The sequence below is a fragment of the Perca flavescens genome, chromosome 11, assembly GCF_004354835.1.
Source record: "Perca flavescens isolate YP-PL-M2 chromosome 11, PFLA_1.0, whole genome shotgun sequence".
NCBI lineage: Eukaryota > Metazoa > Chordata > Actinopteri > Perciformes > Percidae > Perca > Perca flavescens.
Window position 1 is genome coordinate 35,224,486 of NC_041341.1, and position 72,089 is coordinate 35,296,574.

Here is a 72,089-nt window from a genome sequence, read left to right on the forward strand (position 1 = left end):
GGAACGCCTGGAGGAGGCCCTTGTCCGACAGACTTTCAACTCACACCTCCGGGCGGAGCTTTTCGTGCATCCCTGTGGAGGCTGGGGCATTGAACCCGAGTGGACAATGTTCAAAGTTTCCATTGCTGAAGCTGCGGCGAGGAGCTGTGGTCTTAGGGTCTTAGGTGCCTCAAGGGGCGGTAACCCACGAACACCGTGGTGGACACCGGTGGTCAGGGAAGCCGTCCGACTGAAGAAGGAGTCTTTCCGGGATATGTTATCCCGGAGGACTCCGGAGGCAGTTGCAGGGTACCAAAGGGCCCGAAGGGCTGCAGCCTCTGCCGTGAAAGAGGCAAAGCAGCGGGTGTGGGAGAAGTTTGGAGAAGACATGGAGAAGGACTTTCGGTCGGCACCAAAGTGCTTCTGAAAAACTGTTCGCCACCTCAGGAGGGGGAAGCGGGGAACCATCCAAGCTGTGTACAGTAAGGATGGGACACTGTTGACCTCAACTGAGGAGGAAATAGGGCGGTGGAAGGAGCACTTTGAGGAACTCCTGAATCCGACTAATACGCCCTCTATGTGAAAAAAGGGGATTGTGCCGATTTCCCAGGCGGAAGTCACTGATGTAGTGAAACAACTCCACAGTGGCAAAGCCCCGGGGATTGATGAGATCCGTCCAGAAATGCTCAAGGCTCTGGCTGTCCTGGTTGACACGCCTCTTCAACATTGCGTGGAAGTCTGGGACGGTGCCAAAGGAGTGGCAGACTGGGGTGGTGGTTCCCCTTTTTAAAAAGGGGGACCAGAGGGTGTGTGCCAATTACAGGGGTATCACACTTCTCAGCCTCCCTGGTAAAGTCTACTCCAAGGTGCTGGAAAGGAGGGTTCGGCTGATAGTCGAACCTCGGGTTGAGAAGGAATAACGCGGATTCCGTCCTGGTCGTGGAACAACGGACCAGCTCTTCACTCTCGCAAGGATCCTGGAGAGTATGCCCAACCGGTCTACATGTGTTTTGTGGATTTGGAGAAGGCGTATGACCGGGTCCCCCGGGAGATACTGTGGGAGGTGCTGCGGGAGTATGGGGTGAGTGGGTCTCTACTCAGGGCCATCCAATCTCTGTACGACCAAAGTGAGAGCTGTGTCCGGGTTCTCGGCAGTAAGTTGGACTCGTTTCAGGTGAGGGTTGGCCTCCGCCAGGGCTGCGCTTTGTCACCAATCCTGTTTGTAATATTTATGGACAGGATATCGAGGCGTAGCCGGGGTGGGGAGGGGTTGCAGTTCGGTGGGCTGGGGATCTCATCGCTGCTCTTTGCAGATGATGTGGTCCTGATGGCATCATCGGCCTGTGACCTTCAGCACTCACTGGATCGGGTTCGCAACCGAGTGTGAAGCTGCGGTTGGGATGAGGATCAGCACCTCTAAATCGGAGGCCATGGTTCTCAGCAGGAAACCGATGGAATGCCTTCTCCAGGTAGGGAATGAGTCCTTACCCCAAGTGAAGGAGTTCAAGTACCTTGGGGTTTTGTTCGCGAGTGAGGGGACAATGGAGCGGGAGATTGGTCGGAGAATCGGCAGCGGGTGCGGTATTACATTCAATCTATCGCACCGCCAGACGAAAAAGAGAGCAGAGCCAGAAGGCAAAGCTCTCGATCTACCGGGTCAGTTTTCGCTCCTACCCTCACCTATGGTCATGAAGGCTGGGTCATGACCGAAAGAACGAGATCCAGGGTACAAGCGGCGAAATGGGTTTCCTCAGGAGGGTGGCTGGCGCCTCCCTTAGAGATAGGGGTGAGAAGCTCAGTCATCCGTGAGGAGCTCGGAGAGAGCCGCTGCTCCTTGCGTCCGAAAGGAGCCAGTTGAGGTGGTTCGGGCATCTGGTAAGGATGCCCCTGGGCGCCCCCCTAGGGAGGTGTTCCAGGCACGCCCAGCTGGGAGGAGGCCTCGGGAAGACCCAGGACTAGGTGGAGGGATTATATCTCCAACCTGGCCTGGGAACGCCGATCCCCAGTCGGAGCTGGTTAATGTTGCTCGGGAAAGGGAAGTTTGGGGTCCCCTGCTGGAGCTGCTCCCCCCGCGACCCGACACCGGATAAGCGGATAGATGGATGAATTGTTTTCCTAGGGTCAAATTTGACCTTTTTCTTTTTTTTTAAGTTTCTGTATCAGAAATTTGGTTCTCTTTCAACATAAACGCCTAAAAATAACATGAATAGTTACATACAGCGCTCTTTGCAAATAAAATGAAGTACCAGATCTCTACTTTTCTTGATTTTGGGGTTTTATTAAAATTTATAGAATTTGAAAAAAAAAAAAAAATGTTTTTTAAAACAGTATCCTGACTAAAGGTGTGACATCCACGCAAAACATCCTATGGTCTTAATTATGAGTCAAAATAGTTCATAATTTCTGCTCTTTTTTTCAGGACTTAGGTATAATTTCATATAAATGAGGATTTTTGACCATCAATTCCAAAAAGAAGTATAAAACTAGAGTTAACACGTTGGAATGAAGTTAGCTAACAACATGTAACACAATCGGGAGATATTTATACTTAATACTTTATAAAGAGGCAAAACAGATGGAGGACAACACAAGGGTTAAAGAAATACATAAACTTATAAAAAACCCAAGTAGGCAGTGGATTCACAGCACTGTTCATTTTCCTGTCGGGCCAAATATGCTGTGGAAGCGGAAAGTGTGCTTTGGGCTGACAGATTAGTCAGGCTGACACCAGACCTCTCTCAGTTGTAACTGAGAGTGGGTCTGGGGAAGCTTCATTCACAGCCCATTTCCAAAGGGGCGTCACCAACGGACGCCGCTCAAAGGCCTCTGGGCACAATTGGATAATCTCAACGGGTTGTCATCGTGTAAAACCCGTCTCAACGGTTGTGATTGGTGCCTCGATTTGGAAAAATTGGAAATGGGCTCGAATGGGCTCTTGGCCAGACGGACTTGCAGAGCAAATCTCAAATTTGCCAGAAGTTCGTCAGGGTTTACCCAGGCTACTGATAGATCACAACTCAGCTGAAAGTTTATCCGTGATTTCAGTTTCGAACTAAAGAACGTAACCTGAATGTTTCCCACAGCAAATGTATAGCTGCCGTTGAGGGTCAGTTTGGGGCCACCGGTGGTGGAATGTAACTAAGTACATTTACTCAAGTACTGTCCAAATGTTGAAGTACTTGTACTTTACTTGAGTCTTTTCTTTTCATGCCACTTTCTACTTCTACTCTGCTACATTTCAGAGAAAAATATTGGACTTTTTACTCCACTACATTCATCTGACAGCTTTAGTTAGTTACTTTACACATTTATAAAAGCTGATGTTTTATTATAAATTAAACTACCCTACAATATAACGGCCTACTAGTCCAGCTAAAATGATTAGATCATTAAAACTTAGCTGATTGACAGAACAGTTTTGATCGTTTCCAGTTCATAAAATGGGAGGATTTTACTGCATTGAGCACTTTAACTTTTAATAGTTTAAACAGATTTTTGATGATACTTTCAGACTTTTACTTAAGTAACATTTTCAATGCAGGATTTTTACTTGCAGCAGAGTATTTTACAGTGTGGTATTACTTAAGTAAAGGATCTGAATACTTCTTCCACCACTGGGGGCCCCCCAATTATGGACTGAACGTTAAAGCACAACCAAACTTCATTTACAGCATGTGTACTGCGTGTGAGCCATCAGCAGTACATGTGTGTCCTGTGGATGCGGCAGACAGATGGCCGATGAAACAAGCCTACCGTGATGACATCACATACATGTGAGTGTGAGTGGAGCGTACTTACGTGGACAGCTCGCCGCTGGTTAAGATGGCATGCTGCTCCAGGCTGATCTGTCCGGCGTCGTCGGGCGGTGAGAGCAGCAGCTGCTTCCACATCTGTCTGCAAGTTGACTGGAAAACCTCATCGTTCTGTCTGACAGAGAGACTGTCAGGATGGAGAGAGGGAGAGAGAGAGAGAGACTGTCAGGATGGAGGGAGAAAGAGAGAGAGAGAGAGAGAGAGAGAGAGGAGGAAGGAGGGAGAGAAAGAGAGAGAGAGAGGTCTTACTTTCTGGACACTGGAAAGATACGTTTAGCTTCAGATGTGACAGCATGACAGACTCAAACACTCCATTTTCTCTGCTCTCTTCTCATCTTTCTTCCCATTCCCTCCTACTCCTACTGCTCGGCTCCACTCTCCTATTTTGGGCCCCGCCTCTCATTTTCCAAGGCACGAATTCTTCCTCATAGAATGTGAGTGTATGCTGCCAGCTTGTGGCGTGACATATTACTACTAATGATTTCTGTTTTCATCATAGCAACATAAACCATAGTTCAGTATTTTCTTTGTTGGGAGCTATGTGTGTGTGTGTGTGTGTGTGTGTGTGTGTGTGTGTGTGTGTGTGTTTAAAGCACAGCCATGCCATTGACAGTGAGTTTGGCCTGATAATGTTATTTATTTTTTCTTTATTTTTCATCTTTTATCTAACCACAAAGTTTGTAAAAAGAGATACAGTAAAGTGTTACCGTGGTTTGATAAGCGTCAGTTCTGACTGAGACTGAGTTTTATGACCACCTCACACCAAATGATGGAGACGACGGGAGCACAACCCAACTCTAGCGAGACTCTCAGGATTTCATTGCGATATACTGTAGGTAAGTAGTCTGCGACAGTGAAATGGCTTGAAAGGACGTTTGGTGTAAGGTTAGCATTAGTCAAATGAATCTGTGGTCTGCTGTTACACAGAAATGAAACCAGCTTCTGTTTTAGGCACGGGTAGATTAGGGAAATGCAATTAGCTGCCATCAGCTGCTCTTCCCACTGTTCCACCAGGAACAATGGACTCATTGACTGAAGAGACGTGCTGACTCATTTCCGTGGCTTCTGTGTTGCTCACTTCTAGAATGCTATTTGCTGCTCTAGTTGAACTCAGTCAATTTTGTTATATTAGCCTTTACAGCGGTTAATTACCTGCTGAAACACACATAGCACTCATAGCCAGTGTTGGGCAAGTTACTTCCAAAATGTAATACATTATAGATTACTAGTTACTGTCATTTGAGAGTATACAATATTAATGTCTCTGAATTGTTACACTACTTTTGCATTACTTTTTAGTTACTTTCACCAAAATAACAGCAGAAGTTTGACTTGGCAGCTAGCTTGTGAATTTCACCGGAATTTCACCTTTATCCACTTTAATACATCACAGATTATTCATAATATTTTGTATAATTAATATGAATATGCAAAGTAACTAAAGCTATAAAAAATAGATAAGTAAAACGTACAATAGGCAAGTAGGAGAAAATGAAAATACTCAATTAAAAGTATCTTACAGTTGTATTGTAGTACACCATTGTTGTAAAATGTTTGTTTAAAGCACTTGAATAAGAAATTAATGTTGTTTAGTTTAAAACAGTCTAAAGAAAATTGTCAATTATAGTGTGATTAAAACTCACTATTTACATTATTTACAGTACTTGATTTACAGCTGATATGTGAAAAGGTACACAACCTTATTTGTTTAACAGTAATTTAGTTTTACTGCGAACCGTCACAGGAAGTGCTTTTATTTTGAAGTAGACTACACAGAAGTTGTCGGTTGTGTACCTTGTGTACTCTTGCTAGCTTACTGAGATGTAACTGTTATACATGTTGTTGATGCAACAAATCCTGTCTATGGATGCAACATGTCCGTCAAGCTAAGTTGCTCACTTTCTTGTTTGTAAAACTGCAACTGTAATAATTATTACCGTTCATGACAGCAACATATTGAACAGTAAATGGTCACAGTAAAAGACAAGCGTTTTTGGTCGCCAAGCCATTCCACTACAGAGTTACTCTCCACGGCTGATAAACTGCAATGATTTACGTGTCGCAAGCCTAAACATTAATTCCTGACATGTTAAAATCTGTCAGCGGCTCGGACACACAGCTGTCCACGCCACGTACCGTTACCTGTTGGGACACAGATGTTATGAAATAATACTCACGGCTTTTTTTTTCCTGTGAACAAATGCTTTGCAGTGTTGGGAAATTCTTAAAAATGTTGCGTTAAAATGCGTTGTAACTCGCGTTACTGAGATTGTAACGGGTAATAATATTACCGAAATTGCGTTATATTACTGCGTTACAGCAAAAAGGAATACATTACTGTAATTGCGTTACTTTTGTAACGCGTTACTCCCAACACTGCTCATAGCTCTCTTTTCGTAAAGGCAGGGTTGGTAACATTTTCCAATATACACTTTTTTTACATATTGTTTGAAATGAAACGCCACACACCGGCCACAACAACGGGACACCACTCGTCTCCAGGGTGAAAGTCCTGTGTTGTTTGACCCATCCACCACCCCGACCAACCTCCCTACACGGACTTTCGCCTTATCAATACTACTCGCTACCATCATCGTTCTGTGATCATGAAATATGCTTCCCATTGAAATACATTGAAAAAAACGACATTAGCGTGTCCTGTCCACGATTCAATAGATTCAATAACGTGGCCATATCACGCCCTGCCACTGTTAGTGCAGGTCTATTGGTATGGTATGATATTCTTAGTTTTTTGTTTTTTTTCTCAACTTTTTGGCATCCAAATGGAACGGTCCAGAAGGAGCTCAGTCCTCCAAGTCAGGAGATGATCTGAGGGAGTCAACGAGTTCTAGGAAAGGGTTCCATGTCTCTAGGAATGTCGAGATAGAGTTTCTCAAGCTTCAGATTGTTGAGCACCTCTTTAATCCAATGGTCGTGTGTGTGGGGGGGAAGGGGTAGTCTCCAGTTGAACAAGATCAGTCTCCGAGCTAGCAGAGATGTAAACGCCAGGGCCCGCCTCAGTGCAACAGGGAGGTTGGCGTCAGAGGAAATACCGAAAATGGCTGACAAGGGGTTAGGGGGGATCGTAGGCTCTGCTCAAAGTGTCAAAAATACTCGTCCAAAAAGTAGTTAATTTAGGGCAAGACCAGAACATGAGAGTATGGTTGACAGGAGACTGGTTACACCTTTTACAGGTGACAGTGGAGTATATTTTGGACAGTTTTGCTTTTGTATAGTGGACTTTATGAAGGACCTTGCATTGGATCAAGCCACAAGCACATGTCTTCTTGACAAAGTCCCCAATCTGGAAAAAGCAAAAGATGTGTGACTTTGGTAAATCATAAAGGGAAGCGAGCTCTGTGAAGAATGCAAATATGCCATCTTTGTATAGGTCTTTGACGCTGATGACACCTTTATTGTGCCAGGCCCTGAATGCAAGGTCTAAAAGTTTTTAACCCTTGTGTTGTCTTCCTGTCGACCATGCACTTGTTTTCCTCCAACATTGACTCCTGGGTCTGTTTTGACTTTTTATAAAGCATAAAGTATAGTCTCATCCAAATCTATTGTACACCTTCTAGCCAATTTCATTCCAACTTATTACCAATAGTTTTACACTTTTTAAAAAAAAATATTTATGGTCAATCAACTACATTTACTGTACATGAAATTATACCTTATTTTGGAGTAAAATAGGCAGAAATGATTCAGTTATTTCCACTAAAGTGAAGATCAGATGAATATATGTTGTTGGATTATCACAGACTGGTATATGTTAATGTTTAGTCAGGAAACCATTTTGAATGGCAGAACATATTTCTGATAAAGAAACTTTGAAAACTCATGACCACTCATCATCTAAAAGCAGCAGTAGCACCTGTGTGAAACAAACTAAAAAGATGCTTTTCTATTTCTTGAACTCCATCAAACACATTTTCTTTCTTTCTGGCCTGAGTGTTACGAGTGTGGTTTGTATTTTCAAAAGAAAAACACTTTGGAATCTATCATCCTGAAAAAAAACTATAAGCATAGCATGAAAGCAATATGCAGTGATTCAGTGCAGTGTGATTTATGGTTTGAAAGATAAGACACATTTTGACCATTGTGAGGTGTTCACATAGATCGTTTGGGAAACTCAAAGAGACTCTTCTTTTTTAATGTCTTTGATTTGTTGTCTCCTTTTCCCCTCGCATATTCCACCGGCACTTTGATTCAATTCATCTGCATTTTCTGGGAGTACTTTTTTTTTTTTTTTATCATGAAAACATGAAAAGTATATGCTGGATTCTGCTTCCTCTTGATTCAAGATTCACCCTTGACATGTCTGTATACAGAATAAATGTTATTTTATTATAAGCATAAGTTCAAATTCTGTTTCGTCTGGGAAAGCGGAATATTTTATTATTACAGTTTTCCATTTTGCCACGTCACTTGCAATCAAGTCTCAATGTCACAATGGTTCGACTTACCTTCAACAAGATAAGGCTATGCTCCGCACTCCATTCAAAATCCTTAAGGACCTTATACAGTAGCCGAAGCCCAGCCGGCGCGGGCAAACGTGATGTCATGGAATCGCCGTAACTATTTATACCCGCGCTGGTGGTCGTGCCACTAGTTGCAGTCTTCTCCTGAACAGAGGTGGCGCTAATGAGCAAAGGCTACCAACGTTGCTCTTTCTACGGACTAGAAGAAGAAAAAGGTAAACAACGGCAAAACTGGCAGCAACATTGACGTCAATGCTTCGATTTGATTGGATGACCTACTTGGCTGGATCAAGCCTTTCATTCACCATAAAAGAACTCATCTTAACCCAGTAAGTTTACAAGACAGACTTGCAGTCACTCTCAGAGTCCTGGCATCATGTTACCCAGGAGCTCGTTCATGCTTCCTGTTTGCAGCCCTATAAATCCGGGCGCGCTGGCAAGATCAACGTCATTTTGACGTCACTATGGCGCACGCCAGCTTGGCTGCGGCTACTGTAAAACAGCCATTACACTCCCTTGTGCTTAGCTTACATGCTCTGGTCTGATCATAGACCAGAGCTAGCTAGGCTGTAGAGAGAAATATTGTACTTTTTACTCCACTACATTCATCTGACAGCTTTAGTTACTAGTTACTTTACACATTAAGATTTTTGCACACTAAACGCATGTAGTTTATAAAATCTGATGTTTTATTATGAATGAAACTAGCCAACAATATAACGGCCTACAAGTCATACGGAGCCCTGGAAGGGTCACGGCGAGATTTTTTTCAGGGGACAACTTTTGCATTACCCCACGCAACCAGTTTTGCATTACCTTGCTAAACTTTTCTTCTGAGCCATGTGTCTATTTCCACTCAGCTGCCCAGTGGGCACATTCATATCTCATATAGGGTATAATCAATAGCCTATTTCTTAAATGGATAAAAAAGAGAATGTGCAATGTGAGAGGTCCGCATGATGTGTCAATGAACAAACACTGAGTTAACAGAGAATCTGCAGCTCCCTAGTAGTGTTACAATGAGGGAACGTTAGTTCAGGGACAAAAACATGAAAATACAGCCTGCTCTGCACTCCATTCACAATCCTTACACTCCCTTGTGCTTAGCTTACATGCTCTCGTCTGATCATAGACTGTTTAGGGTCTGATGCACCATCGGTCCTGTTATTTTCATAAGCCTGCCGTGGTTTTTTTCAAAAGAAAATCCTCCTTTGCCAGACAGCTTTAAATCCCACTGGACGTGCAATTCCACTGATGCAACCTTTCTTACCTATCAGGACCTATACAGGATCCAGAGCTTCATCTTCACTGTTGGATTTTTTTTTATAAATTTTTTAAAATATCATAAGCAATAGTCATGTCAAGTAAATTAAGGGTTTTCCATTTCCGTCACAAACAGAATACACTGGCACTGAAAGTTGCCACTTGCAAATACACACACTGTGGTTTCAGACATACAAAGTTATTTGGAAGTTCTGGTATTTACTAGTCTTTCTTTGATTCTTGGAAACGGCAGCATACTGAAGGTCTTCTACTTCTCAGAATTTCGTTTGTCAACCACAACCTCCTCCGTGAACCCTAAAATGTATCGCTGTGCGCGCTCTGGTTGAATCAGGAAGTCCTCTTCAGAAAACTGACAGCATGGCACGACATCATTTTGTTGTTTGCTTCCAATAAAGTTTGATAACCTGTCTGGTTGTCTAATCACTTTCTATTCTTACTTCCCTTTTAACACAATTGTTGCCATGTCCAAAAAAAACACTAAAACAATGTGACCTTGGTTATAAAAAAGTAGATTTAGGATAGATATGTGTTATTATTGTTTGAATATAAAACCTATACAATTATGTTAATATTTTACTCATATATATATACCCTAGTACAACTTACATAACTGGCTACAGGCAGAGAATAGATTGTCCAGAAACAACCAAAATATACACAGAAAAAAGAGAGTGAGGCTGAATCTGTAACCTGTACATCGGTGTATTTACGCAGTGCTTACTGACAACTTGTCTACTGTAAATCCTGCGTTTGATTATTTTGTTGAAACAGCATCTCAGTGTCCTGTGAGAGTAGAACAGCAGCTAATATTTAAATGCTATATGCACAGAGAAAGAACTGATGGGTGCTGATTTTGAGGATCTCAGTATCTAAAGCATGACACATCAATAAGAATAACAAGACACACGGGCATTCATTCTGGACACCTGTCCAGCCTATCAGAGGTCAGCATAAAATCCTACATACCTGTGACAATGGAACTTTCTTGGGATTGTGGGCTATCTTCTCCTTCCTTTTTCCTCCTGCTTTCTCTTTTACCGTACAAGTCCCACCTCTCTAAAATCTTCATCTATCTTCATGTTTTCCCGTGAGGAGCGTGCAAATGTCCGCGGAGTTGGGCTGAGATTCCACACGGTCAGTTAATCAGGCAAGTTGGCCATTTCTATTCTTCTGTAGCCTCTCCTACCTTTTCTCTTTCTTGTATCCCTTCTGTTTTCTTTCCCCCATGGTTACACATACCATGGTAACTCCGCCAGTTTGTTGGTTTCGTTATTAAGCCAACATGAAAAGCACTGCATTCTCTCAAACTTTGCTATGTGTGTGTGTGTGTGTGTGTGTGTGTGTGTGTGTGTGTGTGTGTGTGTGTGTGTGTGTGTGTGTGTGTGTGTGTGTGTGTGTGTGTGTGTGTGTGTGTGTGTGTGTGTATGTGTAGGGTGTGCCTGGTGTGGTTATTTGCCAGACTATGTCTTGGTCTGGACAGGTGCCAGGCAACCATATATATATAGCCATGTATTGGACAAGTACATAATTTTTTTTGCCACATTATTCACCTATATTCTCAGCGGCGCTGTTGTAGAAATGATTATGGGTGAGATAGTGGAAGTAGCAGTAAGCTTGTAGGCTAGACATACTCAATGCCATTAGATTTTTAATCATGTTATGAAACAAACCATTCGTTGTAATTTTGGCGACATATTGACTCAAGGTGTGTCAAACATGTACTGTAATACAAAAGAACCTAATCCATGAAATTGGTCAAACTTAAAAAATTACATAAATGCAGACAATATAAGGTCTTCCCTGCTTATTAAACTCAAAGTAGGGGTAGAGATAAATCAGAATAAGGTATTGGAGGAAAGCATGCATAATGCGTTAGTACAAATATATATAAAAAAAACAAGTCAATAAAACGAAGCTCTGCGTGAGCGGTCTGCTTACACAGTGTGCAAAACAAACATTACCAACTCAAAATATCTGAAAACGAAAGGAAAGTAGAGTACTTTTATAGATGTAGATTGATATATATCTTTCATAACATATTAATACATTAAAAGTTAAAAGGCACTTTACTATATAGATGCATTTTTGAGACACCAATGTATTAAAATGATTAAAACCTAACTTTGTTCCGCAATAAATGTACTTCTAAAGTGTAATGTTCTGGTTACTTGCCATCATGACTTTTTGCTGCACCGTTACTGCACTCTGCTACAAAATAGCACAGCTTGGTAAGTTTTGAGGAAAGGGAAAATAAAGTAATTTGTAATCTTTTCTAACAATCCAAGTGGTCAAAATGTCCATCTGATATACAGTATTGGCAGTGGTGGAATGTGACTAAGTCCATTTCGTTAGGGACTGTACTTGAGTCTTTTCTCTTCATGCCACTTTCTACTTCTACTCCGCTACATTTCAGAGAGAAATATTGTACTTTTTACTCCACTACATAAGAAGAAGAAGAAGAAGATGTATTTATTTATATTAGGACAATGCACATTAATCAACATTTCTGTAAATGTGCCAGTGTTAGCCGGCTAATTTTCAACTGTAGTCCTAGTTGCATTCATCTGTTCCAGCTTTAGTTACTAGTTACTTTAGTTACTCCACTACATTCATCTGTTCCAGCTTTAGTTACTAGTTACTTTAGTTACTCCGCTACATTCATCTGTTCCAGCTTTAGTTACTAGTTACTTTAGTTACTCCACTACATTCATCTGTTCCAGCTTTAGTTACTAGTTACTTTAGTTACTCCGCTACATTCATCTGTTCCAGCTTTAGTTACTAGTTACTTTAGTTACTCCGCTACATTCATCTGTTCCAGCTTTAGTTACTAGTTACTTTAGTTACTCCGCTACATTCATCTGTTCCAGCTTTAGTTACTAGTTACTTTAGTTACTCCGCTACATTCATCTGTTCCAGCTTTAGTTACTAGTTACTTTAGTTACTCCGCTACATTCATCTGTTACAGCTTTAGTTACTAGTTACTTTACACATTCAGATTTTGGCAGACAATACACATGCAGTTTATAAAATCTGATGTTTTATTATGAATGAAACTAGCCAACAATATAACGGCCTACAAGTCCTACGCAGCCCTGGAAGGGTCACAATGAGATTTTTTTCAGGGGACTACTTTTGCGTTAGCCTGGTCCTACCAGACTCTGGTACACTAGCCTGGTCCTACCAGACTCTGGTCCACTAGCCTGGTCCTACCAGACTCTGGTACACTAGCCTGGTCCTACCAGACTCTGGTCCACTAGCCTGGTCCTACCAGACTCTGGTACACTAGCCTGGTCCTACCAGACTCTGGTCCACTAGCCTGGTCCTACCAGACTCTGGTCCATTTCATTAGTACAGAGACTCTGGCCACTCTCCATTGACGAGTGTTAACTTCCTTGAAGGCGGGTACTCTGTTGAAGTTTAAAACTATTGGATCTGCCAGAGCCACTCTGGATCTGCCATAACCAATCCCTAACGTTTGGTGATGACGTCGGCTTAGCATCGCTAGCGTTAGCCTTAGCATCGCTAGCATTAGCTTTAGCCAACTCCTTCACCAACGGAGCAAGTTGGAAAATCACACTTTTCCCGAACCCCGTGGGGAGGAGGGCCATGACATCATGGCCACCAACACAACTCAGCAAAGATTGTTCTTGCTCGGACTTCTGGATATTCGGCAGCGTTGGCACAACGGACCGAATGGCTTCGCTTGCATCTTTTTCCACCGCCATTACGGAACTACAACTCAAACTAGCACACGACTTCAACGTCATCTCATCGTCATTCTCAGCCACTCCCTCTGTTCGCTGATTGGACCGGTTAAGATTTGGCCGGAGAAAACCCACGTACTGAAGGAAAATGAAAATTGAGCGGAAGTACGTAGGAGGGCGGAGCCAGGCTGGATTTGCGTTACCTCGCAATATGTTTTGCATTACCTCGCAAAACTTTTCTTCTTCCATTCCTTCTGAGCCATGTGTCTATTTCCACTCAGCTGCCCAGCACAGTGAATCAGCTCGGTGCATTTTACTTTGAGATGGGAATTATGTTGATATACTGTTCAATGGGCACATTCATATTTCATATAGGGTACAGTATAATCAATAGCATATTTCTTAAATGTATAAAAAAGAGAATGTGCAATGTGAGAGGTCCGCATGATGACGTTCTCAAAGAGAGAACGTTAGTTCAGGGACAAAAATGGGAAAATACAGCCTGCTCTGTGGTTACAATCAACTATGGCTACAAGCCTTCCAGTCGCCTATATGTTAATTTTCTGCCTCAGCCTCGTTCCCTTTTTTCATCCACTGTGTGAGTCAGGGAGGTTGGGGATTCAGAAGACTGCTGTAACAGTCACACTTTGTCAGTTTACTTTCATTTCCTTATCCCATCTCCCTCTCCCTCTCTCTCTCTGTGTTTGTCTTTTTGCTGCTGTTGCCCCAGGCTGCCTGCCTGCCCTTAGTGTTTACGGAGAGGCGTTGCCATCTTGTGAAAGAGGAGTCCACGTTGGCTCTTGATGATTTAATGGGAAAATTTTTGTCTCAATAAGGTAAGTTGCATAATGTTATATAGAAGTTGAACTAACTTGTGTGGAGTCTGCCTGCATGTTGAGCAGGGAAGGTTTCTGGTCTTCTTCTTTCTGGTAGGCTGTTCTTGTTAAAATGTTTTTTTTAACAAGAACTGTGTGTTTAACTAATATAGTAAATATATCTTTTTGCTGCTTTAGTACTTTGTTTTATTGACAATAAAAACACTTGGACTTTGATAAAGGGTACTTAAAATGTAGTGTACCCTTCTGTATTGTGAGTGTTGCTACATTTGGAATTGACATTGCATTGTCCAAATTTAACTCCTGAGCAATGCTCGCAATCCAGATAATTTACAATTTAAACGTTCCAGTCTTGATGTCCTGTAATATGACCCGTGAGGACAGGATATCCACTGCAGACAGTAAAGGCGTGGCTACTGGCATGCTTGCAGTAATTCTACATTCATGTATGTGTGGGAATCCAGCTGATTTGTGCACTTTGTCGCATCACAACTGGAGCAAACTGACAGTAATGCCTATCAGCTGTTCCAGCCGTGGAGCAATTAATGTGTTAGCAATTAATGTTTCAGCTAAATGTTATCCTTCCGTGTGCTACTTTTATAGGATGTTCTTCAACCTGTACTTTCTTTAAAGTAAAGTGTCTTTGTATGTTTCTGTTTACCACTGACGTGACTACCAATGAGCTCTTGTGGCTGTAGAGCTCAGGTGCTGCACCAAAAGCCGTGACCCATCAGAAACTGTGCAGCAGAAATCGTATTGCCCTGTGCGTGGTAGACAATGGGGGCGAAGAAGAGCGTCTACGCAAACGGCGTAAACATTAATACATTACCACTGTAACTGCTTAATGAAGGAGTGAAACTTCAAAATATTGTTTGGGGTAGTTATGCCATCCCTTCACACTAATCTGGACACGTTTTCTTATTTGGAGTCATCACAGAGCCAGTACCTCAGAGGTCAGTAGCAGCTGTCAGAATATGTGACTGCACTGTAACTGTTTAATAAATGAGTCAAAATATTGTTTTCTGGAGCTTTAAATATAAAAAAAACCCAGAAAACATGTGTCCAGATTAGTGTGAAAGGATGGCATAACTAAGTTTCACTCCTTTATTAAGCAGTTACAGTGGGGTCACATATTCTGACAACTTACCCAATGTGCTAGTCAATTACATATTTAGTTACTTTCTTTTCTTTACAGTAGAATATGATTATTTGAAGTTTTAAATGTAGGTCTAGTGTAAGGTTTTAGGTAGGTTATTATAAATGTAACTTGTGCATGCAGTCACAAAGAAATACATGTTTAGAAGCATTTCAGAGAAAATGTACCTTAATATATTTGATTTCCTTTCAGATAAACATATGTTTCTATGCCTGAGGTGGTTAATATGGTCACCAGCGGTTTACTCTTTCTCCTTAGGAAGCAATAACAAACCGAGAACAATCATACAGCTTGCACCTGTGGATGTAATGTATTAATGTTTACGCCGTTTGCGTAGACGCTCTTCTTCACGCATGGGCAGACGATATGCAGCAGCGCCCTCTGTGGTCACAGTTTTTGATGGGTCACAGCTTTCGGTGCAACACCGGAAAATACTGGTAAACGATATACATGCAACTGTGTATTTTATTGAGTTTTAGCTTTTTGATATTTACAATGTGTTCTTTTATCTGTAGCATTAGAAACTCCCTCCTCCCTCATTAACTGTGCTACAGGAGTTTGTGTGTTCTTGCAAAGTATATTTGACTCTTTTTATTAATGTTTTAATAATTATTTGCAAGACACGGTAACTTTGTGACTGGCCACTAATGTGGTTTGTTTGTTTTGTCAAAGGGGACCAGTCCAGTCACGTTTTTTTACGGTTATTTTACCATTTAGTTTCTTTTGTTTATTTGCCTCGGTCGATGCATTACTGTTCTTGCACTTACAAGTGGTCTGCTGAGAGATACCGTTGATGGTAGTTTTAACACAGGTTGCTCTCCTCTCTCTGTATATCCACAGCCTGAACCTGTACAAGGCTGTGTCTGTGTCGACACACTGCCCCCTTGGGGTGAGACTGCACCGGGTGACACTCTGTTGCGATTTGTACGTAGCCTCAACACTGTATATTTTGCAGTGAATCTTGCATGATATATTTGAGTGAATCGTGCATGATATGCCGTAGCAAGTCGTGTAGAAATAAGTGTGTGGTGCATGTCCTTGTTCGGTGCTGGACCTTCTGTCTCCTCTTTATGTCTCCTCCCGGGGTGGTGTGTGCGCGCTGACCCGACCTTCCTACTTTGAGGAGAGTAAGACCAAATGTATCTGCCATCTAATGTATTATTTTACTAATCTACCCCTGCGGTTTTAATTGGGATTTTCTAAACTTCTTTGCCTCCTGTTAACTGTTCCTGTTCGGGGAGAATCAGAGTTGGTCACACAACACTCTTCTTAACACATGAAGGGCCCTATTTTAACGATCTGAAATGCAAGTATGAAACGCAAGTAGCTTTGTGGGCTGACCTCGGGCGCTGTTGCTATGATACCGGCGGGATAAATGAGTCTTGCGCCCGACGCAAATCTAAAATGGGTTGGTCTGAAGTAGCTAGGTGTGGTTTGGGCGTAACGTGAAAATAACCAATCAGAGCTTCATCTCACATTCCCTTTAAGAGCAGGCGTGCTTGTTCCATGGCAGATTGCTATTATGACGGTAGATTTGCCTGACGCACGCCAGCGGGAGCTGTCCGAGATGCAGCAAAGTAATAAATGAAATATTATTTATCGATGTTGCTGCTCCTCTCGGGCGCATCTCCTCAAGTCTGGAGAGGATTGCTGCAGCCATGGAGCGTGGGCCTCCAAACGCACCACCTGCTCCTGTTGTGCCCCTTCCTCCTCCCCCCACTCCATCTCCGTCCACCCGCTCCACCAGGAGCACATCACGCATTACTCCCGGACCAGATCCCGCCGGAGTGTCCAATCCCACCGTAGTTCAACATCACGTCTCCTTAAGTCCTCTAATATTTCCTCATTTATGTCATCAACACATCCATCATTCATGGAAATGTTGTGTAAAACACAACAAGCCACAAAGAATGCTGGGACTTTTTGAGGACTGTACTGTAAAGTGCCTCCTGATCTATCCAAACACCTGAAGCGCATTTTCAGTAATATTTTTCTTTGTAATTATGTATGGTTTGAAAAAATGGGAACTGCTGCGTCTGTGTAGATGAGAGAAGCAAAGTGTTTGCACGTTATGTACACGCTACATTATGGCCAAGCATGCGCCCCTAAAATAGCATCTGAATAACGCACTACTGACTTTAGACTAGGACCACTGACTTTAGACTAGGACCACTGACTTCAGACTAGGACCACTGACTTTAGACTAGCACCACTGACTTTAGACTAGGACCACTGACTTTAGACTAGGACCACTGACTTTAGACTAGGACCACTGACTTTAGACTAGGACCACTGACTTTAGACTAGGACCACTGACTTTAGACTAGCACCACTGACTTTAGACTAGGACCACTGACTTTAGACTAGGACCACTGACTTTAGACTAGGACCACTGACTTTAGACTAGCACCACTGACTTTAGACTAGGACCACTGACTTTAGACTAGCACCACTGACTTTAGACTAGGGCCACTGACTTTAGACTAGCACCACTGACTTTAGACTAGGACCACTGACTTTAGACTAGGACCACTGACTTTAGACTAGGACCACTGACTTTAGACTAGGACCACTGACTTTAGACTAGTGCCACTGACTTTAGACTAGCACCACTGACTTTAGACTAGCGCCACTGACTTTAGACTAGCACCACTGACTTTAGACTAGGACCACTGACTTTAGACTAGGACCACTGACTTTAGACTAGCACCACTGACTTTAGACTAGCACCACTAACTTTAGACTAGCACCACTGACTTTAGACTAGGACCACTGACTTTAGACTAGCACCACTGACTTTAGACTAGGACCACTGACTTTAGACTAGCACCACTGACTTTAGACTAGGACCACTGACTTTAGACTAGGACCACTGACTTTAGACTAGCACCACTGACTTTAGACTAGCGTCACTGACTTTAGACTAGCACCACTGACTTTAGACTAGGACCACTGACTTTAGACTAGGACCACTGACTTTAGACTAGCACCACTGACTTTAGACTAGCACCACTGACTTTAGACTAGGACCACTGACTTTAGACTAGGACCACTGACTTTAGACTAGGACCACTGACTTTAGACTAGCGTCACTGACTTTAGACTAGGACCACTGACTTTAGACTAGGGCGACTGACTTTAGACTAGCACCACTGACTTTAGACTAGCACCACTGACTTTAGACTAGCACCACTGACTTTAGACTAGCGCCACTGACTTTAGACTAGCACCACTGACTTTAGACTAGGACCACTGACTTTAGACTAGGACCACTGACTTTAGACCAGGTTTTTCCTGGTTTGTGGCGGAATTGTTTTCTGAAACTGCAAAATAGCACCAGGGAACGTTTGTACCTGAACACGCCTCCTCTTTTCGCTGAACCGGGAGCGCAAATACATTCCCTAATTTACTGACGTGTGTCTGTGGAGGGAAAAGTCTGCTGTGTGTCGGGTGCAAAATAGGAATGATACATGCGTCGGTGTACAAAGGCAATTGCGCTGAGTGCAAGATAGGGCCCTATGGGTTTAAAGGATTCTCCTAACCCTCAACAGGAGGTGGAGTTGTCAGCTCTGAAGGTTTTCTGTGTTCCGTCACTAGATATGTATCTGTTTTCATTCTTTGGTTTACAGCAGAAAGTGGATGACGGCTGTGCTTAGTTGCGACATGATTTGGTCTGGGGAGTATCATCTTTTTCACACACAGTTGCAGTAACCAAGGCTGATTTACTGGCATTAAAGTAAGTAACAGCACTAAAAACAATTAGTCATGATTTGCTTTGAAATATGATCCAGGCTCTTAAAATAGCACCTAAGACTTACTCACCCTATTCTAAATTCTTTTTGAATTTTCACTCAGTTTGTGTTTTATGTTATCTCCTGGAATGTCAAGTCTGTTCAATTTCTGTAAGAAACTTAAACTGAAATGATTATTTTATGTTATTAGTTTTTTTTAACATGACAATTTAGTTTCTGTGAAGTTTTAGTGTTTCTTGAATTTTTTGTAGTTTATATTTAGTATTTTAATCAAAATAATTGTCACTGCTTATTTCCCTTAATTTACTATAATAACCCTGCATACTACGTGTTTAAAAACATGAAGTTATACTGGTAATCAGACACAGTAAAACAGCTGGAGACCAGCTCAGGAGAGAGATGATTCCAGAGAAAACTCCATTCATGGTTTGATAAATATCACTAAAGCGTCTCTCTGTGTTTTACAGTACCGTCATGTCTCCTACCAGCCTTGTGATTTTACTTCTGTGTGGTAAGATATTTACTTTGGCATTTACTCACATGATCTTTGTCTGCACCATACAGGGAAGTGGTAAAACCCAGTTGCAGTCATAGTGACAAACCAGTGTCAGAAATGATTGGTGATTGTTTTTTGTTTTTTTCTCTCCAGCAGACAAAAAGAGCAGCAGGGAGGGACTGGGTGTCATCAGCTGGTCCTTTAGTCAATTTATTGTTTTAAAGTTTTTTTTTCCACACCAAGCCAACTTGTTATCAGTAAACAGCTGCTCCCAGACAGCTGATAGGGGTGAGGTTTGATGATTAACACAGCAGACAAAGTAGGCCTGTATTGTTAAACAAACAAGTTGGAAAAAGCTTTAGACGTGTGCTGGAATTTGTGAAAAAACATTGCCTTAGCTATAGTAAAAAACAGTTTTGGCAACTTGAGATGATTGTGTAAAATGGCAGCAATGTAATCGACACTTTCATCTGCTCCTTTTGTTTTAAACAACTAATTTGCAATCTAAAAAATGTGTCTGTTTTGTGACCAAGAGGTGGCGGTGGGAGGGGTAGCTGCTCTTTTAACTGAATATGCAAATGTACTGTTTACAGCTGATCCCAGGTGAATGGGACTAAATAAAGTTTACAGCAGGGCTATACAACTATACTATTATGGTTTGCGAAACGGACAGGCTGCGTCGGCCCTTTGTCCCTATAGGGCCATTACACTCTTCAATACTGCACAGAAGGAGAGGTTGGGGATTGACTTAAGTGTTTAAGTCTGCTCTGCACACTGCCCTTTGTACCATGCCTTCATCTGGGTGCCTTTATACATACACATAAACTACCCTGGACTGGACTTCCTTACTGGCTATATTAGCCATCTGCCCATTTGGTCAATACACCACGCTGTCAATACACCACGCTGTCTTTTTGTCTGTATGGACAGTTTTCAACTTTAACTTAAGCTTTTCTTCAAGTCTTTTACTAGTGTTTATGTATAGTTAAGTAATGATAATTATATTTTTGATATATTGTTAAGTGTGTTGTACTTGAATAGATAGAGAATTTGCTCTGGCAATGTACTTGCACTGACACTGTGACTCTTGCATTATGTTACCATTGCACCTTTCTGCATTTTTTCTACACCGCTCCTTTCCTTATTCCTGTATTTTTGTAGTATGTATGTGTGCATGGATGTCATATGTCTGTGTGCCTATGTGTATGTATGATGTGTATAAGCTATTGTACACCTTCATTTCCTTCAGGATAAATAAAGTATCTCTATCTCCATTTATCTATCTAAGGTGGACCCATTTAAAAAAAAAACTAAGTGTCCAGGGGCTAGACATTTCCCTGAGCTCTAGTCAATAAAATAAGTCACATTCCTGACATCAAAATACTGAGTTAAGTTTAGAACGAATGAAGAACACAGACATCATCCTTAAGGTCTGATTACGTAATTGCATAATAATTAGCCATGTGGAGTTACCGTTGGTAGAGATAATTAAATAATCCATACATGAATGGTAATACGCAGTTCATCCATTTTTCTGCAAGAGACTGCACATCGGTGAGGAAAATGCTGTGTACTAAAAGCAATAACAGATCTGGAAACAGAAAACACACAGACACAGCTGGGGCCGTCACAGTATCTTATAGCAGGTTTTCTGCTGTGAGATTGTCAGTGTTTTTATGAGTCAGAATTGGGACCTACCATTTCTCCTTCTGCTGACTAATATGTTCTCTCTTCTAGCACCCATCATGGGCCAGATACCACTGCATGCCCCTGTTGGAGGCTCCGTCCTGTTTCCATGTTCCCTACCAGTTCATTCATCTGAGAGTCTCATATGGTTTTACTGGCAGGAGGACCATTCTCACAACGTTTTATTCCACTGGGACGCTAGTGGGAAAACATATGCAATACCTGATAAATACAGGGACAGGTGTGAAGCCTTCAACACTGAGTTTAGCTCTGGAAACATTTCCATTAGACTTAACAATGTTGTAGTTGGAGATGACAAGATAACATTCTACGCCAATGTTGGTCAGATTGAAGGTACCAAACTATGTGCACCATGCTGTAAATCCACATTACAGGTTTCAGGTTAGTAAAGTAGCTATTTTCTTCCAAACCAAAATATTGTATGAAAGTGTTATAAAGTCTGTAAAAGTGATTTCTGTCACACTCACAGCTCCATACCAAGATCTAAACCTGACAGTTAACGAGACAGCAAAGCGTGCAACCTGCAGGGCACGTGGAGGTTACCCTGAACCTCGAGTGTCATGGACGGGTCAAAACAAATCTGGTTCTGCACAGCTGCAGGGTGCTCTGACGGAAGTGCTGCAGGATCCAACAGAGAAAACCTTCTCTGTCAATAGCTCTGTCAGTGTGAAGGACTTACAGTCTGTAACCTGCCTTATCTACAACACTCACTCCAACCAGACCATCGGGAAAACGGCAGAGATCGATGTGCCTGGTGAGTTCAGCAGCTCCAAGCATCTTTGAGGGAGCTGTAGCATCCAAGTGAACTAGAGTTCGGTTCACTTTAGGTGAGAACGTGATCTGATGTGATTCCTCACAGGAAGTGAACCAAAAACAGAGCATTTAGTAGCCTGTAATTTCAATCTTGCACACAATTTACAGACTTATATATGATTTAAGAGATGATAACTTTCAGATCCATAAGCTGTTCTGACCACACATCGCTGGTCGTCTGTGTGACATCCCATCATCATCTCCCTCTCGCAGTCCCTCAGTCGCTGTCTGTCTGCTGCTCATTGTTCGCCTTCTTCTAGAATTAGAAACGCTAAAGCAGAACCAGAAAACCCGAGATGTTATGAATGTGGTGTTGCTCCATTATTTCTGAGACCAGTGTAAGTTTCACTCAGACATTCTGTCCCATAAACAAGCGACCGTCTCGATCGTGTGACGTGTGTGTACAGTGTTTGGTACGTTTGACAAAGTGCAGTGTGAAAGGAAACCCAAATGAAAAATGCAACAATGTTGCAACTTAACCACCGAGTCCACCGAACTCACTTCAAATGAATTATAGCCAGTGTTAGTTGTTTCAGAGAGCTAAAATAATTGTAGTATTGTAGTAAAATGTCGATCTATTAACGAGCTTGCCTGACTTGCCTGTAAAAATAAAGGTGAAAAAAAATAAAACAAATTGGGGGGTTAAAGAAGCCAACAGGCTGTCACACAAATGGTCCATTTAAGTGACACCCACTGCCGCACAACCCTGTTGGTCCTAAAGTGCTGCTGAGTGGCAGCCCTACACGAAAAGCAAGTGGTATATTAATGTTTAAAAGCATAATTAGTGTTCGTGCATCATGTAAAATAATGTGTTACTCTGTTATTTCTCCTAATTCACAGGTGAGAGCCAGCCGAGGCAACATCTTATTGCAGTATTGTTTATTGCATTTGTAGCTGTAGCTGTAGCCGTTGCACTCATTGGCCTGTTGTGTGCCCGGTCCACAAACTGTGAGTGATTTATTGCTATAATTGTTATTTAAATATATCATCAATCAGAAAATAATGAATTAAAACACTGTGTGTGTGTGTGTGTGTGTGTATTTTCAACTGTAGTCCGAGGTAGCTGGCATGCATGTCCTCATGGTGGGAGGAAAACTTGCTGTGAGGCAGAAGTGCTAGCAACTGGTGACAACCAGACACTGTCGTGTTGTTTTTTGTATCATCATGACTGAAAAATGTCCCTTTAATTCCAGATCAAAATTCTAACCAGAATCGACAGCAGGCTGCTGCTGATGCTGATGCTGATGCTGATGCTGATGCTGATGCTGATGCTGATGCTGATGCTGATGCTGATGCTGATGCTGATGCTGATGCTGATGCTGATGCTGATGCTGATGCTGATGCTGATGCTGATGATGATGCTGATGCTGATGCTGATGCTGATGCTGATGCTGATGCTGATGCTGATGCTGATACTGATGCTGATGCTGATACTGATGCTGCTGAAGATGTTGCTGCTGCTGCTGATGATGAGGATGCTGATGCTGATGCTGCTGATGATGTTGCTGCTGCTGATGATGAGGATGAGGATGCTGATGCTGATGCTGATGCTGATGCTGATGCTGATGCTGATGCTGATGCTGATGCTGATGATGATGATGATGATGCTGCAGAACAGGAAACCCAAACTGTCAGAAGAAAGAGATGAAAAATCAGATAAAACTCCTCAGAATGTGACAAAGACAAATAAGAGTCAGCAGTATGAGTCATAACTGCAATCAGAACTGGCACAGCAGCGGCAACTATTTTAACAAACGGTTAATCATATCAGTCAGGTCTGTAAGCACAAACGCCAAATAGCTTCTGAGTGGGGGTTTCTAGTAAGGCCTGGATACCCGAACTGAGCCCGATGGGTCCCGCGGTACCCGACGGTACCCGATGGGCCGGGCCGGGTTTGGACAGATATTTAGAAATGATGGTTGGGTTGTGTTCGGGCTCGGTCACATCAGCGCGATAAGGCATTTGTTGTAAAATGGTGCTGCGGCTCCTTTAAGAGAGCTCAGTGCGTGTGGGGGTGTATGTGTGGAAAGTGGGCAGAAGAGAGCTAGAGAAAGAGGAAGCAGACGTGTTGTATGTAACCACAGCAGAGTTGGTGGAATAAGTTTAAGTTTTGTACACAGTGTGTGCGGTGTCAGACTGAAAGCCAAGTTCAGTCATTGTCTCACCAGAAACAGGATTTTAACCCTGACGATATTCATGTTATAACGTGGTCCCTGGAGGTAACGAGTCTCCCCCGGTTGTCTGATCACGGTCAGAAACGAAGCAAGCAGTAAAGGTTAACACACTGAACATTTTAACAGCTTATTAACGTGAGCTTGTTGCCCCGTGTGAGCTGATGTGCTCATCTGTTGACATTTCCGAATGCCTTCCTACAGTTGCTTAATAAAAGCTGGCTTTCCACACAAGAACGTAGCCTGCATGTGTCATTAGTATGAGAATGTCGGGCTCGGGTCAGGCTTGGACACAAATATCTTAATGCCTGTCGGGCTCGGGCCAGGTTCGGTCACGGCTCTGTTGGACGCGGGGCCAGGTTTGGACAGAAAAATTTGGCCCGATCGGACTCTAGTTTCTAGCACAACTTTACCTACTTCCGCAGGGTTTTATTTTAGATCCACATATTTTCTTCTATTCATATGCTTCCAGTCGGCAAAGTATCCAGCGGCTGAATGTTTTTTTTTCCTTGCTATGCTGACGACACACAGATATTCCTCCCACTGAGAGCCAACGACAGGTGAAGCCTGGCTGCTGTCTCAGACTGCCTCGAAGATATAAACCGCTGGATGGCCAAAAACCTTCTACCATCTGTTAACGTTGAGCCCACCGCCTGAAACTTAGCTGTCATTTTTTACTTCACATTCATCCCACGTATCAATAAAAATGTTTATTAATGTTTTCTCCATATCAGAACCATCTTCAAAATCAAAAACGCAGCAGCCTGATTTTGAAAAGAAAATGTATTTATAATCACTTTCCCACCTCCAGCTGGTCCAGAACTCAGCAGCCAGGCTTTCTCCTGGTTTTAACAGATAATGTCACATCACTCTAACATCACTGGCTGCCTTTCCGTTTTAGAATTGTTTAGATTTTACTGATGACTTTTAAAGCTCGTAAGGGTCTAAACCCTGACTGTAGAATGCATATGAGCCAGTTCGCAACCTTAGTTCCTCGGGCGGGGCCCTTCTAACCGCTCCAAACCAGAGGTGATCGTGCCTTCTCCTTCAGGGCGCCTCGGCTTTGGAACAAGCTGCCCGAGGAGATGAGGCTTGCTGAATCAGTGACTTATTTTAAAGCATTTTTTTAAAAGCACATTTATGTAGACTTGCTTTTATGTGATGTTGCTCTTTTATCTTATTTTTACAGTATGACCTATTAATTTAATTTTATGTACATTCATTTGTTGTTTTTCTGTCCTTTAAAAGTGCCCCATTTTATTTTTTCACTGTTACGATGGGTGTGTATATACAGCATGTGTATTGATTTTGATGTGATTTTGTTTCTTCTGTCAAAACCCTTTAAAACATTTGTTGTTAAAGGTGCTATGCAAAATGAGGGGCTTTGATGTTCTTTGTCATATATGATAATAAATTGAATATCTTTAGACTGTTAGTTGCACAAAACATGACATTTAAAGATGTCACATTAGGCTGTGGGAATTATTTAATTTCTTTTTGTCTATAAGTTAAACAAATAGATTCAACAAATAAGATATGTGTTAACTGGTGAGCTTTAGAGATGCTAATCGTCATATTCTTTAACACTCCATCATTAAGATAAGATAATCCTTTATTATTTTTTTTTTATAGCTGGAACATTTGCACTATTGCAGCAAAAGGGATAGTTCAATAAAACGAATCAGTACAAAAATGTAAGATATAATAATAATTACGTAACCAGTAAAAAACAAAAGCAGCAAAAAATCCTATAAAAATCAATTTTGTCCAAAGTTAAACATCCACAAGCGTGTGATGAACTGATACCAAAGCTCCAAAGTGTGTTTCACTCATGTCAAGAGCTTGACATTGTGTCAGAGCTTGTGTCAAATGAAGAATACCACCAGACTGATGATGGACAAATCTTCAGATCTCTCTCTGCTTCAGGAAGCAGCTACATCGGTTCAACAGTTTACAGTTTTGCAGCTAATCTTTGTGATAGGCAGACTCTTAAAACTGCTGTGTTAAAAATGACCCGATTTGGGTTATTTTGATGGGAAATTTTGCTGGGAAAGAGCGGACCCCACCCTGGGTTATGGCATGTTGGGTTATATTTTCTACCCAAAAATGGGTAAAAAGTACTTAATTGTTGAGTTAAAGATACCAAAAAGTGGTTTAAAAAATACAACCCAAATTATGGGTTATCACTATCACTTTGTTTACAATTTCTTATTTTTTGCATTGATGAAATTAAATTGTTATAAAAGTATTAAAAACTAAATAATGTTGGAACATTATTTAGTCTTTCTGTTATTGTTAAAACACAAAATTTCAGCCCCATATTTTTAATGATTATTATTTGAACAATTCAATCCATCTAATAAAGCATGGCACCTCTTTATGTGTGTGTGTGTTTGTGTGTGTGTGTGTGTGTGTGTGTGTGTGTGTGTTTGTGTATGTATGTTCAAGTTCAAGTTACACTTTATTTATCCTTAGAAAAGGAAATTTGATGAGCAGCAGGATATCTAAAAAAAACACATACACGTGTCAACAACATTGTAAACACCATACATGACACACATCAACACCTTCAATAGAGACACTCCTTTCCCCAAAACCAATGACAGAATCCAATTGGACAGTACACAGGTCAATATAGCATAATGAACAATGATGGAAATAAATTAATAAATAAAAACATTTACTGTATAAAAAATTCAAAAGATGTCACTCAAGGGAATTCAGGTTCCTAATATCCACAGTAATAAACGAATCCCTGGCACGTCTAGTTCTTAACGTAGGTAGCCTAAGACGGCGACCCGAGGGGAGCAGATTAAACTCCCCAAAGAGAGGGTGATCAGGGCAGTTTAAAATGTGGTTAGCCTTACCCCTGACCCGTTTATCATCTATATGTTGCAGCTGTGGTAGCTGTACCCCGACCACCTTAGATGCTACGTCTACCAGCTTTGTAAGCTTACACTTGTCGGTCATTGAAAGACCACCGTACCACACCGTGATACAAAATGTCAAGACTGATTCAATAAAACAGTGGTAGAACAAAGTCCTCAGAGTCCTGCACACACTGAATGATCTCATCTTCCTCAAGAAGAACAGTCTCTGTTGGGCCTTTTTACAGGCTGCATCTGTGTTGCTCTCAAAAGATAATTTACTGTCAATGAGGGTTCCTAAATATTTATATTCATCTACTGTCTCAACATTCATGTTCTGGATAACAGTTTGTGAAACATTGTGCTGTGATCTACGGAAATCAATAATCATATCCTTTGTCTTAGAAACATTGATAGACAGATAAGAGTTTTCACACCACACAGTGAAATCATCAACTACAGGGCCATGCCCCGCCTATGTATGTGTATCTGTCTTTGAAATATCTCATGAGCCCTTCATCAAATCTACTTCACTTAGTTTCCTGGGTACCCAATAAACTTGGGGTTTGGATTTTGGATATTAAAAACTGTGAATCAAACTAAAGTGGCTGGCAGCGTGGCAGGCTGTTGACACGCTCTGGACAGCAGGGGTGGGGGAGGTTTACCGGCTTGGACTGTGGTTCCCTTTTTGCTGCTTCTAACGTAACATGGTTGCTGGATATAACAAGCAAACTTGTCATCATGTTCCTGGAGCATGAGCAGATAGCTGACAGGAACATCGCAACTGTTGTATTAAATAAGGCTGGGGGAAAAAAGGCGCTACGTAACACTGGCTTTTCCGTGTCTAGTATTTTGCTAAGAGCTGGTGGAAATGAGGAGTTAAGTTGCTGTGAGCTGTACATTCACCACCTCTAAACAGAGGCAGAACCATAATCTCCAAGCTTCCTTCACAGCGCTGTGCAATGCGAGACAATCTCAGAGCTGACCGGGCAGACACATCAGTTTTCATCAGACTTACCCCGGGTTGGGTCAATTAAGTCTACAGCTAACTTACAACACTAATAACATTACCGTCGGCAAAATACCCCCGCAAATCAGATCCATACAACCTTAACCGTCAAGCCACTATAAGCCTGTATGCAGTGATGCCTACAGCATCACTGCATACAGGCTTATAGTGGCTTGTGACTTAGTAACGTGTTACTCTAATCTGTAACGAGTAATCTAACCCATTACTATTTCCAAAACAGTAATCAGATTAAAATTACTTATCCAAGTCACTGTGCGTTACTACTACTAGTATTTTTGTCATTTCCCTTAGTAAAAACATATATTTTTGCTTTCTTCTTGCGTCTCGGGGAGTGAAGTCACGTATGCGACAAGTCACGTTTTCAGCATGAGGACAGGCCATGTTTACAGTTCACGTGTACCACGCACGGTGAGCATTATAAAGTGTGTTCCAAATTGACCACGTTTGTCTCTGAAGTAAAGGCTGGACTACAATAGAGCTGTTTGGAGCAGTTTGTGAACAGTGTTTTCTGTTGGAGATGGTAAGTCCCTTTGGGGGGGACTTTGGGCTTTTTCACTTTGTAAACTTATAACTTGAACAGAAAAGATACATAACACAATAAAGGAAAGGGAAAATGCCAATAAGCATAATATGAGCACTTTAAGTCCCTCTCGCCAACACAGTCTCACTCCCTACTCGTCAAATGTATGACGCATGGTCAAGGACCCCTGACAGTTATTGGTATTTTTAGCCCAATAACCGCTGTTTTAATCCACAATATTGACGAGATAGTATCATGGTTTATATGTATTTATTTTTATGTTATTATTTCGGTATATTTCGGCCAGGGAAGCTGGATTGCTTTTTTGTTGATTTATATTTTTTAAACTATAATGCTACATCTATCAACATTTATTTAGATGTTATCATGGTATTCATTTCTTTACTTTAATAATATTATTTCGGTCTTATTACCAGTGAAATATTACAGTATATGCTGTAATATAGAACATTACGATATGATCCGAGCAGGAAGCATTCAAAGCCGATAGGCCTATCCCACAATGCAATGCGGCCATTCATTTCAAAGAATCGGGCAGCGATCAGCTGGTCTTTAACGCCAGGATCGCTTCAATATACATATATACAGTCAGTGGTTGTGTCACCAGCAACAACACGTTGCTCAGTTTTGTTCCAGTAAGTTATGAACCATAATAACGTTTAAACGAATCCGCGGAAAACTCCGGAAGTGACGTAGTACGTCCCGCTCAGCGGATACGAAGATAAAAACATATAATATTCGTAATATTGATGTTTTTTTCTAACGTTGTATTTGAGGAGTTAAACAATAAAGATAGTTATAATAATAAAATACAGTTTCATGTATTTGTCTCATATATTATTATGTGCTCGGCCGGCCGGGCGGGCGGCCTCAATCTGAAGTGGAATCAAGCCATTTCACGGCAGACAGCAGAAAGAGGAGCGAACGGTCCCCCCACCCACCCCGGAAAAACTACAAGTGCTCAAGCTTTGTAACAGCTTCTGTGGCGTTTCTTATGGGAGTTGTAGTTTTAAAGTATATTGGTATAGTTCTCATAAGTAGAAGTTGGCAGTGTATAATTTTGGATACACCCTGGGGTTTTTTGGGATGGAGAACACACTGGTGTCATCAGATTTTAAAAATCGAATCGTTAAATAGGTGAATATAGCTTATTACCATATTTGACAGTGCTTACAGTGGATAAACTTTGGTGACCATATCTACATGACAGCTGAGGTCCAGAGCTTTCTATAACAGCTGGTTTTATGTGTGTAGAACCTTCTGTTGCTAAATGACAGGCCTTCATACATGTACTGGGTTCAAGGTTCAGAGGTCAATATTTCAAAGCAGGAGTAATGTATCCTCTTCAGACTGACATATGTTCCTCTCCAGGTTGAGACCTTTCCAACGATGTGTTTGCTATAGTCCTACGACAACGTTTTAATTTTTACACATCATGGAGACCACTTAGCAGGAGATAGCCTACTTTATTGTCCCCAGAGGGATATTTGCCTTGAGTTCAAATGCTTCACAAATAACACTTGACATATTGTTTTATCATACAGCTGACATATTACAATAAAAAACAACATGAACAAAGTGATATAGGCTAGACTGAAGCACATCACACAGCAACAATCTATTGCTCATCTTTCACAAACAGACAAGAGCAACACAACCATGCTTCATATCATGAAGCTATTGCACACCCTCAATCTCAAGCAACATTATTTAAAGTTTTAATTGAGGTAGGTCCAAATTAGGCCTATATCATCATCAACGTTTTTATAGTTTAGAAATGTTAAGTTTACCCATATCTTCTGCCAGAGGATAAGAGCTCATACTTGGCATGGAGAATAAAGATAGAGCGGACCATATTCTGTGTGCTTGCCTGGAGAGACTGGTTTCTATTCCTTACACAACCTTCATGAGAGTCATAATAAAATTCTCTGTAATGCAGCCTTGTATAACATAAACCATCTGATTCACCGTGGGTGTCTGCTCTAAATGATAACACACACTTTCAACACGGGCCTTCCAGCCAAAGGTGCATGTTGTCCATATGAACACCATTGGGCCTATAGGAGCAGAGCCGATGGATTGGTTCATCATTTATGACCTCTGATATCCTCTGACCCAGCTCTATCTCCAGAGTTACCTCAACTTCAGTTTCAAAGGTGTGTGTGTGTGTGTGTGTGTGGGGGGGGGGCACCAAGGAAAAAAAGGTTGGGAACCACTGCTCTGACCCATGTCATGACCCTTTTCTCAGCTTGTGAAATGGTTGAATGAGATGTGTGAGTTTTGTCTTTGTGCAGTAGGGCTGAGGTAGAAGTGTGCCAAAAATGCCATACAAATGTTGTATATGTATACATACCCAAACAAAGCTATATACATCTTACTCAGTGAACAAAAACCTCGGTAACAATCTGCTTATCCTTTTAATTTCCTGAAAATGCTCCTTAAAACTAGTCCCTTCTTAATTTTGAAAAGGTAGTCTCAGTAAAGGCTACAAAGGTTAGGATGGCTACATGCTGTAACCACGGTGATTGATATGAGGATCATGTTCTGAATATAATAATGAATATGTTAGGCCTACCATAAATTGATATTTCAAAAAAAAGTAATTTATTTAAAACAACTAATAATGCAGTGTGATTTTAAATCAAACTAAGTCCCACACATAAATATACTTATGTTTTTCCCTTTAGTCTTTGCTATTAATATTCATCAACTGCAAAATTAGAAAATTGCGTTTTTAAATAACTATGTATGGAAAATAAAATAAAAAAATGCTTCTCTTTGTATATTGTTTTTCACAACAGTACAATTCAAAACAAATGCAAATTAGTCAAACAAGCCATTAGGCTGTATTTCTAAACACTCAACTGTAGGTTTTTTATATAGTATATATAAGGCAAATCAAAGTGCTAAATATAAAACACAATTTTTTTCATTATTAGTATTTTATTGTGTAAATTCTCACGTACAACTTGAAACATTCTTTCACAGACGAGATGTGGAATTTCCACGTCACTTCCGCGGATTCGTTTAAACGTAGACAAATACATGAAACTGTATTTTAATATTATAACAATCTTTATTGTTTAACTCCTCAAATACAACATTAGAAAAAAACATTAATATTACGAATGTTAGGCCTATATATTTTTATCTTCGTATCCGCCGAGCGGGACGTACTACGTCACTTCCGGAGTTTTTCGCGGATACGTTTAAACGTTATTATGGTTCATAACTTACTGGAACAAAACTGAGCAACTTGTTGTTGCTGGTGACACAACCACTGACTGTATATATGTATATTGAAGCGATCCTGGCGTTAAAGACCAGCTGATCGCTGCCCGATTCTTTGAAATGAATGGCCGCATTGCATTGTGGGATAGGCCTATCGGCTTTGAATGCTTCCTGCTCGGATCATATCGTAATGTTCCGTATTACAGCATATACTGTAATATTTCACCGGTAATAAGACCGAAATAATATTATTAAAGTAAAGAAATGAATACCATGATAACATCTAAATAAATGTTGATAGATGTAGCATTATAGTTTAAAAAATATAAATCAACAAAAAAGCAATCCAGCTTCCCTGGCCGAAATATACCGAAATAATAACATAAAAAGAAATACATATAAACCATGACACTATCTCGTGAATAATGTTGATTAAAACAGCGGTTATTGGGCTAAAAATACCAATAACTGTCACAGATTTCGAGTTAAGGGGCCGGGGGCGTGTTTTTTTACCCCTATTTCGTTGAAACTTGACGCCAGGGTCCTTGACCATGCGTCATACATTTGACGAGTAGGAAGTGAGACTGTGTTGCTCTCGCTGCCACTGCCTTCTCTTTAAACATCCATGGCCGCCAGAAGTAGTGTTTTGTCTGTCTCGGTCAGAGCCATTTTGTTTGTTTCCTATAAAAAGAGGCAGGGTATGAACACAACTGATTTTCTTTCAGCACACAAAGAACCGACAGCCAACGAACCGTGGATGTGAATTGGATCGAGTGATGGACTTTAAAAGTCCTGCCAGCTCGATATATATGAACGTTTCTGCTTGATTGGTCCATCCTGGCCTGGGAAAGCCTCGGGATCGTCCAGTCAGAGCTGGTTAATATGGCTCAGGAAAGGAAAGTTTGGGGTCCCCTGCCGGAGCTCATGCCCCCGCGACTCAACCCAGAATAAGCGGATGGCAATGGATGGATAGATAAATGATCCTACATTTTGTTGAAAGTTGCAAAGTGCTAGCACATACAACTGATCTGTTATGAATTTTTGAACGTTTTAATCTTTAACCTGTTGCTGTAGCTCCACCGTCAGCACAATTAAGCCCGGGACACAGGGGGGCGATTATCGGCCGTTGGACAGTCTGGCGAGGTCAGTGACTCAAATTTGTTTAGTGTGTCCCGTGATGTCGTCCGTCTGGGGGGCTGTCGGCGTTCATTTTGGCCGACCTGACATGTTCAGTTGGAGACAGGGCAGTCGGGACTCACCTGGAAATGGCGAGCGGAATGAGGCCGTCTCTCAAAATCTGACAAAAATCTTTTAAACTGACCTTTGTTGAGCTGAAATGAAGACAGATTCAGCAACTGCACAGCCTATTTCTCACTTAAAATGTTTTCAGAAACACGTTTCAGTGAACTATTTTAGTACAATATGAGATCGTATTGTGAACGGCCGCCATGACTTGAATTTTCGGAGAAAACAAACCCATGTGACGCGTTCGTCCAATCAGCTGCCGGTTTTCATTTCTTGGGCAACAATACAGATTAGCGCCGCCTGCTGTTATGGAGACGTATTACGTTTCTTAAGTCGGTGTCGCCTCAGTGTGTCCCGAGGCAGTTTTTTGGACCTCCGGGATGCGACTGATCATTTTCACTGGCTTTTCTTCCGAGGGTTGGCCGTCTGGTTCGGTGTGTAACCACTTTTAGCCCACAAATCCAGTTGGGGAAGTTTCGCGTAGGACTGGATCTATGTGCAAAGTGTAATGACTTTTCTCACATTGGAAGGCAGATAGGAGGCAGAGCTGTGCCCTAATTTTAATACAATGTCTTTGTATAACACATTTCATAAAAAAAATACAACTCAGTCCTTTGCATTTAGGGAAATAGCATGCACTAAGTGCTTGAAACAACACGGTAAGAATGCACAGGGTGAATTATCTGAGATGCACTTTTTATAGTCCACTTTGGGAACGTTGTAGTTTCACCACGGCAGATTAGCATCAGCCTAGCACATACGGAGCCTAGTGAAAGTGAAGTTGGATAGGAGCTGATTCTTCCTCTGCCTTCCTTCCTCTGACATTTCATCAACCTCCATCACACCTTGGTCGTCCTCTGCTTAAACCTGCAACTTTAGCCCCAACGTCGACACTGTCCTCACTAATCAAAGATCTCTGAAGCCTTAAAGGACAATTCCAGGGCAAAATTAACTTAGGGGCTAATAACATGTGTACTGAGTCGAACGTTCTCTGTGATATGTTTTCAGGCTAATCAAATACGTCTCTAGCTTTAAAATAGCTACCACAAACCGGTGGTTAGCTGCTAACGCTAGCTTTCGGGACAGAGGGTAAATTGCTATTTTTTACCACTAACTCAAGATAGCACCACACTTGAATGGTAGCATAATGAGGGACCCTACATGCAAACCCAAGCATTGAGAACTTTGTAAGTGTACAGACAGCTTATTAAAAAGATAGATTATAAAGAAAGTAGCGTTCATGTTTACATGAGGTCGCCATCTTGAGAAACAGTCATGAGCAGTCGAATCATGAATGCTGGTTACTGGTTGCACGGCGTTCATCGTTCGACTGCTCATGACCAAGATGGCGCCTGCATGTAAACATGAACGCTACTGTCTTTATAATCTATCTTTGTAATAAACTGTCTGTACACTTACAAAGTGGTGCTATCTTGAGCCTTGTTAGTGGTAAAAAATAGCGATTTACCCTTTGCCCCAAAAGCAAGTGTTAGCAGCTAACTACCCGTTTGCGGTAGCTTGTTTAAAGCTAGAGACGCATTTGATTAGCATGAACACAGATCCCAGAGAAAGTTTGACTCAGTACACATATGTTATTAATCCCTATGTTCATTTTGCGCCAGAACTGTCCTATAAATTCTCTGGTAAATCATGCATATAACTGGTGTGGTTTGTTTATTTTCATGGTTATCAGTGCTGCTTACTGCGCCTTGACCCTGGCATTATATTCACGTCACTCCAAGCCATGTTAAACATCCAGATGGTCATCTACTACATCAACCATTAATAAATTAAAAATAAATACATTTCCTAATCAGCTATGCATTGTCTCTGTGACTTCAGACTTCCATATTGTATATTTTATCTAGAAATCTTCTGCTGCCTAGTAAGGTATGGATGGAAGAATATTTTTAGAGGAGCTAGTCTAGTCTCCTTATTGAAAAGATGTATACACTTGGAGGCTGTGTTCACATTAATCTTGTGATGGGAGAAAGATTCTCTGTGCTCAATCTGGGTCAAAGACGTGTATGCATGAGCATGCTTTTGTGACATCACAACAAGTTTAGAAGCCATGTTCAAGGTGTTGGCTCAGGGTCATGAGAAAAATTGGAAACAAAGAAAATATGATCTGACACCACTAGATGGTGATGAAACTCAATAAATACTAACATACTGAAACACTGCTGGGCATCATAATTGATCCTATTATCAAGTAGCAAATGCAAATAAATACAATTTTATACATATGCCTACTGTATGTGCATTTCCATGAAGAGAGACTTCATTTAAGAGTAAAATAAGTTTAATTAACATAGATATGCATAACAGGTTGATATGGTCTTTGGAGTCTGTGGCAATTAGACTCCATCGCAATGTTAAATTCATAAAGGGTATAGAGCCCTGGATATTGATATAGGAATATCCCTGAATGAGTCTAGACACTGGTGGTGGTAAAAGAAAGGATGAAGGAAGAGAAGATATGGAAGAATGTGATGTGGAGCGGGGTTTCTGGTTGTGAAATGCAAAAGTTTGAATGCAACAACGCTATAGCTCACGGAGATCGCGGCAACATCTGGTTGGTTTAACTGAAAAAGTGAACGCCCAGAGTCAGCTGATTAGTTTGGGGGAGAGTGAGAATGTGAAGCGTAGAAGTCTTCCTTAATGAACTTACACTAAGTTTCATTTTAGGTAACATGTCCTCAGATGACTCCCAGATGTCGTAGTGTGATCTGTACCATCCCCTGTAAGCACACAGGATGTGATGAGTGCCATTACTTGAAGTCCCAGTCCCAATTTTGTGCACATTTGTGTCTTGCAGTTTGTTGTCCACGCCCCATATCCTGTCAAAAACGTCATCATCATAACCTGTGACCTAGTAGTAGTGCGACAGCTACACCACATGGAATATCTATATGGCTAGACTTCATTGGTAGAGTTCTTTAAATATAAATGACTAGTCAGCATGCATGCAACAATGGGATTTTCTAATTTCTAAACTACTGTATCTGTCAAAACAGGAAATTGCACTCTTGTGTGTGTCTTCACTTTGCATTTTCCATGAGTTAAGCATATTTTTTTCTATAAATTTCTGTAGTCAAATTGTTTTCCTTTACGTTGTGTAACGAGTGAGCTAATCCTCTCAAGAATGTTCATTATATCAGTGGCATGCTTTCTCCTGTTGGGTAAGTTTGCTGCATTTTCATTTTAATGTGACATTTTACTGCACTGTTTTCCATGTCATTGAGTGTGTGTGTGTGTGTGTGTGTGTGTGTGTGTGTGTGTGTGTGTGTGTGTGTGTGTGTGTGTGTGTGCGCGCGCGCGCGCGCGTGACAGAAATACACTGGAATGTATTATTATCTATGGCATTTGTGTAATATTTATGTTATGTATGTGGAACTAAAACTATTTAATCTTAATTAACAATCAAACATGGAGGCTAGAAACAGGACATGTTTAAGAATCTGTCTATTTTCTGATTTTCAGGGTCTGATGCAACAGATGTTCTTTATGTCAACACTACCGTTGGTGAATCTACAGTACTCCCATGTATCCTGATGCTCCCCGCTAACACTGACTTAAAGTATCTACGCTTTTACTGGCAAGATGAAAGACAGCAAGTTTTGTACTCTTTTAATGAAGGGAAGGTGATGCCTAAGCATGTAAATAAACTCTATCGAGACCGGATCACAGCCTTCCCACAGGACATGACAGGAGGAAATATTTCACTCAAATTTGAATACCCAACACTAGAAGATAACCACAGGGTTTTTCGTGCTTTTGGAGCAGTTTTTGACAGCACAGGGATGAAGAGATTCATAATTGAACATAGAGAAATCTGCCAAATGACCTTACATGTTGCAGGTAAGGATGGAGATTTAACTTTTTCTTTACAGCAATAGTCTGATAGAAGAACAAGGAAGCGAATTAGCATATTTTCCGAAAAGCATTGTCAGAAAAGTAATACCAGAAATGAGGTTTTTGTCAGTGACTGCACTCTCTTACTCATAGTTCCCTACGAGCATATCAGCCTGACTGTAAATGAAGAAACAATGACTGCAGTCTGCGCTACACAAAGAGGATTCCCCAAACCTTTGGTAGAGTGGAGACTTCAGAACCATTCTGACAACACCCAACACCTCTTAGACCCGCATGATGTGAACACCACAGCAGCGCCGGACCCTCAAGATCATCTCTACAGTCTCACAAGCACCATAGTTATCCCTAGAGGTCCATATCAATCTGTAGCCTGCCTCGTCCACAACCCTACCCTAAATGTGACTCTGATCGCCACCCACGTACTAACCAAAGGTAAGTTACTAAAAGTAAAGATGGTTGTGCAGTATCTCAAACATTTTCTGCAAAATGGATCCTTGTGTATCATGGTGTGAGTTGCACAGCTGTGAATTATCACTTTTGTTTTATTAACTCATTCTTTATGCCAGTTGATAAATACATAACAGTTACAAAAACTGTCTGAAAGAGATTTATAATCTAAACACCATTTCACTATCTGGTGCTGGAAAAATAGGAAATAGACAATGAACCAGAAGAACAGAAAAGCCAGTCAGCAACTCAGCCAGTTGTGATATTTTTTATCACAACCTTTTCAGCAAAGAAACAGGGTTTTTGTCTTCAAAGTTGTCCTCTTAGTGTGTGCCCCAAAAATAATCTTAAAAAGCAGTCCTCTGTTTTACTACCATCTTACTGCTACAGCATCTGACCTGTCTATGACATACTGTACAACAGTACAAGTAACCCAGATATGTCTGGACATCACAAAGACTGAAAGAGGAGGTTCAAATAATGTTACTGTCCCAACGAGCAAAAAGGGCACAATCCGGTTGTCTTTGTAATTTGATTTTAAACTAAACATCTCAGGAAATTGAATTTGTCTTCTTTGAGTCAAAAAGTAAATTTGATCAGCAGCAGGATCAGACATTTTGATATATAAAAACTAAAGCAAAACTAGAGGCCACTTTGATCACAACAGCCATGACACCAGATCAGGCTAGGGGCACAAAGTGTGTGTGTGTGTGGGGGGGGTCTACTTCCAGTGCCCTTGTTCGAATCTTTTAACCTTGTCTTTCATATAAATCTCAATTACACCTGTAAAGTTTTGTGACTGCATCTTGTAGTGTTCTGACGCTATCGTGGTGACAAAATCTGACCAGACAGACGGACAGACAGACAGACAGACATTTTATGGTAAACATAATTATTTATTAATAAAATCTATTTCAACTGGAATTTGACTAGAACTTTCGTATTGCCATACGGGATGAGCTTTTTATAAAAGCAAAATCTCACTTCAGTCCATGCTATGTTGTGATCATATCACAGCTTAGGGCCGTTGTTGGGCGTGACGCAAAGTCAAAGTGTCTGCTGTGAACTAGCATTTCCGGGATTGTTCAGGTGCCGCCGGAAATTCTGCCCGATGTCCCTCATTTAGGCAGGATGTCCGTCCCCTTCCTCTTCCTCTGTGTTGGTGTTCTAACCTCCGGTGGATTTGTGAGGACTATGGTTAACTGCTCCTCAGATCTCTGCAGGGTAAATCCAGACAGCTAGCTAGACTATCTGTCCAATCGGAGTTTTCTGTTGCACGACTAAAACAACTTTTGAACGTACACATGTTCCACCAAAACTAGTTCCTTCCAGAGGCTATTTTGCAGAGGCACCATTGCTCTGTCCACCGCTTAGCGCTGCCCAAGATGATTGTGATGGGTTAAAAGAAATACCTATAAAACAGAGCACGTTCTTCTCCCATCCCGGAATGCTGTGTGGACTAGCCACCAGCAACTAACTACAGAACAACCACACCATAGTCGGTAAACACTGATTTGACTCAATCGATTCAATGTGTTATTGGTTGTTTATTTGACATATTCTTATTCAAAATAATCCTTTTATTGAGAAAACCGATTGCTCAACAAGGAAAGTCTGGCTAAATACAGACACTTCTCATTATTCACCACACCACTTGTTTCCAACATGATTCATGCTGAGTCACAAAACAAGCAGAGAATTAGAAAGTTTAGATATTTGTAGAGTATAAAAGCTAAAGACACCCAGCAGATAGTTCCTTTCTATGTCTATCTGTCTACAGGTGAAGCAGAGAGGAGCCGGCTCAGCTTGGCTGGAGCTCTGATGGTGGCTGCTGCTGCTGTTCTCATTTACTAAATGTGAGTTGTTTTCATTCACCAACAATTTCAGGGCATCGTTTTTTAGATATCCAACTACTGAGAAGAAACATGTCACTAATAATGAATAATAATTAGAGATGTTCCGACACCAGTATCGGAAAAGACTCCGACACCGCCTAAAATGCTACTATCAGTAATTCAAAGTACTGGAGTTCATGCACCGATCCATGTAATTTAGCCCAGAAGAAAATCTACTTTAAAGTAGTTTTATTTATGTTCTTTTTCCGTTGACTCACTGTCAAACCGGATATTAAAAGAAAGTTCTACGGCATTCATTGTTTGTGTTTGTTCATGTTTCCAAAGAGTTTAACCTGAGCTAGACCGACAACAATTATAGCAATCCTTATCACATCCATAATACAATATATGACACACTGGTGTTGGATCGGTACTCGGCATCGGCCGATACGCAAGTTCAGGTATCAGAATCGTTGTCGGGAAGCAATAAAACGGAATCGGACCATCTCTAATAATAATGAACCAATAATTAATTGGTTTGTCTTTCTGGGATGTCCAGCTACTACAGTAAGGGACAAGCCTGGTGAAAACAGTCTGCCTCAGGGATTTGCCATCATGTCGTTCATAAAATGTTCTCTTACTTGGTTATTGCCATGGGAACAATATGAGGCAAAGAGAGAATGGTTTACCATACTTTTACTTTTTACTGTCAAAATTAGCTGATATTGCATATATAACATTTTTGATATAGCATGTGTTGTTTAAAGAATATGGACAGACAACAACCAGATTTAACATTTGTTGGCAAAGCAATCTCACTTATAGGAAGTTCAACTTTGAGGATTGCTTCTCAAAGACTTGCCGAAAATTGGAATTAAACTAACTATATGTAACTTTTAAATGTTTCTGAAATTGTGTCATTTTCCATCTGATGGTATTATATGACCTGTAACAGCAAACGAGACTAACAGTGAAAAGAACCCTAGTTTTATATCGTTTTTAGTAATGCATCTGCCCGGCTCCGATATTTCCCGCAAAATCACAGAATAACTTGCGGCAGGTAGACGGCGCTACAGTCTGGGTAATAGCAAGCAGGAGATTTCTTTATATAGGCCTAATTGTATTTTAATTTTATTTTAGAAGTCCTGTGATGTTTGACCCATCCACCACCCCATCCAACCTCCCATTGCGGATTTTCAGCCTTTCGTACATCTTCCAACCCTGTGTAGCTGGCTGCTCTCCCCGGTGTGTTCTACAAACACACTGAAGGGCACGTTTTGCGTTGCTTCTGACACTGACAGCCACTGCCCAAACGTCCGTATTTTACGAGTTTGGAGTGAGAATGGGTTGGAACAGGGCCATTTTGTATGTATATTTGTTTTCTGTATTTATTGTTTATTTCATATTAATGTTTACTACTTTTTTGTTTATGTGTGCACCATTCACCAAGGCAAATTCCAAGCAAGTGTACTTATTGTGGCCATAAAACCTTTTCTGTTTCTGATTCCGAGTAGAAACACTGCTATCATTAAACATTATTGACTAGAGTTGGAAAAAAAGTAAATGTAGTACATGTACTCAAGAACGGTACGTTTGTGAGGTACTACAATTATGAGGTACTGGTACTTGAGAATTTCCATATTATGCTATTTTTTACTTCTGCTCCACCACACCTCAGAGGGAAATATTGTACTTTTTACTCCACTACATTTATTGACAGCTTTAGTTACTTTGTAGATTCAGATTATTTACACAAAATATAAATCTATTAATAAATGATGATGTATTTTTATAGGTTACTCTAATCTGTCTCTCTCTCCACTCTGTGTTTCTTTAAGAAAGTGTGTTTGGTGGTAAAACGAATGAGCCACATTGTAACGTAATGTACATATATGTGCAATGTAGTAGCAGTGACATTATACTACTAGTAAGAATAACATAGATATAGATATATGCAGTGTATTAACAGCATACATACATATATATATATATATATATATATATATATATATATATATTGGCTATTCTTAAACCATTCAGGGCTGTAGCTTCCTACTCTGTGTTGCCCTGACTTTATGAAGCATATTTTAAGATTTTGACATTTCCTGATAGTACTGCTTAAAATGAATTAACTGAACTGGGAACATAGGTTTTTAGATGCAATTAATCATTATAGTTATTAATGATGTGCAATGTTTGTGTGTATGTTTGTGTGTGTGTGTGTGTGTGTGTGTGTGTGTGTGTGTGTGTGTGTGTGTGTGTGAGAGAGTGTGTGTGTGTGTGTGTGTGTGTGTGTGTGTGTGTGTGTGTTTGTGTGTGTGAGGGATGGAGGGCACCTGAGTAAGTGGCCAAACTGTATAATGGGAACTAAAAACCTTGGAGGATTTTGTCATGGGGGGAGGGTATGAGCTGATAGACAGCACCTTTGAAGGGATGGCTCTTGATCTTTTCTGGGTTTTTTTTTAAGGTAAAGTGGGCTGGAGACATTAAGCTGTTAGACAAACTGGCTCAGGAGGGAAAATGCCATTTGAATTAGCCACACAAACAGAGAGAGGATTTTCTGCATGGTCAGTAAAAGAAAGAAAGCTGATATAGCGTGGATATGTGACACTGCTGGGGTCACAATGGATGGACAGGGCTCAGTCTTTAGCTAATGACGAATTATTAAAGACAAGACCTGGTCAGTCAGTAACATTTTCACTCCTCTAGACAGCTCTGCCTTACAACATTCTTTTTGAAAAATTGCAAATACTGCTCTTAGCCTTTGTGCGGCAGAGCTGTGCACAAAAAACAACATATAAGATACTATTGCTATGGGTGCCATCTTTGTTGTAGTTTTAACATCTTAGTAACCTGTCACTGCCTTTTTTCAATACTTTTTTCACTTATTGTGTAATATCTGATTCATGAGGTGAGGCCTCTGTAGTTCTGCTAGTTCTGCTCTTTACTTGTAAATGTTTCCCTATTAATTCAATTCAATTCAATTCAATTTTATTTATAGTATCAAATCATAACAAGAGTTATCTCGAGACACTTTACAGATAGAGTAGGTCCAGACCACACTCTATAATTTACAAAGCCCCAACAATTCCAACAATTACAGTAATTCCCTCAAGAGCAAGCAGTGCGACAGTGGCAAGGAAAAACTCCCTCTTGGGAAGAAACCTCGGACAGACCCAGGCTCTTGGTAGGCGGTGTCTGACGGGCCGGTTGGGGGTGTGATGAACAGTGGCAATAATAGTCACATTAATAATGGAACAGTGACTGGATGTAGCGGGAAGCTGCAGGGTTCAGCCGGAAGCAGCATGACATTGCAGGGCACCGCTGAGCTCGGCAGGGAGTGCAGCAGGACCACGGCGACAGCTGGAACCAGGATCTTGGTGCCAACGTTCTCCAAGGAAATACGCTGGGGAAAAAAAAAACATAAGGACTCCGGGAGTAAACTCCCAGAAGCTAGGATTAGTAACAAGCATTTCTGGGACTGGATACACACAAATAGTAATAGTAAAAGTAATAGAAAGGGAGAGGAGAGAGCAGCTCAGTGTGTCAAAGGAAGGAAGGAAGTCCCCCGGCAGTCTAGAACTATAACAGCGTAACTATAACAGCGTAACTAAGAGAGACAGGTCATAAGGAAAGGTAGCTTTTTCGGCTTAGAACTCTCCCCTGCCGGATCGGGCTTGGCTGGCCTGCCTCCCTCTACTTTGTTATGTATTATTAGTCTAACAATTATGAAGAGAAGCAGGTGGGCCAGTTAGGTGAACACTGCAACTCCTCACTCCCTAACTATAAGCTTTATCAAATAGAAGAGTTTTAAGTTCATTCTTGAAAGCGATTACAGTTTCTGCCCCCCGAACCCAGATCGGGAGCTGGTTCCATAGGAGAGGAGCCTGATAACTGAAGGCTCTTGCTCCCATTCTACTTTTTAGAGACTCTAGGTACCACCAGTAACTCTGCATTCTGGGAGCGCAGTGCTCTAGTGGGACAATAAGGTATTAGGAGCTCTTCTAGATATGATGGTGCTAGACCATTTAGAGCTTTGTAGGTCAATAGAAGGATTTTAAACTCAATCCTGGATTCAACAGGAAGCCAGTGCAGAGAAGCTAATACAGGAGAAATATGATCTCTTCTCTTAGTTCTTGTGAGAACACGTGCTGCAGCATTCTGGATCAGCTGGAGAGTCTTAAGGGACTTATTTGAGCAACCTGACAGTAGGGAGTTACAATAGTCCAGCCTGGAAGTAACAAATGCATGCACTAATTTTTCAGCGTCGTTTTGAGACAGGATATTCCTAATTTTGGCAATGTTACGAAGATGAAAAAAAGGCTGTTCTTGAGGTTTGTTGTAGATTGGCATTAAAGGATATATCCTGATCAAAAATAACTCCTAAATTTCTGACAGTAGTGCTGGAGGCCAGGGCAATACCATCCAGAGTAGCTATATCTTTAGATAATGAGGTTCTGAGGTGTTTAGGTCCCAGTACAATAACTTCAGTTTTGTTAGGGTTTAACATCAGAAAATTATAGGTCATCCAGGATTTTATATCTTTAATGCACGCTTGAAATTTAGCTAGCTGACTGGTTTCGTCCGGTTTGATTGACAAGTATAATTGGGTGTCATCCGCATAACAGTGAAAGTTAATTGAGTGTTTCCTAATAATATTGCCTAGAGGAAGCATATATAAGGAGAATAGAATTGGTCCAAGCACTGAGCCTTGAGGAACCCCATGGCTAACTTTAGCGTACTTGGAGGATTTATCATTAACATTAACAAATTGAGATCGATCAGAGAAATAGGACTTAAACCAGCTTAGAGCAATTCCTTTAATGCCAATTAAGTGTTCCAATCTCTGTAACAGGATTGAATGGTCAATAGTGTCAAATGCAGCACTAAGATCTAGTAAAACAAGAATGGAGACAAGTCCTTTGTCTGCAGCAGTTAAAAGGTCGTTAGTAATTTTCACCAGTGCCGTCTCTGTGCTATGATGCTTTCTAAATCCTGATTGAAAGTCATCAAATAAACTATTGCTATGTAGAAAATCACATAACTGATTAGCAACCACCTTCTCAAGGATCTTGGAGAGAAAGGGAAGGTTAGATATAGGTCTATAGTTTGCTAAGACCTCAGGATCGAGGGTGGGTTTTTTCAGAAGAGGTTTTATCACAGCTACTTTAAATGACTGCGGTACATAACCTGTTAATAAGGACATATTGATCATATCTAGTAATGAAGTGTATACCACGGGTAACGCTTTTTTAAGTAGCCTCGTTGGGATGGGGTCTAAGAGACAGGTAGATGGCTTTGCTGAGGATATCTTTAATATTAATTGTTGAAGGTCTATAGGATAAAAGCAGTCTAAGTATATGTCGAGACTAGTCGTTATTTCTAGCGACTCTGCGTTTAAAGGTGAACCGTTAGAGGTTGAAGGCAAAAGGTGATGAATTTTATCTCTAATTGTTGTAATTTTATCATTAAAGAAGTTCATGAAGTCATCACTACTCAGAGCTAGAGGAATAGATGGCTCAGTAGAGCTGTGACTATCTGTCAGCCTGGCTACAGTGCTGAAAAGAAACCTTGGGTTGTTCTTGTTTTCTTCTATTAGTGATGAGTAATAGTCTGATCTGGCCTTTCTTAGGGCCTTCCTATAGGTTTTCAGACTTTCTTGCCAATCGAAACGGGATTCTTCCACTTTGGTGGAACGCCACTTACATTCGAGGTTTCATGAGATTTGTTTTAATTTGCGGGTTTGGGAGTTATACCAAGGTGCTAATTTCCTTTGCTTCATCATCTTCTTTTTCAGGGGAGCAACAGAGTCTAAGGTCGTCCGTAGGCAAGTCGTAGCAACTCGTCTACAAATGTATCAATTTGAGAGGGACTGAGGTTAACATAGAGGTCCTCGGTTATGTTAAGGCATGACATAGAGTCGAATGCTGTTGGAATATCTTCTTTAAATTTAGCTATAGCACTGTCAGATAGGCATCTGGTGTAGAAGCTTTTATCTAATTTAATATAGTCAGGTAGTAAGAATTCGAAAGTGATTAAAGAATGATCTGACAATACCGAATTCTGCGGAAATATTATTAAATCCTCAATTTCAATACCATATGCCAGCACAAGGTCGAGGGTGTGGTTGAAACAGTGCGTCGCCTTGTGCACACTCTGACTGAAACCGATTGAATCCAGTAATGAGTTGAAAGCAGTACTAAGGCTATCATTGTCAACATCCACATGGATATTAAAATCACCTACAATAAGTACTTGGTCTGATTTAAGGACTAAACATGATAAAAACTCTGAGAATTCAGATAAAAATTCAGAATACGGACCTGGAGCCCTGTAAATAACAACAAATATAATTGGCTGTAATGTTTTCCATTTTGGATGTTGAAGATTAAGAACAAGACTTTCAAAGGAGTTATAATTTAATTTAGGTTTAGGAGTAATTAACAGGCTTGCATCAAAGATGGCTGCAACTCCCCCTCCTCGGCCTGAGCCTCTAGGAATTTGAGTATTAATATGACTGGGAGGAGTGGCTTCATTTAGACTGACATAGTCTTCATGGCCCAGCCAGGTTTCAGTAAGACAAAATAAATCAATGTTGTTATCTGATATCAACTCGTTAACCAATAATGCTTTAGAAGACAGAGGTCTAATATTTAATAGTCCACATCTAATTTTCTTATTTTGTTCTATCGTTGCAGTCGTTTTAATTCCAATTAGGTTGTTAAGTATAGCGCATCTTTTGTTTACCTTTGATTTAACCGATCTGAGTCGGGGAACAGACACCGTGCTTATTAGACTATGAGTGGGTGACTGCTCCAACGGAAGCACAGGGGGGGTGTATTGCACTGCACCCCTGATTACTAATATCAAACTTGGGTTGTCATGGTTTATGTCTGATAAACTCGGTCAGATTTTTTTGATATGAGAGCGGCTCCGTCCCAGGTGGGATGAATGCCGTCTCTCCCATCAGACCAGGCTTTCCCCAGAACACCCCCAGTTATTCACATAGCCCACATCGTTAGCTGGGCACCACCCGACAACCAGCGGTGGAAGGATGACGTCTGGCTGTACATTTCATCATTGGTCAGGTTTGGCAGGGGTCCAGAGAAAACTACTGAGTCCGACATAGTCTTTGCGTATGCACAAAGTGACTCAACATTCAATTTAGTGATCTCTGATTTACGACCATTACCCCCTACGTGAAGTATGATCTTACTGTATTTACGGTTCTTTTTTGGCCAGCAGCTCTAGATGGGTTTCTATATCGCCCGCTCTGGCCCCGGGGACACATATGACCGTAGGTACTGTAGCCGCTGGGGCCGGGCTTCACATATCGCAGTATAGAGTTCCCAATAACCAGAATTGGCTTCTCAGCGGGTGTATCACTGAGTAGGGAGAACCTGTTAGAGAGGCGAAGACGCCCGGTTTAGAGCGACCGTCATCATGTGCACTCCCTGGTCTAGATCTAACGCCACGCTTCCCTCGGACAGTCACCCACTCGCCCGGCTGCTCGGGGTTTGACGGGGGACAGCTAGCAGAAGCTAAAGCAGCTAGAGAAGCTACAGTATGGTGGTCCGCATTAACCACATGGTGCTGGCTAGCTACGGAAGCATACGATTCTGATTCCACGGTGCGGAGCCGTGACTCAAATTCACTAAGCCTTGCCTCCAGAGCAGCGAATATACTACATTTATTACATGTATCGTTATCACTAAAGGAGGCAGAGGAATAGCTAAACATTTGACACACAGAGCAAGAAAGAGCAGGAGAGGGAGAGGAATAAGCCATTGCTAGTGGCTAAGCTAAAGTAGCTAACAGCGTTTTAACAATTGTAAATTCAGCGAGTCAGTCACTGTAAGTGAAGCTAAGTATAAGTGCTTGAGTAAAACAGTTGTAATTCAAATGCAATCCAGGCAAATAGCCGCTAATTTAGCCAGTAAAGCAGAGTTCAATAAGTTTTTGCCGGAGCAGCAAACTAGCGTTTGTAACACGGGAACACCGGAAGTGACACAATACGCTCACCTTACACGTCAGCACGTCCGATCTATTAAGTAATCCTTATTAAGCAGACAGCTGCCTACACCTATTATATGAGTCTACATGTATATCACAATAAGAGGCTGCAACAGATCATTCTGCTGTGTTTTTTCTCTGTCGATTTAATTCCATTTTTATTTATAGTGTCAAATCACAACAGGAGTTATCTCAGGACACTTTACAGATAGAGTAGGTCTAGACCACACTCTATGATTTACAAAGAGCCAACAGTTTCCCAAGAGCATGCATTTGGTGCGACAGTGGTGAGGAAAAACTTCCTTTTTACAGGCAGAAACCTCGGACGGACCCAGGCTCTAGGTGGGCGGCCGTCTGCTGCTGCCGGTGGGGACACAGAGACACTGAGACTGAGTTCAGTCACTAGTGGGAAAACAGAAACAGCTGATATGTAATATGAAAAACAATCACCACAAGTAGCAGCCAGTGGGTACGATTCAGAGCCAGTATGGTTCAAACCAACCTGCAACCAGCTGCTTCTCAGCCCCTCTCCAGTGGCTCCCTGTGGCTTTGACAAAAAGTTATATGGAAACGATTAAGTTTTTTTTTTTTTACATTTTAAATCTCAATTTCAATTATTCATGTAGGCCTAAAGTGATTCTTAGAGTGTCCATTTAGGCTACATAACATTTCAGTCAACTAAATGGTCATAGCCTACCTTCATCTACATAATCTATTGCTGAACCTAGAAATAACCTGGATAGTAAGGCGTGGGAAGCCGTTCACGATGGATACATATACGAATTCTTCATTAAAATATCAAAGCATCTATTCTTAGACTTAAAAAACAAAATTGGGATTGTTCATAAAATTAAAGATATGTCCCTCTCCACAAATACCGTCAAAGACAGGGCCATAAAATTGACATCAAACATCAGACAGATGCCTAATGTTTTTGGGGCCAAATATGGCTGTTTTGATAGTAAAGTTTAAGTGATGACGCTCCTCTGCACCAGCCTAACACCTTTCCAACCTGTTGGCCCACAGATGTTAAAAGGCACTTAGAGCTCATGGGGGCAAAGTCCTGGGATGCACTACATCGTCGCCCCTCCTCCCTTTCTACACTGGACCGTTGGAGCCCCTTTGTCCCTGGTTCCCATGTCTCTGCTGGGATTAATCCCTGAACCACAGGTGTGATAATCCCAAACAGAATGGCGCTGCTGAACACAGGGACTGACAGTGCTCAGGCCCCAGTCTGCTTTGATCAGAGGGCCAACAGCTGTGTTCCTGTCCGTCCACAAACTGAGTCTAGGACCTGCCTTCAGAGTGACGGGGGGACAAAACAAAGCACGCTTGTTCTACCGAGGCTGAGGATGCTGTTTGGTAGACAGACTGTAATGTAATGCAAAGTGTTAGAGGTGTTTGAAAAATCCCCTGACCACAGGCTTCCTGTTTCTATGACATGTGCGTCACCAAACCACAATGACTTCCAACTTCCACTTTGCTGGTGCTTTAGTGTTCCTCTGCTGACATTGATTTGTACGTATCTTGATATAAAAATACCTAGTAAAGAAGAAGAAAGAGAAGAAGAAAATACCTAGTTCTTTGACCTCTTGAAACACAAATATCTTAATGCCTTCAACACCAACAAACACTAATAATGGTTTTATCTTCAGATAAATGATCTTTTGCCTAACACAATCTTGCCATTTGACATGACTATAGTCAACCTTACATCGGGTCACATCATTGCACACATTATTGGGTATAGTTCCTCTTGCTCAGATTCTTCAGAAAGTTTCTCTTCCTCTCTTTAGAGCAGATTATTTCTGACATGTGGCTACCTTGCTGATGTTTAGTAGGTACAATGTTCACAATGTTCACAATGTTTACCATCTTAGTTTACTTAACACAAAGCACAGCTGAGGGTGATGGCCGTGCCATTAGTTGTGCAGGTATTTGGTCAAACAATGTATTGGACAGGTTGAAATGTTGACCTGATGATGGCACCAGAGGAAAAGTTAAGGAACCACCAAAGTTATTAAAAGTTATCCTGAGGGGAACATACCAAATGTCTGTACCAAATTGGAGGTTCTCCCAAAAGGAGTAAACAACTTTACAATACCAAAATAAATGCGTAAATGTTCCTGATTCAGTTCCACATTTTCTACACATAGGAGAATTTGTATCATCAAACGTATTAAGTTTCACTGGAGTTATATAGTATTTATACAGGAATTTATAATAATTTTCTTTAACTTTAATGTTTGTAGTCAAAGGTGAGGTCAGTTCCGTGCACAGATAGCCATTCTTTTTCGCTGAACTTCTTTTTAAGCTCTAGTTCCCAATTTGTTCTCAAAGAAGAAAAGGAGTTCTGGGGACTTTCAGACAAAATTCTATACAAGTGAGATATCTTCCCCTTAAGCGAAGTAGCAGAGATAATAAATTGTTCCAGCTCAGTGTGATAGAGTCTAAATTGTCCCTTTTTATGTAAAGATACAATGATGTGACGAATCTGCAAGTATTTAAAAAAATCTGTTCTAGGAATCTGATATTCTGCACAAATAGCAGTAAAGAATTTAACGGACTCAGTCTTTATCAAACCACAAAAGTTCCAAGACCATGGAGTGACCAGTTTCGAAAGTCAGCTAGAAAGTCGGGGTTAAATGCAATAGGAGAGTTTTTGCTTATATGACCTTCTGTGCTCAAATACCTATTACAGTCCTACCAAGCTTTCAATGTGGCTTGTAAAGGGGGCAACCCCTCTACATTCATCAGCGACTGCAATTTATTAACATAAAGTGTTGTTGTGGTCTCCAATGGATAGCATGTTAGTGATTCCAGTGCTACCCAAAGAGAACTAGTTCCCAGCTTCCAATTTATGATATTTCTAACTTGACAAGCCCAGTAGTGGCATAGAAAATTTGGAAGTCAACTTAATCCTTGGACAACTTAATCCTTGGGGTCTTGTTGTTCCATATACATTTTGTTAGACTTCTATTAATTAGCTTAAAAAAGAAGGGGGAATATAACATGGCAACATATTAAAAGCATAAATAAACTTAGGGAGTATACTCATTTTAATGACTTTGATTTTCCCAATAAGAGACAGTGGGAGAACAGACCAAGTCAGAAGTTTCTTTTTGCATTCCTCCAGCAAAGGGTTATAGTTTTCCTTAAATAGTTTGTCCAAGGTGGGTGTCACTTGTACTCCATGATATTTAAAGCCATTTATTCTACTTCGTTTAAGAATGCTTGATTCTGATTGGCTGGGAGGAGGGCATTAACCCGGCATATTGCCTGCTGTGTATTACCCGCTGACTGAGCACAGCGTCATCAAATAGTAGATCAATACGCAGCTTGTATTTTTTTTTCTATCACAGAAATTTCAAACATGAGGTAAAAATAAACCTTGTTTAAAAAAGTTTCTAAAACGTGTCTGAAATCTATCGGAAGGTCAGTTGATAGGCCAACATAATTTTGCAAGCGAGATACAATGTAGCAACTACCTTATTAAACTAACGTTAGTGATCAGATGCAGCCTTGTGTGGTTGCTATAGAAACTATTAACGTTAGCTACAGTTGAGCTAACATTATTCGCTGTAGGCTAGTTCTAAATAGCCTACAGGCTGACCTGAAATTACTGCATGAATCCACAGCTCTCTCCCTGAACACCCCGTTAGGTCTAGTTTCCAAAGTTTGGTTTGTCCTCCAGCTTTGCTTGGCGAGGCGAGGCAGGGAGGGCACTCGGGAACTGACTGCGTCCTCATTCGCCATAAAAGTGGATGACGCCGGGGATGAATACGTTAGTTTGTCGTTCAATCCGGAGACAAAGAACCACAAACATTCAAATTACCCAAACAAGGAAAACCTCTGAGGCGCAATGTATGCGGAGCCAGGCAACCCCAATGTCCAGTCCTGAGCTTCAAAAAATATGTCGGTGTCACCGCCTTCTACCTCCATCCACTGAAGGACCCCAAACCACATCTCTGGTACTCCACACAGCCGGTGGGGAAGAACTACCTGGGGGACATGCTTCCACGATTGTCCAAAGCAGCTGGTCTGACCACCAGATACACCAACCACAGTCTTAGAAGCTGTCTGTCTGAGGCCGGGCTGGAGTCCAGACAAATCATGTCTGTTACGGGACACAGGTGAGCCTAAGCCTAGGTTGTAAATTCTTTGTGGTAATAATAACCTGTAGCCTACTCCAAATGTACATTTTTTATTATTTTTTTTCCAGGTGTGAATCCAGCCTCAAAAGCTACTGGGCCCCCTCCAACACGGACAAAAAAGTTGCTGTCCACACCCCAGCAGGCCTCCGCAGCAAGCATCTCTCCCCCTCAAGCTGTCAATCCTCTCAGCCTACCTCGTCCGATTCATCTTTCCCTATGCCCTTCAATATGTCCCATTTTACAATCAATGGGAATGTCCAGTTTATTACACATAAATGAATCAATAATTTTGTTATACATTCACTGCCAATAAAAATTATTTGGAATAAGGCTATAGAAACTGAGCTGAGCTAATGTTATTCACCGTAGTTCTAAAGTTTTTTTTTTGAGGGAGATGAACTCAATTAGCATGCAATACGAATAAGAAAAAGCATAATTATTAAAGTATTTGAATTGTTTTATTATGTTTGCAAGCAAGAAGTAGAATAAATGGGATAATCACCTCAAGGCAGGGCAATAAACAGTTTTGATATGCCCGGCTTGTGGAAGGGTAAACCGTCCACAAGCCGGTCATATCAAACTGTTTATTGCCCTGCCTTGAGGTGATTATCCCTTACATATTGACCAAGAAATGGAGCATTCTTTCTTAAGATTTTCCTCATTTGGAATGTTAAGAGGGCAAGCAATTGATTTTTGTAAGTTAACCTTACACCCTGAAGTCTTAGAAAATCTTTGAATATCATGGCCTGAGTTAACATAGGTTCAGTAACAAATAAAGTATCGTCAGCATAGAGTAAAATTTTGTGGTGTTGTGTGCTTGCGGTCACTCCCTTTATCATAGGATTAGTTCTGATCATCTCAGCAAATGGTTCTAAAGCAACAAATAGTAATGGGGAGAGAGGGCAGTCTTGCCTGGTACCTCTTCCTAAGTGCACTGGGGGAGATTCTACTTTATTAGTGCAAACTGTTGCATTTGGAGTGTCATATATTGCTTTAATCCATTCAATGAAATTGAAGCCTAATTTAAATGTATCTAGTACTATAAAAAGAAAATCCCGTAAGTATTTCCATTTTTGATGCACAAGTGACTGTTAATACTGATAAAATCAGACATAGAAAAACGTATTATGGGAAACCACACACACTGCAATGATTCAGCTGCAGACACAACAAAAGATAACTTGCGTGGAGTGTGAACACAATGACCACCCATAACTGGACACTGATACTACATATAAAGCCCGGGGGGATGTTCAACGCAATCTGATACTGACGTTTATCTATCACAGTATTGACATTGCAGAAGGGAGAGCGTAACCATGACAGACTTATCTGTGTGGAGGTTGTATAAATGTGGTAACCTGAGGTGACACCAGTGGCTGACATAGGATACCGAGCTGCCAGCATGTGGATTTCAAAATCAGAAGTTCCATTTTCTCAAAAAAGATAAAAAGTGCAAAAGAATTTCTCTGATACTGAAGAGCAGAGTGAGGGCCACGAGCTTTATCTCCATGCTGATCCATATCACAGGTGACAGATAGTATGGAGGTCAGAGCTGTAGTTTGCCAGTAAAATTCCTGCAATTCTGCAATAGTCATAGTCAAAAAACAGATGCACCCTAGTGCATATCGCATCACATCACATATTAGCATATTCAAGAGTTCAATAGTGTGTTAAATAAAATACTGTATTAAGTTTAGGATCATACACAAGTGAGTTAGTAAAGATATGGAACAACAACACTCCTACTCAAAAAGCAATATTACAAAATTTAATTTTAGACATTTATTTCCTATTTTATTCATATATTACGCTACTTTTGTGAACCCAACACTTTTGTAAACCTCATGTCAAGCACCAAAACAATTGAGTGTAGGTTGGTTTTCACAAGAAAAATTTTGGGCATCACCAAACAGAAAGCTGAGTTTGTTCTGAACGTTTTGATATGAAACACATTGGGATCAGGTTATTTGCAAATACCCTTAAAAGGAGAATTTAACAAGACATGTAAAATTTCTTGAAAGGGTTAACCCTTTGAACCCAGTTGACACATTTTATGCCAAAAATCACATCCCTCTTCTCACTCAATCTGAACTATTTTCTCTGTTTTTCTATGTTTTATTTGGCTATACACTACTAGAGATGCATCTTCAAATTTAGACGGCTTAATGAAACCTAAGTGTGAAACTGTAGCAGCTAAATGAAATCCAACCATCATTCATGTCATGTTTTAAACAATTCAATTCAATTTTATTTATAGTATCAAATCAAAACAGAGTTATCTCGAGACACTTTACAGATAGAGTAGGTCTAGACCACACTCTATAATTTACAAAGCCCCAACAATTACAGTAATTCCCTCAAGAGCAAGCATTAGCAGTGGCTATTGCGACAGTGGCAAGGAAAAACTCCCTTTTAGGAAGAAACCTCGGCAGACCCAGACTCTTGGTAGGCAGTGTCTGACGGGCCGGTTGGGGGTGTGATGGCGATAATAGTCGCATTAAAGATAGTGGAACAGTGACTTTGAAGGTAGTTGTTGTAGTTCATGTCACAGCAGGACGTTGCACACCTATGCTTTTCCTACTGTGACATGGCAACATGTCTTCTGTGAAAGGAGCCTATGCAGCACTGCAAAGGTCAAACATCCAAAACACATTTCTGAATGGACTGGGACTTTAGGTTATTTTTGTTGAACTTTACAGGCTTCTGTTAAGAAATGCCTTCCATTTTTTTTGCATGGACTCCTGCCTACACATCTTGGCACACAACATCTACTGCCCTTGCCATGGTTTTGACACTCCCCACTATCCATTCACACAGATATTTGTTTGTGATGAAAACCTTTGAATATGCAGGCAAAAAACCTAAAGTCAAATGCGTAAAATGTCCTAAAACATGATTGCTACTGGCATTGTGATGATAGCATGAAATACGTCTTTGCACTAGTCCAAGACAGTAAGTGATCACCCCTGTGTGGAGGGATCGGAGGTTAGTAGGTCAGGAATAAAACAAAATGGCTAAAAAAAATATATTTTTCTTACCTGTTCCGTTTCCTTGTGACATACTGGATATGATATGATCACCCTGTCAGGCCTGTAAACAACAAACAAAGTTAGCTTGTAGTACTCATAGCTCATACAAGTATATTAAATATTGAAGCTTTCATTTGACATGGCAATTTATTTATTCTGTGAACATGATGTAATGTTATACTGTTTCTAATTCTGTTATTCCATTATACTTACATATCTAATACACTTAGATCAGTGGTTCCCAACTTTTATTTGACCCTTTAAAAAAGTTAACTTGCAACCACTCAAACATTATGTCAAACTTCTATATATATATATATATATATATATATATATATATATATATATATATATATATATATATATATATATATATATATATATATATATATATATATATATATATATATATATACATATGTATATATACAGATACAGCATTTTATAACCTATTTTTTCTAACCCTAACCCTTGCTTTACATAATTGTCTTTGGCATCCTTATTATCCAAATGTAATCACCAAATAATTTTTCCTATTCAGAAAGTTAAAAAATATATATACAGTATATATATATTTTCTTATCTTTTCTGTGTTGTTTTTGTCTTTGTAATTTGACTCGATGACACTGTAAATGAGTATCGCCCCACAATGATCTCCCGAGGTTGAGTGAATATAGGCTGATATAGGCTAATGTTTTCGAGGGGGTCAAAAAAAAAGGCACCACTGGTCTAAAAGTTACATGACATTTCACTTCCTTTTTTATATTATTATATTTTTTTTACACAAAATTTACATTTAATTTCACATCATAAAGATGCCAATTAATGTACGCACATGGTCCAAAATTGAGAGAAGTGATGAATAAAGTAATGTGAAGTGGTCTGGTCGACAATAAAATAAAGAGAAGAGGTACCAAAAGAAACATTTACATTTGTCCACTGGAGGGCAGTCTTTACTAGGTAATAACCCAAAACACACTCACCACCTTATAGTCATTATTTATGTCTGCCAGTGTGTGTGTGTGTGTGTGTGTGTGTGTGTGTGTGTGTGTGTGTGTGTGCCAGTGCCAATGTGACTCTTGCTGATGTGAAGTCCTGTGCTTGTACTTTCCCACTCTGCTTGAAACAGCTCTAAAGTCCTGTTATGAAGCGCTCAGTTATCAGACTCTTATTGCCTGTGAACGTTGTTTGTATGAGACTACTGCTGTACTACGCCCTGTGGTGACCAGAAGCTCAGTATTAGGGGTCCAGCTCAGAGATATTTCACACACACACACACACACACACACACACACACACACACACACACACACACACACACACACACACACAAGCACCCTGGTGACTTTGTGGTAATATACCCTCCCAGTTGTCCTGTCACCTTGGGTTTCACAGTGCCAGGGTCAGCCTTTATGTCCCAGTTTAAGCCTCTCCCTTTGATTCATAGTCACACTAACACGCTGCAATCACATTAAATGCAAAGCGCATGTGTTCCACTTCAGAGCAGAGCCAGCTGTGTGTCCGTCGCCGTCTGTGAAATGTAAAAATCCCACACACACACACACACACACACACACACACACACACACACACACACACACACACGGTGCAACGCACTGACTTACACACATGTAGACAGACTTTACTTATTGGCGCTTGCAATACTCTCTGACACATTAGTTCATTTCTAGTTTAAAAGTGCTAAAGATCAACACGTAGAGGATAGGGAGAGGTGAAGAGTTCTGATAAAAAGCATTTGTTTGTTTGTTTCATTGCTGTCATGAAATATTTAACACAAATTCAACCTCAGCCTGTCTTTCATCAGGGTTTCATATGAAGACACCTGGCCTGACCCTTTATAATACACACATTCAGGGGTGTGTCCTAATTGGATAATTGGGACATCAGGTGACAGATAATGATCATTAATACTGTAATAATGTCATTCAGAGATTCCTTCCCTATGATTTCACAAATCTTTCCAAATCCAAAAACACAATAAATCAAAAACACAACATAAAGTAATCATGGTTAGTTTGATAGTTACTCAAATAAAAAACATACCATTTAAAAATGTATTGAAAGAAATATTTCACACTGAAATGTAATACCTTCATTCAGGCCTAGCTTTACTGTTGGATCCAAAAAGGCTCTCTCTGGAGATCGGACTACAAGATTCCAATCCTTCAAAAAACAATACTTTTTGTAATGTTTCCCCTTAAAGTGCTTTGCCAATAGATAGTCCACATTGTTATTGCATTTTTTTGTTTGTTTAGAGAGTCTATCCTTTAGCTTTCTTTTGTAAAAACAAATACAAAGGTAAGGCAAACCAACCCCTAAAGTGGTGTTAAAGTTCATGAAACCCTTGGGCTTGTATGTCCTAATGCTTCCTTGTTTCTGACACCATGGGCCTTATTTTTGTGGCTTTAAGAGAGACACTGCAAGTAAACATTTTAATTATGAGATATCAACATAAAAACTTCCCTGTTGATTACCTACATTAAGACAATTATTGGGTTACACCTTACTTGAAGGTATCTACGTAAGAGTGACATGACACTGTCATGAACGTGTCATAAACATTATAAACAAGTCCTAAACGTTTATGACACAACGCTTCTTTTAGTAAGTGTCATTCGCTTTTTGTTAGTTAAGTTATAGTTATGGATATGGTTATGGTTATGGTTATGGTTAGTGTTAGTGTTAGGGATAGAGTTAGGGTTAGGGTTCATGTGTCATGACTTTGTCATCTTATGTTGATACCTTCAAGTAAAGTGTTACCCAATTATTTTTGTATTAAAAATGTTCTGAAATGTGTAGAGCGGGCGCCCATATATAGAGGTTTTTTCACAATATAAAACATTCAAAATTGTAAGAATGGTTTGATAAACACATTAGGGTTAATAAGGAATACATTAGGATAATAAGGAGACAAGCTATGGAAGTACAATAGCCACAAAACTCAAAATTGAAAAATTATGTTTGTTCCTTAAACTTCATTTTGCCTATTATTTCTCCCCCCCGCCTACCTGACTTGTTGTCAGCCATGTCAGCACCCCCCCACCAGATCTCAGCAGTGACTTAGGTGAGTGGAGTGTTATTATTACCGAGAAGAACGATGGCCAAAAGTACAACACAAAAAGACCCAGGTTGTAAAAAAAAAAAAAAAAAAGAGAGTGATCCTTTAAGCTACTCACTCTCTTAAATGATTAAAATGGACTTTACCACTTCTATACACTATGTCCCAGGACAATGGGGTTACCACATAAACAAACCCCAGAAACCATCCCAGTGGACAGAAGCAGCCAGCCTCCCTGCCCTGTGATCTGGCCACTGACCTTTTTTATGAATAGGGGAAGATATTGACTGACAGTGCTGGCTGAATAGGAAGCCTGGTTAGCTCCCAGTTGAGCACTCGGGTAAGCTGATATCCCTGCCCCCCCCCCCCCCACTGCTAGGGTAAACATGGCCAGAGTCAGTCAGTCCCACGAAGAAACTGCAACAGTGACTAAGAGGTCATTCTCCTCCAAAGGCCGACCCTGCCTCCCTCCCTCCCTCCCTCCCTCCCTAGGCCGCCTCTCCTCAGTCCGATGTCACAAGGCCAAATCGATGCATCTGACCCCCCCTTTCTTTTCTGGATGAACTTTCACCCCAAGCCTAACAAAGTGGGGAAGAAAAAAAAAACTTCTTCAGCGAGTGTTTTTAGTCTCTGCATTACAAAACAAAAGCTGTCCTCCAATTCCAACAGCCACTTGAGAGTGTGTGTGTGTGTGTGTGTGTCTGTGCGTGTGGCGCTGTGTGCAGGGGTTGAGATAGTGAGATGGATGGCCTCTTGGAGCAGGATGTGCCATCGCAAAGAAACCAATGTCGTCCTGAAAAGGGAAGTGTGTGTGTGTGTCTCTGTGTGGAACTGTGAGAACTGAAAGTCTCTCACCCTTGAATGGCGAGCCACTGATTGACAGCTTTAATAGTGGATGGAGGGACAAGAGAGGAAAGAGGGTAACGTGAGGAGAGAAGGCACTGAAACGGTGAAAAGCTACTGTCGGAATGAGATGTGAGTTATGAGAGTCGAGCAATGAATTCTACACGTTTGAGAAGGAATAAAAAGAACATTGCCAGGGATCAGAGCAGCTGATAACATCTGTGAAGACTTGCGCCCTCTGATAAAATGAATGTCATGCAAATCCCACTTTCTGTAATATTATCTGTAGACAGGGTTGTATGTAGAGAGTAAGAGAGAGGATGTGCATGATGTGCGTGGTTGCTTTTGGTGACTTATGACAGTTTTGTGTGTTCTTCAGTGCTTCTAAAAAGCTCAACTGACATGATTCTGCCACAGCATACAGATCTGTTATATACCCTTTTGAAAAACATTAAATATTCATTACCCATAAGGGAAAACTGTATTATTTTTGGTTTCATGGAGTCTGTCTGTGCACAGTCAGAATGCTGTCGTCCCTCTGTCTTGCACACTCAATTTAAGTACCTCAAAATTGTACTTAAGTATGATAAATGTATTTTTTTTGTATTTGAGTAAATGTACTCTGTTACTTTTTACCACTGCAATAAACACCCAGGATAAAAAAAGTGCACTGCTAAGTAAAATGAATTTTATGTTTAGTGCAACAAGGTGACTAATTGTGATTTCGTTGGACTTTCGGAGTCAGTACTTTGTTTAAGACTTGTGTTTGTGCATATTAATTAATATAAAACATTGGCTCTCAGCTGATCTAACAGCTGATTGGTTCAGAATCGACTTAACATGATGACGTTTTATATAAACTGTATTGTTTTTGAATCGGGGGGGATTTTAATTGCTATTTGTCTAAGCGATAAAGGCTTATTATTATTTTTTTTTGTTTTAAGATAATTTTTTGGGGGCTTTTCCGCCTTTAATGGACAGGACAGCTAGGTGAGAAAGGGGAGAGGGAGGGGGGAAGACATGCGGGAAACCGCCACAGGTCGGACTCGAACTCTGGACCTTCTGTGTCGAGGCATAAACCTCTATGTTAGAGATCAACATTAAAGATACGCTTACATATTGATACAGGTAGGCTTATGGATTCACTGTGCCTTCCACAAGTATGTTTGACATTAAAACATGATGCTATATGAATATGTAAATAGTAGCTTAGTATTGTAGGGCACCATGAAAAGGAATGTGTATAGGCTTTAGGCCACCCTACATGTCATTGTCGGCTCAGTTTATTATGCAACTTAATTTTATTCAATATATGTAGTAGGGGGTCCCTGCTCTGTCTCTCTTTCAAGTTAAAAAATGTTGAGGACCCCTGCTCTATGTATATGTGTGCCTGCTCTACCAACTGAGCCAACCCAGCCACTCTAAGGCTAAGACTTGTGTACAGAACACATTGGTTGGCTGATAGTGACGTTCAGATTTATTAATATAACATCAGCAACAAATCGCATGTAGAGCATTTTAACATAATAAAAACCACTGGAGACAAGCTCATATATGGGACTGATAACATTTTATTAATCTGACCTAACAGGATGGGAGTGTTTCTGTGACCTCCTGGAAACGGCTGTTGAGCCCAATGGTTCTGCCACTCACCTGCAGACACGAGCTGCTCCATAATGTGGACTGAGTGATCGCAATGCGCCCTGGGAGCGTTCACACCTCCACTTTGTCCACTTGTGATCGTGTCCCTCGGGGCAGATTTTGATACCAGGTGAAAACGGGGTTATGGAGTCACTTTCTGCTTTATTTTATACCCTGCAAACATCAACACTGTGTTTATTGGCACGGCCTACGTGCAAAAGGCACCGTCGGCATCTGGCTATTTTGACAAAGACACAGCGATTATCACCTCTGCCAAGGAGGTTGTCCAAATATTTCTTTGTGAGTTAGCAGAATGTCAATGATATTTGGGGGATTGTTAGATCTAAGTTGTAATGAATATATGTTTTGACAGGAAATCTGTTTTATTATTATTTTTGTATACCCTGACTCACAAAAGACATCGACGTGAGTCCACTGCTCTTTCTACTTTCTCAGCCCTCTGGCTGTGACTTTCCTTCTGTTTGCGTGTGAGCGCTACTATCCCTGCGTGTGTCTGTGGGAGCAGGTAACGCTAAAATGGCGTGACCAGCCATTGGTTGCCTGTTCCCATCACTCAGTCCCAGTGGAAAGGAGCTGGGAGCAGAGAGAGGCATCATTCCCATCTGAACCCTGCAGGGAAGGAAGAGGATACTGGGAACTGTAGGAAACTGGGAATAATGGGTAGAAACCTGTTACACTGATAATAGGTGGGAAGTGAGGCAATTTAGCAGCACGGGGCATGCTTGTTGAGCCAGGACCTGACAATAGTGAAAAGGTTATAATAGCTTTAATGTAGTGAACGCCTTTGACAGTGCTGAGTCTATTCAGCTCTGAAAAAGGATAACAACTGGGTTCTCAAAAAGTGGTAAAGACATTTTTAATAACAAGCTATTGATGTCAAAGTGCAAGAAGAGCTGCATTCAGAGTATTCAAATGTGAGAAAGTGAATGCAAGCTCTATTAAATACTCAATATTATCACTTGAATGAGTCATTTAGGTCATAAAAATATGGAAGCAAAAAAGACTGTAAGGATTTTAATCTCTGCAATTCAAACTTGAACATCTACCAAAGATTAGCATTGGCTTGAATGGAATTGTTCACAGCTCTATCCTATCACAGTGGTTCCCAAAGTAGGGTCCAGGGACCTCCAAGGGATCCTTGATGTGGGTCCCCAGCAAAAGGGTGAATCATTTATTTTCACTATAATTTCATTCATAAGTGACACAATGACAGAATGTATGGATGTTTTGGTCATGGGTTTCATACACTTCCTGTAATATAACTTTAAAGCAAAAATCCCATCAGATGGGGGTCCCTGGTCTAATTTGTGTCAGTTTAAGGGTCCTTGATGTGAAGACGTTTCATTCAAAATCACATTAAGTTCTCTGGCCCAGGAAAAAGGTTTCTGAGATTGCAAACTTTCAACGAGGGCAATTTAAAGGAACACGGCGACTTATTGGGACTTTGTCTTATTCAGCGTATCCCCCAGAGTTAGATAAGTCCATACATACCCTTCTCATCTCGTGTCCTAACTCTGTCTGATGCACCCACCGCTAGCCTAGCTTAGCACAGATCCTGGAGGTAGCTGGCTCCATTTAACCTACTGCTCACAATAAAAAAGTGACAAAATAATACCAACATTTTCCTATTTACATGTTGTGATTTGTATATTCACAGCGTGTACAAATAACAAGGTCACATGAGACACGGCCATCTTCTAACCGTATACAAACTGGGAACTATATTCTCAGAAGGTGAAGCACCGCTACTTGGGTGGAGTGATATAACTCCAACTCTGAGCAAACTCCAGGCGAACTCTCTGCTCCTTACCACGGGGCTTCTCAGGTGCTGCAAGCAAATCACTCTCCAACTCCAACACAAGTAGTGCATGGGGCACATGCTCTACCAGGTGAGCTACCCAGAACCCAGATTGATAGTGTTTAAAGTCAAATATTTCAGTGCTATACATTGAGTAGTATTTCAAGGTCCCATGACATGGTGCTCTTTGGATGCTTTTATATAGGCCTTAGTGGTCCCCTAATATTGCATCTGAAGTCTCTTTTATATAGACCTTAGTGGTCCCCTAATACTGTATCTGAAGTCTCTTTTATATAGACCTTAGTGGTCCCCTAATACTGTATCTGAAGTCTCTTTTATATAGACCTTAGTGGTCCCCTAATACTGTATCTGAAGTCTCTTTTATATAGACCTTAGTGGTCCCCTAATACTGTATCTGAAGTCTCTTTTATATAGACCTTAGTGGTCCCCTAATACTGTATCTGAAGTCTCTTTTATATAGACCTTAGTAGTCCTCTAATACTGTATCTGAAGTCTCTTTTATATAGGCCTTAGTGGTCCCCTAATACTGTATCTGAAGTCTCTTTTATATAGACCTTAGTGGTCCCCTAATACTGTATCTGAAGTCTCTTTTATATAGACCTTAGTGGTCCCCTAATACTGTATCTGAAGTCCGAAATTCAGCCTTGGTGCAGAATTACGGCCACTAGAGCCAGTCCCACAATTAGCTTTCCTTAGGATGTGCCATTTCTGTAACTATTGAGGAGGAGAGAGGGGGGGGTGTGTCCTTGACCAACTGCCACTTTGCTCGTTTGGGTGGGCCAAATTCTCTGGGCGGGCAAAGCAGAGCAAGGGGAGGTAACCTTGCTCCTTATGACCTCATAAGGAGAAGATTCCTGATTGGCCCATCTGAGCTTTCATTTTCTCAAAGGCAGAGCAGGATACCCAGGGCTCGGTTTACACCTATCACCATTTCTAGCCACTGGGGGACCATAGGCAGGCTGGGGGAACGCATATTAATGTTAAAAAAAAACTCATAAAGTGACATTTTTTTTAAATTTCAACAATAAGGGAAATATGCTGATCTGAGAGATGGATGAGAAGATAGAAGCCATATTTAGACGATCTTGACACAGAGGAAATATGTGTATTTTATTTTTAATTTTAAATGTTAACACTTTCATTGAGCTGAAGAGAAAAAGAAACAGATAGCAGATAGCACTTTGATGTATTACATTACTTCAATGTTGCTCTGAAAAGGCAACCAGCATGTCATGTGGGTCAAAAGGGTCAAGGTTGGGAGGCCAGAGCGGGGCAGCTGGTAGCCCGGGCTCTGATTTTCGGCCAACTGAACAGCTGGGAGCACATCTGTCCAAACTGTTTACTCCAGAGGCCATGAATAACAAAAACACTACAGCACAGTTTATTAGCCCCCTGGCAGAGCTGGCTGTGCATCTGTATGACTGGAAAGCCAATGTGTGGCTGTCTGTGTGTGTGTTTGTGTGTGTGTGTGTGTGTGTGTGTGTGTGTGTGTGTGTGTGTGTGTGTGTGTGTGTGTGTGTGTGTGTGTGTGTGTGAGCAGAAATCTATTCTTTCTAAAGAATGCTATAAATGTTTGTGAGTGTGTGCTTGTGTGTAAAAGTGGTTTTATAATGCATGTTTTTACAATCACATATAGGAGTAATTGTGTGTGTGTGTGTGTGTGTGTGTGTGTGTGTGTGTGTGTGTGTGTGTGTGTGTGTGTGTATGTTATGTCAATAGGTTGAAGAAAGCATTTCACTTACTATAGTATGTAGCTGGCTGGGTGAACGACAGGTAAGGGGAGGAGAGCAACCAGGTGGATCTCACCAGACACACACACACACACACACACACACACACACACACACACACACACACACACACACACACACACACACACACAGTGAACAGTAGTCAGTTTACAGCCTGTGCAGAGCTCCCCAGGCTCAGCCATAAAGCAGTAACAGTAGTGGACTTTTATGGAGGCTGTTTGGCCCACTAAAACTATAATGGACGCCTTAAGCTTAAACACCTTTTACACAAACAAGTGCTGCTACAAACAGGCTGGATGTGTTCTGTTAATCCCCTCCATCATGTTCCAAATGGATGATTTTGACAGACAGCATGATTTACTTAAAGGTTTAAAAAAAACAGTTGACTGTGGAGGTGATAAAGTCATTGTGTAAATGTCACGTCTAGTCTTTATTTACACACATTTCATTAGCTGCCCTGCAGGAACACTTCCTACAAAAAAATGTCATTTTTTATTGTTAAAATCCCAGAAAAAAGACCAACACCCAGTACTGCCCTACAGAGAGCTTCAACACACAGGGTGAAAAGAGGAGCTGCGGCAATGTGTAGTACAACAAAAATATGGTGTTTTTAGAAAACGAAACCATGTAAACCTATTCTGATATAACCTCTAAATACAATTATGAACCTGAAAATGAGCAGAATATGAGCACTAAAGAGCTAAAAGTACAGAAATTGATTTTGATGCCTAATTAAAACTGTCAGTCATTTTTGTTAGTTTAGTTCACTTTTCAGATTGCTGTCATTGTAGTAAATCTTATCTTAGATTGGAGTTGTATATAATAAGTTGCCTATGGTTGCTAAGTGCCTGTCTGTAGAAAGGCATTTAGTAAGTGATAAAAAAAAAAATCACCTCAACAGAAGGGGTTGCTGACCCATTTCCAATGGAGAAAGGTTACAGCTTTAACAGCCTTAGAAAATGTACACACACACACACACACACACACACACACACATGCACGCACGCACGCACGCACGCACGCACGCACGCACACACACACAAAAGAGATCCATAAAAAAGTATTTTAGCACTCCTCTTGTTGAGCGCCCAGGAAGTAGTAAAAACCAGACATGAGCATTGTGTGAGGTGAACATGTGTATGTGTGTGTCTGTGTGTGTGTTTGCCCGTGTGCTGACCATGAAATCTCTGCTTTCTCTATCTCTAGCTCTCTCCCTCCCACTCTCGCTCATATCTTTTGATTATTGAGCTCAAAATTTGCACAAAACAGAAGGAATAATCTCCATGGGAATGGAAGATTCCAGCACTGAGGAGGACTCAGCTGAGAAACAGATGCGCTGGTTTTATTCTCTGCCTCAGGTCACTGAGGCGAACCAGCCTGGTAACAGTAAAATCTCTTGCAATAGTTCCAGGCTTCTCTTTCACTTTCAGGACACATCAGGTCGTTCAAGCATTATAGGAGGCACGGATTATTTAAAAATCTGTATTTGTGTCATTTATTTCCTGTAAGCACACAACTAACTTAAGAATGGGATTTGAATCTTGACTCCATGTCAGTTGTTGTTAACCCTCTGGCTCCTGTCATTGATCAGCTAACATTAGAGATGCAGATGCACAATGGCAGGTCAACCTCAGAGACTCTGTCCACAATGCTCTGTTAGGCCCAGACACATCCAAGACAGTGACAGCATTGTGAATGGCAGCATTGATCATTGATCAAGTCAAATATTTATTTAGCTTCTCGGTAAATGAGTGAGTGAGGTGTGATATTTACAGTTTTCTTTGAAGAGAGATAAGAAAACTCTAAAAAATAAGCGCTAAAGAATTGGCTTGCCAAGTATTTCAACTACATAAGCAACAATCCATATCGAAAATATGAGTTTAACTCAGGACTGTGTGGCTGGGGTCGATCAGATATGATTGATTCACAGAAGTGTGTGACATCATCTTTTTTTCAGCTTTGTCCCACCTACTTCAGACCAGTGAGAAGAGCTCCAATTGAACAGCACAGGCAGAAAGTTCTGTGTTCATGTAAAACCCCATCACCCGTAGAAAGAAACCGCTGAAGAAAATACAATTTCGAGGCCTTTCACAAAATCCGGACATTATGTTTACCTCAATATACATTTCCAGTCTTATGCAGCAACCTGCTTCTTCTGAAAATGATCTCCTCTTGACTTCTCAGGGAGGTCAAAGGTCAGGACTTGGAAACTATAGGAGCTTCCCTGGACTTTCCTTCGCTGACCCCAGTCACCCCTTGGGTTGTGAATGCTGGCTAGTAGTTCATTGTACCAGGGCGTAAGACTAGAGATTTAAGAGCTCATTCAACTCATGTCCCTGTTACCATTGGTCTTATTACGTAATAGCTTGATGTGATTTGTCCCGTATTAATATAGATATCTAGCCGGGCTGACACCAGCCCCTTCTCAGTTGTAACTGAGAGTGGGTCTGGGGAAGTTTCATTCACAGCCCATTTCCAAAGCGGCGTCACCAACGGACGCCGCTCAAATGACACTGTAGGCAATTAGATAGTCCTTCAACCAATCAGACCAACGACCCGCGTGATGTAGCAGCGACATCAACGGGTTGCTGCGCTTCGGTGGCCGCCATGTTGAATATAAACAAGAAGCTGCTCGCAGTCGCTGCGCTATCGTCATCGTGTAAAGCCAACGGTTGTGATTGGTGCCTTGATTTGGAAAAAATTGGAAATGGGTTTGAATGGGCTCTTGGCCAGACTGACTTACAGAGAAAATCTCAAATTTGCCAGAAGTTCGTCAGGGTTTACCCAGACTATCAGATATCAGTATAAGTACATCTGTATGTTATTTTGTGTATCCTGTGTATGAACTGCTGTCTTTTTTTCTGCTGGCTGTAAAAGGATTTGCCCCCCAACAGGATAGTAAAGTTTACTTATCCCTACGCTGTAGTCTGTATTCTGCTCAGTGGCTCTTAAACAGCGCCTGTCTGACGGTAGATGCCAGATCCCACCTGATACACCCGATACATGTGTAGACATCAACACTTGGGCTTCCCTTCCCGTCCGTCATTGCAGCCGAAGACTGACTCTAACGGAGTTTAGCAGCACTTTCTAGCGTGAGTAATCACCAGTAAAGGCTTTTAAACCCCAAACTACATCACCGAACATGTTCCAGCAGCAGTGTGATAAAAAATGGGGGAGTATAAAGTACTAGAGACCCAGACTTGAGTAAATGTACAAGTGCTCTATCAAAAAAGTGACTTGAGTAGAGGTTGAAGTGCTCTTTAAGCACCACACTTAAGTGGAAGTACTAAAGTAGTCAACATTTTTTGTACTTAAATATTGCAGTATTGCAAGTAGTTTATTTTAAAATTGACTACTCAATTGTGTTATTTAGTTATTAATGAAAGCAGTCAAAAGTTTGAATATCATATTGTTTATATTATTTCAAATGTTTAGCCTAAAATACACTCACAATTCCTCTGGCTGTAGCAGCACTACAAGGACAGGAATGTACAACATGTCATGAACCGCGGGTAGCTCGTTAGCTAGTGCTTACTGATAGCTCAAGCTGGTGTGCCATTTGTGTATTATATTTGTAACTTACCTTGATTTGTTTCTTCAAATTCGACGGTGACTTTTTGAAGGCCATTATTTCGCAATCTTTCGGGAGGCAGAGTAGGCACTTCATCCTGTATGAATTGTCTTTCACTCCGACAAATTAAAACATGGACTCTAAGTAGGGCCACGGGTGGTCTCCTTCCTCACCCTCACCGCCACGATCACTCCAAGTTGAAGTTGTTGAAGGTGGTGTTTCTGCTTCTTCCATCTCGAAACAAACTAGCAAAGCTCAAGTGTTCTCAATGCAGGCAGGCAGCAGAGCGAAAGGCCCAACGGGAGCGTGCACAGGCTTCTTATAAGACGGCTTGATCGCTTGATTCGCTCAATGATGAGCCAGCTTCATCAAACCTGGTGACAGAGCCATCTACCCCTCTGCCAGTGATAATGTGGCTTTGGAATGATTCCTAACATTTTTATAATTGTAACGAGTAACAATGCAACACATAAAAAATGTATCGGAGTAAAAGTATTAAACTCATCGAAAATATGTACTGAAGTAAAAGTGGAAGTAGGAGAATAATAATGTCTCCATAATTAATAATAACTGCCAGTAGAGTACAGATACAGCCTTTTAGTACTTAAGTACTGTAGTGAAGTAGTTCTACTTCGTTACTATACATCTCTGGAAGTAAACGGCATTGGCAACCAGGATTACAGAGTTCCCTGATGTTAGCATGTAGCTACATGTAGCAGTGGAATGACGGCAGCAGTATAGCAGCAACACCACCAATAAGGCTTCTAAACCAAAACGACACAATCAAACATGTTCCAACAGTAATATGATCCAAAATTTGGGGAGAAATTATTAATAACGTTGGCAACCAAGAGTGTATGTAAAACACAAACGCTGCAGGAACATCTGTTGACTGGTGTTGAAGCCCAAGTGTTGACGCCTACGCAGTGCACTTGTGTTGATGTCGACATGTGAATCAGGTGCAGTCTAGATTTACCCTCTCTGACCAATCAGACTCTTGATTAAAGAGAATGTTTATTTGGAAAGTCAACCATTTAGTGGTTACCTCTCACATGCCAGACATGAAGCACTCAAAGCTCTGAGGGTGTTAACAATGCCCAGGCTGGCCTCACAGTAGCCGGGCCTCAGCTAATGCCTGTGAACCCTCTGCGGCCGTCTCTCACATGCCTGACTGTTATTCCCGCCTCGACTCCAGCCGAGCACAGGGGGACCCCCGCGTTAAGAGGCAGCACTCGGAAACAGGATATTGTGAGAGACCTTTTGTGTGGTCGACTTTGTTAGAGAGACAAGGAAAACAAAATAGTTTCTCACCTACTTCTGTCCGTGCTGGGTCTCTGTACCACACCCTGGGGTCTGAGCTGATAAGGAGAAAGCCTCAGCCCCCCTCCGCAATTCTGGAGATTCAAAGTGTGAGGGCTAGATTTACTAACACTAGCGCAGTTTGCGCTGCGTCTGTTTATGCGAGTTCGGTAATAGCGCATGCTATGCTTCCACATTTTGCGTAGTATTTATTAACCCTGACACCCATCAGGCATCAGCGTCTTTCTCCGCCCACTATACCGTTAATTGCGCTGTAGCGAAGCGGTACTTGTGCTATGATACGTCTGAGTGCAGACTGCAATATCCCCAGTGCTGATGCTATGACTGTTTGAAATGATCCTGATGCCGATATTTGTAATGTAGCGAGGAGTTTAACAACTGCTGGAATGGGATGTGAACGCTGAGTCGGAGATTCAATGTCATCTTTGATTTCTTCTAGTAGCTCTAATATTGCATGGCTGCTTGATCTGTAACGCTAAATGATGTTGTGTTCACTGACAAAGTGTGATTCTTATGTCAAAAACATTTTCAGCCTCGCCTATGTCTTCGTCTTGCTCTAATTACTGTTGCCATTTCACCAGCGGCATAAAGGTCTACGAGGAAACTCGATTGCGGCTGGTTCAGACCTGCTTTTAAGAGGCGGAGAATTTCCCCCGCAGAATAGAGACGCGCTCTTACTGACAGTCTTTGTAAATACCACGGAATATATAATTAGGCGCACTTTGCGCTTATCCTCCCACCTTTTTGGGTGGAACTCCCACTTTCCCCACGACCCTCCCACGAACGCATATTGAAAGCGCAACTTGTCTCTTCTGGCTCATGTGGAGGACAATCTGCGATTTTACCCAAGTGCGCCCTGTTTGTAAATAGCCCGCATCGGTTACGTCCGTCTTTGTGACCAATTAGCGCCTAGAAACAGGCGCAAACGGCTTGATAAATCTAGCCCTCAGTGAGCTGTTTCTGCATCGGCAATTCAATCTCACTCACAAAATACTGACGCTTGGTTATTGGCTCTCGGTGCTATGAGATGGCGTATTATGAAGAGCGATAACGAAAGGGCGTAGTACGAAAGACTTTCACCCAGGAGGACAAAGTTGGTGTCCCGTTCTTGTCCTGCATGTCACTTAAACATATTAAAAAAATTTTTCAACCCCACCCAAGATCTGTAACCCTGCACGTTTAGAAATGACTGCACCAAATCGATCCCGAACTAGTGCGTCGAAAAGTGACACCAAGGGTCCCGACTAAGCGCGTTGAAGAATGACCCCAAAGGGTAATCAGAGCGCCAAATATTGCTGTGGATGGGATTACATTGGTTTGTAGTATACAAACGTATATTAATTTGATATATAGATAGATAGATAGATGGACTTTATTAATCCCAAACACACTTTGTGGCTGAGTTGGACTGTCTTGCCTGAGAACCAGACTGGATGGCTTTATCACGGCCCAAGAATACATCCGATAGTGGCAATGTGGAACCAGTGTGTGTGTGTGTGTTTGCTCTTGGCTGTGTTTACCTGCAGGTTTGCTGACTAGGCTGACATGTGTGTGCATGTTGTGTATGTTTGCGTGTGTGTGTCTTTATGTCTGAGGAATGTTAATGCATGGTGGACAGCAATCAAGGCAGAAACCTAAACAATGGAAAATGGATGAAGTGGGAGGATAAAGGAAATGGCAGGCCAGATTAATGAAGCTGAACAATGCCCAGTATATATGTCGAGCCTGTGAAGTCTGAGTGACTGATACACTCAGAGCCAGTTTAATTGTTCTCAATCACGTGGACTTATTGTGCATTGAATTTCTGCTTTAATTTTGGGAAGGCTGTAGTGTATTCTGTTAATTTGAATGTTGGCCAAAGGAAAATATTCCTTATTTGGCCACTTTGGGGGCAGCGGAACAACCACTGACACTTTATCACAGAATAAAGGTTCATTTGAAGTTGTGTTTCTGTCCACCTGATGAATGTGATTCCGAAATGAACTCCCCTTTTAGCATTGTAATTGTGTAATCTTTGAATCTATCTACGAACAGATGCAAAGGCAGGTATTGTTGGGAAAAGAAATGCAACACATTGTCAGAGAACATCTTATTGCTACGTTGTGCTATGTTCAATAACGTTTCCTTAATATGTTGATGTACGCTCTGAAGTAGCGAAAGTTTAACCAGGGGCGTTTCTAGGATGCGAGGACATTGGGGGCTTAGCCCAGAACTAGAGGGGCGGAATTCTTTCTTTTTAAAACAAGCTCTATTTTGATGTTTTATTATGCGCTGTGGTACCAGCTGAAATACTATGTTATCAGACCACAATGCTAAAGCCAGTATTTTCTCCTTTTCCGTTCCATGACGGAATGTCTGTCTGTGTTTTGGCCTGTGTGTTGGTATCAACTGCCCATTTGAAAGATGGAGACTACCTGCACCTCCTTGTCACCAAACCATTAAGTGAAAGGAAAAAGGCCAAATTATTACCCCTGATCTCCCCACCACTTCCAGCTTTGTGAGTAAAGGGACAGCAGGCGTAAGGAGTGAAACCTCTCCTATCATTACCACTCCTCCTATTTTTCAGCGGAGGAGCATCCTGAGCCCAACAAAAGGTCCCAGGAATGTCTCCTCCTCACATGCTGTGGCCTCAGGAATGCGGACGGAGCTGGAGGGGGTGTTCAATGAAAAGAAGCGAGAGAAAAAAGGAGGAGTCCTGCGTCTCGTCCAGGCAATCATCTCCAGTTGTCCCAGCGTGAGAAAGAACAAAGCGGCAGTGGAGGAGAGGCGTTTATGTCCAATGTTCAAGGCCCCATGCGCTCCGTGTCCCTAATTGCAGGAATGAGAGGAATGGAATGATGAAGTCTTGTTGGGAGCTGGTAGTCTATTTGTCAGTCTGTGTGAAGGTGGACACAACACATAGCTGCATTCTTCAACCCTTGTGTTGTCTCGCTGTAGAAACTTTCATGACTTAATCTCTGTTTATTGTGCCCCCACAAGTAACGACGTGATGAAATAGTTGGCTCTGTTAGCTTCATTTCCAAAATAACTTTATTGAACAAATTTAACATTAAATTGAACATAGATAACGATAAAAAAAAAAATATATATATATATATATGTATATATATATATATATATATATATATATATATATATATATATATATTGTACAGGCCCTATTACACGCGCATGTAGTGTAGCCAACTTGGCGACTTTCTCTCTAGACTTTTCCGACCCTTAGTAATCTCAGCGGCCGCGGATCCTCCGGCAGCAGTTACCGCGTCTCACCGTGCACACAGCGGCAGGGGTGAGTTACTATGGTAACAGGCAGCGGTGTTGCTAGGGCATTTTGTCAGGGCTTAACCCTGAACGTTTTGAGTGCATAAAAAAACAACGAAATAGAGCTTGTTTATCAAAAATCTTCCCCGGGGGAGGATCACCCCAGACCACTTTACACAGGTCCAGGCCTGTCTATGTCATGTTTACTTGTATTACTCTGCTGATCCGAAATTGAGTCCACATTTGGCAGCGTCCCAGAATGATAAATAAAGAACCTTAAACCTTGAAATAGCTGCATTTTTACCACTGACATGCTAATTA

At 41.2% G+C, this 72,089-nt stretch overlaps 2 protein-coding genes across 6 annotated transcripts in view; one reads left to right on the plus strand and one right to left on the minus strand.

Moving 5' to 3' along the window:
* The window catches only part of LOC114564082 (uncharacterized protein C21orf62 homolog), a 20,204-nt gene extending 16,072 nt beyond the window's left edge, over positions 1–4,132 (minus strand). Inside the window, exons 1-2 of the mRNA XM_028591242.1 lie at positions 4,041–4,132; positions 3,778–3,918 (exon numbers count right to left, since the gene is read on the minus strand). The gene's annotated coding sequence lies outside the window, so the exon portion shown is untranslated. The remainder of the gene's footprint in view (positions 1–3,777; positions 3,919–4,040) is intronic.
* A 31,925-nt stretch (positions 4,133–36,057) lies between these two features.
* On the plus strand, positions 36,058–49,406 carry LOC114563547 (T-lymphocyte activation antigen CD80). 5 transcript variants are annotated; one of them, XR_003693642.1, is made up of 6 exons: positions 36,058–36,287; positions 36,589–36,966; positions 37,114–37,413; positions 39,209–39,284; positions 40,404–40,628; positions 48,303–49,406. XR_003693642.1 is itself a non-coding variant. In XM_028590345.1 (5 exons), the coding sequence occupies exons 1-4, from the start codon at positions 36,251–36,253 to the stop codon at positions 39,280–39,282; spliced, it is 789 nt and encodes a 262-aa protein (XP_028446146.1). In that variant the 5' UTR covers positions 36,058–36,250; the 3' UTR covers positions 39,283–39,284; positions 48,303–49,406. The 5 variants fall into 5 exon arrangements, 3 of the variants coding, with proteins under 3 accessions (XP_028446146.1, XP_028446145.1, XP_028446147.1); XR_003693643.1 differs by having other exon boundaries at positions 40,407–40,628; XM_028590345.1 differs by lacking the exon at positions 40,404–40,628.
* Positions 49,407–72,089: the final 22,683 nt, after the last annotated feature.

Excerpts from the sequence above, each read along its gene's own strand:
- LOC114563547 (XM_028590344.1), top strand. The coding sequence starts at position 36,251 with ATGTTCATTATATCAGTGGCATGCTTTCTCCTGTTGG. Across the intron at positions 36,288-36,588 it reads GGCATGCTTTCTCCTGTTGG|GGTCTGATGCAACAGATGTT; the intron begins GTAAGTTTGCTG and ends TCTGATTTTCAG. Across the intron at positions 36,967-37,113 it reads AATGACCTTACATGTTGCAG|TTCCCTACGAGCATATCAGC; the intron begins GTAAGGATGGAG and ends TCTTACTCATAG.